Here is a 71,403-nt window from a genome sequence, read left to right on the forward strand (position 1 = left end):
CATCACTGGTGCAGGGGCGTTACTTTTTACTACATGTTCCACAATCACTCGTTGCACTTCAGGAGGATTAGAGTAACTTGCAGCAGTCATAGGGGCTTCATTGTCTTTAACCGGACTTAAAGCTTTGGCCTCAGCATCACGTTGGGGAGTTTCGTCAGGCTCTTTTGTCTCAACAGGAGAGGTTGCTTGTGGCTGCGCCACTGGTGGTTGTTCTTGTTCACTCTCAACTTCAGTGTGGGAAGACTCGATTTCAGGCTCATTGACAGGCTCTGCACTAACAGCTACTGATTTACTGCATTCAGACAGCTGTTCTCGCAGGATCTCTTCATAGGATCGACCACTCAGTTTAGCGATCTTTTGCAGTTCAGTCAAGAAGCTTTGGACGGCGCCACCAGTCACAGTAGGGACATATTCAACTGACAAGGCTTTGATCTGATAAGTCACTTCACTAGGGCTCTCATAGTTAGGTGGAAGCAAAGGATCAAGGGCTGTGACTGCAGCTCCACTCTCATACTCCACAATGACATTTCTGTGGTATGGGGATTCAGGGTCATCTACTCTGATTGCTCTCCCGATACGTCCATACCGGTTCAGGAAGTCAGTGACGTCTTGATCTTTGTCTGTGTCAGTAAGTCCACTAATAATGACTGAGTTTGGCACTTTTACATTTTCTCTATCTACTACTTCCATTTTGGCCGGACTTGGTTCTATTTTAGGTCTGGGTGATGAAATTACTTTATTTCACTAATAATCCTCTCTATTTTAGCAATCAACTGCTCCTGGCTGGCTCGCCATTTATATTGTAGCACTTACCTCGATTGGTGATAAGTTATGCTATATTAGGACCAGTGACTAGGCTCGTAGGGAGCAGAAGTGGCTAAAACAATAATTATAGCAAATAACATTAGACACACCACAGACCATGAATTCAGTTTTAAATGCCGGCTTGTTTATATTGGAAAAGAGCAAAACTAGAAAACATACATTGGTACCATTAGAGACATGAAATGGACAATATTCAATAAAGAATTGTAATCCAGTATGTAGAAATATAGAATTACCTCTTCTTTCAGGTAATAAAGAGTACAGTTAAATCTCTTAACTAGTTTCAGTTTAAAGAAAGTAATTATCAAGTTTAGTTTAAAGTTACCTTTAAATTACTATTTAGTTTCTATTTAGAGTTAACTCGGTTTCTGTTTAAATCCTATTTTACTTTAAATTAACCTAAATCCTTATTTTGTTTAATAAGACTTATTTTCACATTAGTATTAATGAGTTTAAATTAGGCTAAATTCAAATAGAAAATATTATTTCAATTAGTACGTACTTTAACTTTAAGTTCAACAATATTTTATTGTCAATAGCACTAAATGCTTTAAATCAGTAATATCAATGCAGCAAGTGCTTCAAATCAACAGCAGCAATAGCTTTAAATCATTAGCATTAACGCAGCAAGTGCTTTAAATGAGTAGGCCTATTTTTAGAATCAGGCATTAGCTTTTAGCTATCTAAACCAGTGAGCTACTAGGTTTAGCGGGTTCAAAAACAAAATCAAAACAGTGTAGCTTTGACATGTAACAGTAGGCTAATACCATCCAATATCAAATCTCAAGATAACATTCACCATTCAATATAACAGTAATAAGGCTGTAAACGGTAAGTGAATAAAACTATCAAATGTCATGTTAAACAGTGCTTTCAGTAACAATGCAATTCAATCAAATGAGCTAAACAGTCAGTGCATTTAACCTTGCTAGCGACCAGTAGTAGAGCATCCAGCGAAATCCACGTGGAAAACGTGGGGATGAGTTGAATTAAGTTTCGGTTTCGATGATGAGTCCCACGCTACCGCAATTCAAAGTCCTAACAATCCTCTTGACACGAAAATGACGATGGCTTTATAAAGTCCTACCGCAATTCCAAAGAAAGAGTTCTTGTTGTTATCCCAATGTCGATGAATCCGATGGATGCAGCTAGATGATGCTTCGATGGTTCTCTCGGGTGGGAGGCTCGCCAGCGGTGCGTGGCTCCAATACACGGTGGTTACTATACTCTCTAATATGTGAAAATAACACAGTCTACCTCGTAGACCTTATGTAACACAAAACACTCTTGAAAAGAAAAGGAAATAAACGTTTTCACGCGACTTGCACTAATTTGCTCACTGGTTTGTTGTTGGCTAGCTGTTAACTTTCAGCGTGCGTGACTTCTCCTCTGACTAGCGTTCTCTCTCTCCAACAGGAAGTTGCAACCGGCCATTCTGATAGGCTGATTCGTATTAAGTGACAAAACTTCCTGTAAGAATTAATATTGAAACGAAATCATTTTTAATCTTATTTATTATACTAAATCATGAACTTTATTTATTATATCAGCATATTTATTCAAAAGTATTTTTATTGTTATTTATTCAAGAATGTATTTATGGCTATTTTAACCTGGGTTACACCCTCCCCTCTTGAATCTATGCAAGTCTCTTTGCATACTTTAGTGGGTTTTTAAAGTTAGGCTCTAGAAGAGATTTAGTGACAGCTTCACTCAAGCTCTGAAATAAGTTTTGCACAATTGTCACTAAGGGATTTCCTAACTCATTATAAGTCAGTCGTTTTGTCGGTTCTCTGTGTCTTGAGGATCTTCTCTCTGTATTCTCAATCTCATTTCCTTCTTCCTCATTTCTGTCTTCATCAATCTGTGTTTCATCCTGATGTGTAGCTTCACCATCTTCTGCAGGTTCAGACTCAACACATCTCGTGGAATCTGTTCCATGACAGGTTTCAGGTTCAGCTTCAGTTGTTTCTGTTTCAGGGTTTGTTCCTTCCACAGGTGTTTCTGCTGATTGTTCAGGTAAGTTTTCTTTTTCAGATTCGTCATTTGTTGTGACGGGTTCCGTTTCAGTTAAGTGTTCAGTGTCATTTCCAGGTGGGTTTCCAGCTGAGACTTCAACAGATTCCTCTGGAACGCTGTTCGAGACCGTTTCAGTGCCCGTACAGGTAGGCTCGACAGAAGAACTGGGCTGCTCTCTGGAAGGCATAGTCCTAGAGTATTCTCTAGTGAATCGTATGGGTTCTGAGACTGGATCGTAATAGTAATACGACACAAAGTCATCTTCAACAGAGTTAAACTCTGACTCTTGTTCTTGCTCGTCAGGATTAGGCTGTGGGTGTTGACGTGTACTGGGTCTTTGAGGTTTGTCTGACACAGCTGGGGGTTCTCCCTCAGAAACTGGTAAGAAACCACATGGTAACAAGAGGTCTCTGTGCAGCGTTCTAAGGGGACCATCTTTGTTCTCTGGCTTGACGGTGTAAACTGGAAGGTCTCCATTCCGGCTAACAACGACATGCACGGTTTCTTCCCACTTGTCAGCCAACTTGTGCTTTCCTCTTATACGAACATTCCTGACTAGTACACGATCGCCCACATCCAAGGTGGATTCAGTGACACGTCTGTCAAATCTGACTTTGTTTCGGGCTGCAGTCTTGGCAGCATTCTTACTAGCCAGCTGGTAACTCTCTTGGAGATGGCTTTTCAGAGCTCTTACATACTCAGAGTGAGACTTCTGGTTGTTGCTGTTCAATGGGACATTGAAGGCAAGGTCGATAGGCAACCGAGGCTGGCGACCAAACATGAGTTCATATGGCGTGAACCCGGTTGTCTCGTGTTTCGTGCAATTATACGCATGCACCAATGGCTTAACGAAGTCTCGCCAGTGAGTTTTGTCTTGGCTTTTGAGAGTACCTAGCATGTTTAATAGAGTCCTATTAAATCTCTCCACAGGGTTTCCCCTGGGATGATACGGTGTTGTTCTCACTTTTGTAATGCCTGCTAGATCACAGAGTTCTTTAATTGTCTTAGACTCGAAGTCTCGGCCTTGATCGCTGTGTAGTTTTTCAGGAAATCCATAATGAATTATGAAGTTTTCCCACAGGCATTTGGCCACTGTTCGAGCTTTCTGATTAGGAGTTGGAATCGCCAGCGCGTACTTAGTAAAGAAGTCAGTGATCACAAGAACATCCGTGGTATTGCTTCGGTCTGGTTCTATCGATAAAAAGTCCATACAGACAAGCTCCAGGGGTCTTGTGACTTGGATGTTCACCAAGGGTGCTGCCTTCTCTGGTGGTGTTTTACGACGTACACAGCGGCTACAACTCTTTATCTTCTTCTCAACATCAGTAGCCATCCTGGGCCAAAAGAATCTGGATCGTGTGAGGTCAAGGGTCCTGTCAAAACCCATGTGACCCATGTCATCATGAAGGCTTTTCAGCACCATGTCTCTAAACTTCACAGGCAAAACAATCTGGTATTGGGTTTCTTCTCTGACTTGCCTTTTCCTGTAGACAATGTTGTCTTTCAATTCCAGCTTGTTCATCTCTCGCAAGAAGATGGGAAGATCTGGAAGCTCCTTCTTAACAGCTGGTGGATGAGATTCCCCAGTTTCCATCAGACGAATGATTTCACAGAGTGCAGGATCGGCTCTCTGTTGCTGTATCAAATCTTCCTCTGATATACTGGGAATGACTGGGAATCCATCACAATGTTCAAAGCTGTCTGGAACCGCTTTAGCCATCATGGCAAGGGATGTAACAACTGGATTGATGAGACCATTCTCTTGAATGTTTACAGGAGGGCAGACGAGATGTTTTTCACAGACAGCATTCACAGTTTTGGAGGAGATCCGTGTGACTGTGTCAGACTCAGGTAAGTGGTGGTGTATGAACTGACGGATTCGCTCCTCTTCTTTCTGAGAGACTAGGTCATTCACAGGTTCAGCATGCGGACGTCGCGAGAGACCATCTGCATCGAGATTGCGTTTACCCGCTCTGTACTGCAGCTGGAAGCTGAAGGTGGAGAGGGCAGACAACCAACGGTAACTCGTCGCGTCCAACTTGGCTGTTGTGAGCAGGTAAGTTAGCGGGTTGCTGTCTGTGAACACTGTAAAAGGGATTCCATACAGGTAGTCAGCGAACTTCTCCGTTACAGCCCACTTGAGGGCTAGAAACTCAAGTTTGTGAGCTGGATAACGAGATTCGCTCTTGGACAATCCACGGCTTGCATAAGCTATAACACGCATGGCTCCCTCCTGCTCCTGATATAGGGCTGCTCCTAATCCAGTCGTGCTTGCATCAGTATGTAACACATATGGCAGCTTTGGGTTGGCAAATCCTAACACTGGAGCAGTGGTGAGTTTGTCAATGATGGAATCGAATGCGCGTTGACAGCTGTCAGTCCATCGTGTTCCGAAAGGTTCTCTTGGCTTGAAGTACTGGCCGCTGTTCTCTTTTGACCTGCTGTTCTTTCTAAGAGGTGGGTACCCCGCAGTGAGGTCATTTAATGGCTTTACTATCTTCGAATAATTCTGGATAAATCGACGATAATACCCAGCAAAGCCTAAAAATGAGCGTAGCTCTTTGAGGTTCTTTGGGGTAGGCCAAGTCTTCAGGGCCTCAATCTTTTGGGGGTCTGTTTCAACGCCATGTTGAGACACGATATGGCCCAAGTACTTTACCGATGTTTGGAAGAATTTGCATTTTTCCAAGGAAAGTTTCAGGCCATACTCTTTAAGACGGTTCATGACATTGAGGAGACGGATTTCATGCTCTTCGAGAGTTTCAGAAAAGATTATGATATCGTCTAAAAAGACGAGGACTTCTTTGAGGTTGATATCCCCCATGCACTTCTCCATCAACCTTTGAAACGTACTGGGTGCGTTCGTTATACCCTGAGCCATTCTATTAAACTCCCAGAACCCCAATGGGCACACAAAGGCTGTTTTGGGTTTATCAGCTTCCTCTACTTCAATCTGATAGTAGCCTGATTTGAGGTCTAGGACGGAGAACCATTTTGAGCCTGTGAGTGCAGAGAAAGTCTCCTCTAGGTTAGGCAAGGCATAAGCATCCTTGATTGTCTGCAGGTTCAACTTGCGATAATCGACGCAGAGTCTCACATCCCCATTCTTTTTTCGGACTACTACTATAGGAGAAGAGAATGGTGACTCTGATTCACGTATTATTCCTGCCTCACTCAGCTCTTGAAGGTGTCTCCGTACTGCGTCAAGGTCTTGTGGACGAATGGGTCGAGGTCTGTGCTTGAAGGGAGTCTCATTGCTCAATTTGATCTGGTGCTTAACTTTGTCTGTTCGACCAAAATCTGTGTCATGTAGAGCGAACACTTCTGGCATAGCACATAGCTTTTCTTCTATTCGTTTTCTCCATTCAGCTGGAAGTGGGGAGCCATCAAAGTTTAAGTTCAGCTTTACATCTTTGAAGGACTTTGGGGAACTACCTTGGTGTGCAGCATTAGATGGTGTACACTTGTTCTGGACAACTTCCTGCAACGCATGCACTTCAGCTATGACGCTTTTTGCGGAAAGGATTATGTCGTGCTTGCTCTCATTGCGCAACACCACAGGCAGCTTTTTGGATGGATTGTTAGGCAGACTGAGTAAGCAACTAGTGACTAACATGCCTCCAGGTAAGGAAGACGAGGAGGGGGGTTCGACAACAACCCATCGGTCTGAAGCTTGGCTATTAACATGAGCAAATGCTTCTATCACACAGCTTTGACCAGCAGGGATAACTGTAGGGTCTTTTCCTGGTAGCCTCACTAGTCCTAAGCTGCTGTTTACTTTTTGCTTGTTTCTCTGTTGCATTACTTGAAGGACAACTCTGCTACCATATGGGAGAGTTTGAAGATCTGTGTTTGCTTTGGAGCAATTCTCGTACACTAGGTCTAAGGTGTTAGTGCCAATCAGGAGTGTGGATTGGGCACTAGGGCGTGTGTCAGGGACAACCAACGCAAGAGTTGGCACATTGATCTCGGAGCCAAAACAGTTCTTGGGGAAAGTGATGTTTACTTCTATGAATCCTGAATAAGGCACAGTTTGGCCATTTGCAGCCTCAACTTCTAACAGCTCGTTCAAAGGGTGGATCTCCAGGTTGTGGAGGTTGTTTTCATAGAAGGATTGTGACACTGTGGTCACCTGAGACCCTGTGTCGAGAAGGCAGTTACAGGTTTGTCCATCAATGAGCACACAAGCTGTGTATTTAGCTCCAACTAGTCCCTTTGGCAGGTTCACGTTGCGGGATCTGCTGTGTTTAGAGGTGGGACGCTTTTCACTGCCTTCAGCTCTCATTTGTCCCGCAATGAGGGCTGACTTCAGTTTAAACGCTGGGGGGAGGATGAACCATTTTGACTGTCCCACGAGGACTGTTTTTCTTTCAGCTGTATTTTCTTTTCAGCTACTAATGCTGGATCTTGCTCATTGTCACAGGTGGGAGCAATATGGCCATCTTCGCCACAATGAAAACAGTACCATGGCCTGGGTCTGGTACTAGGCCTTGGGGTTGAAGTTGAAGAGCTATCAGATGCTTGGGTCTTGGGTTGACGCTTTGAACTGTATTGTGCCACATTGTCCTTTGTCTTAGGGGGTTTCTTTGATTTTCTGCTTGTGAGCTGGCTTTTCAACTCTATGACTTGTTTCTTCAGTTCAGCGACCTCGTCTGGAGATGCGCTGGACTCTGCTTTCTTTGTCTTTTGTCGAGTGAGTTGACTCTGTAGCTGAGCAACTTGCTTCCTCAGTTCAGTGAGGTCATCGTCCACTGATGTATCGGCTTCAAGAGAGCTTGCTGTCAAGAGACGGACATTGGCTTTCTGCTTTGATGCACCAAGGTGCTTCTTCATTCGGTTCTCTTTGGCAGTTTGCTTATCTTCTTCTATGCGCAGTTGCATCAGCAAATCTGAGAAGGGAGGTGGGTTGTCTCTCTTGCGTTCAAGCTGCAGGTCCGCTATCAGTACATTGTCCCAGCACCCTCGACAAAACTGGCGCAGGAGGTGACGGTCAGCTTCACTGGCAGATAGACCACCTCTCTTCAATACTTTGGTAAGAACAGTCTGTAGCCTGTGTAAGAACTGGGAGGCTGTCTCTCCAGTATTCTGGAACGTGTTGAGGAACACAGCGAAGAGCTCATCACCATCTTGTACAATTCCAAATGCTGAATCTAGCAGCTCAAGGTAGGCTTCAGGCAAGGCCTGTGGGCCTAAAGGTTTGATAACGTTGGCTGCTGGGGGAACTAAGCTTTCTAGAATCTTTCTTGAGCGTTGTAGGTCAGACAGAGCTGGATCTTTTAGAATGAGCTCAACGCTAGTTCTCCATGTGTCAAAATCTATTTCGTGATTCGGGCAAGGGGTTTTGCCAGAGAATTGTCTGAGTCTGAATGACGCATGCATCACTGGTGCAGGGGCGTTACTTTTTACTACATGTTCCACAATCACTCGTTGCACTTCAGGAGGATTAGAGTAACTTGCAGCAGTCATAGGGGCTTCATTGTCTTTAACCGGACTTAAAGCTTTGGCCTCAGCATCACGTTGGGGAGTTTCGTCAGGCTCTTTTGTCTCAACAGGAGAGGTTGCTTGTGGCTGCGCCACTGGTGGTTGTTCTTGTTCACTCTCAACTTCAGTGTGGGAAGACTCGATTTCAGGCTCATTGACAGGCTCTGCACTAACAGCTACTGATTTACTGCATTCAGACAGCTGTTCTCGCAGGATCTCTTCATAGGATCGACCACTCAGTTTAGCGATCTTTTGCAGTTCAGTCAAGAAGCTTTGGACGGCGCCACCAGTCACAGTAGGGACATATTCAACTGACAAGGCTTTGATCTGATAAGTCACTTCACTAGGGCTCTCATAGTTAGGTGGAAGCAAAGGATCAAGGGCTGTGACTGCAGCTCCACTCTCATACTCCACAATGACATTTCTGTGGTATGGGGATTCAGGGTCATCTACTCTGATTGCTCTCCCGATACGTCCATACCGGTTCAGGAAGTCAGTGACGTCTTGATCTTTGTCTGTGTCAGTAAGTCCACTAATAATGACTGAGTTTGGCACTTTTACATTTTCTCTATCTACTACTTCCATTTTGGCCGGACTTGGTTCTATTTTAGGTCTGGGTGATGAAATTACTTTATTTCACTAATAATCCTCTCTATTTTAGCAATCAACTGCTCCTGGCTGGCTCGCCATTTATATTGTAGCACTTACCTCGATTGGTGATAAGTTATGCTATATTAGGACCAGTGACTAGGCTCGTAGGGAGCAGAAGTGGCTAAAACAATAATTATAGCAAATAACATTAGACACACCACAGACCATGAATTCAGTTTTAAATGCCGGCTTGTTTATATTGGAAAAGAGCAAAACTAGAAAACATACATTGGTACCATTAGAGACATGAAATGGACAATATTCAATAAAGAATTGTAATCCAGTATGTAGAAATATAGAATTACCTCTTCTTTCAGGTAATAAAGAGTACAGTTAAATCTCTTAACTAGTTTCAGTTTAAAGAAAGTAATTATCAAGTTTAGTTTAAAGTTACCTTTAAATTACTATTTAGTTTCTATTTAGAGTTAACTCGGTTTCTGTTTAAATCCTATTTTACTTTAAATTAACCTAAATCCTTATTTTGTTTAATAAGACTTATTTTCACATTAGTATTAATGAGTTTAAATTAGGCTAAATTCAAATAGAAAATATTATTTCAATTAGTACGTACTTTAACTTTAAGTTCAACAATATTTTATTGTCAATAGCACTAAATGCTTTAAATCAGTAATATCAATGCAGCAAGTGCTTCAAATCAACAGCAGCAATAGCTTTAAATCATTAGCATTAACGCAGCAAGTGCTTTAAATGAGTAGGCCTATTTTTAGAATCAGGCATTAGCTTTTAGCTATCTAAACCAGTGAGCTACTAGGTTTAGCGGGTTCAAAAACAAAATCAAAACAGTGTAGCTTTGACATGTAACAGTAGGCTAATACCATCCAATATCAAATCTCAAGATAACATTCACCATTCAATATAACAGTAATAAGGCTGTAAACGGTAAGTGAATAAAACTATCAAATGTCATGTTAAACAGTGCTTTCAGTAACAATGCAATTCAATCAAATGAGCTAAACAGTCAGTGCATTTAACCTTGCTAGCGACCAGTAGTAGAGCATCCAGCGAAATCCACGTGGAAAACGTGGGGATGAGTTGAATTAAGTTTCGGTTTCGATGATGAGTCCCACGCTACCGCAATTCAAAGTCCTAACAATCCTCTTGACACGAAAATGACGATGGCTTTATAAAGTCCTACCGCAATTCCAAAGAAAGAGTTCTTGTTGTTATCCCAATGTCGATGAATCCGATGGATGCAGCTAGATGATGCTTCGATGGTTCTCTCGGGTGGGAGGCTCGCCAGCGGTGCGTGGCTCCAATACACGGTGGTTACTATACTCTCTAATATGTGAAAATAACACAGTCTACCTCGTAGACCTTATGTAACACAAAACACTCTTGAAAAGAAAAGGAAATAAACGTTTTCACGCGACTTGCACTAATTTGCTCACTGGTTTGTTGTTGGCTAGCTGTTAACTTTCAGCGTGCGTGACTTCTCCTCTGACTAGCGTTCTCTCTCTCCAACAGGAAGTTGCAACCGGCCATTCTGATAGGCTGATTCGTATTAAGTGACAAAACTTCCTGTAAGAATTAATATTGAAACGAAATCATTTTTAATCTTATTTATTATACTAAATCATGAACTTTATTTATTATATCAGCATATTTATTCAAAAGTATTTTTATTGTTATTTATTCAAGAATGTATTTATGGCTATTTTAACCTGGGTTACACTGTGCTTTTTCAAGTTAAGACGTTTAGAGAGGCTGAGTGCCATCTAATTCACTTGATTGCAAATGTACTAGCCTACTGCACGGTTAGTCTGTCAACTTGGGCTTCCTCTCTCATTTTCATCTCCATCATTTAAAGGAGAAGTCTTTGATTATAACACGTATTGATTCCTCCTCACGTTTCTCTGTCTGCAGTACATTTGTGCCCTCCAAAAAAAAAAAAAAAAAAAAAACTCCTTGGCGCTGTTAGGTTAATAGAAAACTAACAAAGTGGCTTGGACTGAGTCATATACAGTAGCATTCCGGCAATCAAGACTATTCAGGAAAAATGAATGGTGTAATTTAATTTTTCTGTTGAGATTAAATATCAACAACCATTCGCCATAACAGATTGCATTGCACCTTTAACTACCAAAAGCTATAGCAAACGTTTACACATGACTTGAGGCGCAAAATCCCCCAGGCAGCAGACCTGTTGATCACTTTCCATTTTAAAGCCCACATTCTGACTGACATCTCACATAGACTGTGCATGAGTGTGAGAGTGCAGCCCCCTACTGGTGCCTTAGATGGAGACCAGGCTTACGCCCACTTGACTACATGCATTACAGGCAAGACAAAGCAAGTTTATTTCATACATGAACGGTTGTCCAAAGTGCGCTTCAAATTAACAGATAGAATAAATAATACAAATTGTCAAAAGACAGTAAAGGGAAAAGTAAATTGACTGTATACAAATAAATAAATGCATGAATGTAGAAAAATAAAATAAAGTTTTACCAGTCTAGACAGAGACAGATTCAGACAGTGTTATCTAAAATGATCAGAGTTGTATATCCGAAACCCATCTTGAGTAAAGAAGTACAGATATTTGATCAGAAAATGGCTTACATAAAAGTAAAAGTAATCTATAAGCATATACATATAGTAATATAAGCAGCTTAAAGTAGCTATTTACAGTAAGTAGAGATAGCCCATTATAAAAATAAAGTAAAGGTAGAAGTATAAAGTACCAAACGTTTTCGAGTCCAGGGAGGGGTGACAACCCCCTCCCTTCATGCTTCTATACTGAAAAGGAAAGCAGTCAGAACTTTGGCTACAAGTTAATGCAACACCTTAAAACTTGGTGCCTATTCACAACGTATTTGAAACCTGAATAAAGGTATGCCTGCCATTAATTTTCCACTGCTTCATTTTATAGCCCTATCGTGAAGTTTATCCAAGTTTAGAAAGGCATTTGCATCATACAAAATTTGTATTTAATTCAGCTCCATCATCTGACATCAGGTGAGGAAATCATGCAAATATCTAACATGTTGAACGGAAACTGTGGCTTTTGTTTTCATTTGCACATTATTTTGGCCTACTTTCTACTGCTAATGAGAATAGTGGAGTAAAAGAACACATTAAATTCTAAAGATGTAAAGTAAAAGTATACTCTGCATTCACACTTAAGGACTTAAGTATTTCTACTTTCTTCACTTTACATGTCTGGAAATGATACACAATAGCCTACTGCACAATCGCTGGAGAGGGAAGCAAATATTTCAGTATCAACAAAGTAAATAAGAAAGGCAAATAGTCCAACACAGTTGGAGCGTCTGAGCTGTGGGGGGACAGGCTCTGAGAAGTCAATTATTGGTCAGACCCTGACGACATGTGATCATGTGTCTCAGTGTCTGCAGGGGGAAAAAAAATAGTAAAGCCTGTGACCTTGCAACACGGTTGACATGCACTTTGTTGACAGTTGCTTAATTCAATCTAAAAAGAAATCCCCTTCATTCACACAGAATGCTGGGGAAAACACTGATAATACTGAATACTGATGCCCTTATCATATAAGAGGTTGTAATAATAAATATTTACATTTTCTACGCAATGCGTAGCATACATTTGTCATGCTACATGCTATTCGTGCCAGCTGTTTTAAATTGTGGGGATTTTGATGATTCAGCTGTTACTGTGAATCAATAATACACACACACACCTTCTCTGTTTGCTGCACTATGTGTACATATTCCAGCAGTAGCCTACAAAGTTACGCATGTGACGAGCTGACCCCAATGAAAAGTACAAGCAACTGTCACTCATTTACTATGCTTTAGACTATATTTTAAAGCTTTTAAAGAAGCGATAAGCATTTTTGCCAAACTTCAGATTACACACACATTGTGCAGAATGCACAATATACCTGACAGACAATGACACTCATCAATTTATTATGGATTAAGGATTTAATTATTCATCAGGCCCACTGACCCCAGGGGGGTCATAGACAGGACGTCCATTCTCTGGCTGCTATGTAAGATGTACACATTGAGGTGCCACTGTTGTGTCTGATATGTTTCACTTGTAATGTTTTGCTTCTGCGCATAAACCCATGTGGAAGTAAATCTGTGAAAATCTTGTTTGTTTGTAGAAAAAGACCCCAGATCTGGCTATTAGTCCAGTAGTAATAGGGTCAAACCCGGAACAAATTAGTAACAAGCTGAATTTTTCAGGATATGTTCAGAATACCTTTAGGAATAACATACTAAAAGTCCCCGTGAATCCCCCTTGTGCTCTCTGAGATATTCAAGATGGCGTCCAAAATGCCCGCTATTTGGAGATATTTCCACATCTCAGGCTTAAAACCTAATACAAATGCAATTAAAAGGTCAAAATATATGTTTTATAGGGCAAGTAAGTCAATTTCATCATTAGTTTATTGAATGGAGACATTTCATAATAATACAGTTGCCTCCATAAGTATTGGAACACATGCTAAAGTTGACTGTATAAAATCGTCTTTTGGAAATTGATCTTAATGCCTTAAATGGAAAAAATAGGAAATATCCAACCTTTAAGGAGATCAATTTTGTCTGTGAATAATATCATAATGGTTTTTATTTCAGTTAGCCTATTAGCTGGTTTCATTCTCATTGAGCTCAATGCAATTCAAACCAGCTAATAGGCTAACTGAAATAAAGCCATGCTATCTCTTGGTGGTGAAGGGTATGTGATGATGTGGGGTTATTTTAATTCCAAAGGCCAAGGGTTCTTTATCAGGGTGCATAGTGTCCTGGATGGATCCATTTATTTTAAATAAATAAATGAATAAAAAATCGTCCTGCCTCTATGGGAATTTTAACACATAGGGTTAACATAGGCGTTCCAATACTTATGACCCCTGTATTTTAAGGAAAACATTTATTTATTTACGATACATTATTCATTCAGAAAGATATTTCCTCATTTTTTCATAGAGTGTACCGTCACACCGGTGTGACAGGAATGTTGGAAAAATAGATGTAGCTTACCGCAAAGCGATACACAATATGACCGCCGCTCAGTCCTGCACATTCTCTCCGCAAATATCAATCACGCTTTTGTTTCCATCGCCTACTCCATCCCCTATTGCAACTTTTATGTATGTAAATGAATGTGTGCATGTGCGCTTGCATTTGTGTATGAGTGCTTCTCTGTCTATGAGTGTGTGTGTGTGTGTGTGTGTGTGTGTGTGTCTGCTTGTGTGTGTGTTTTATGTGTCTCTATGTGTATATGTTCACTGTGTTCTCTGCCGTCACTGTCACTCCAATATCAGATCAGATCACACACACACACACGCGCGCGAGTGCACACACACATACGCAGGCACACACTCTCACACACACACACACACACACACACACACACATACGCACGCACACACACACACACACACAGGCACACACAGAGAGAGAGAGAGAAAGAGAGAACACACACAGAATACACACAGACAACACAGAACACACACAGACACAGAGAGAGAGAGAGAGAAAGAAAGAGAACACATACAGAATACACACAGAACATGCACATACACACATATACACACATGCAAACACACACGGGCACACATAAACGCACCCATACACACAAACACACACACACAGGCTATAGTACATCACACACACACTCACTTCACAGCTCCGGTGGTCTCACAAAACTTACTCAAAGGTGTGTGTGTGTGTGTGTGCACTGTGCATCTGTGTGTGTGTGTGTGTGTGTGCAGTGTGCATCTGTGTGTGTGTGTAAGGTGTGTGTAGGTGTGTGTGTGTGTGTACTGTGCATCTGTGTGTGAGTGTGTGTGTGTAGGTGTGTGTGTACTGTGCATCTGTGTGTGTGTGTGTGTGTGTGTGTGTGTGTGCCTTCACCATACCAAGAGATTAGCATGGTTTTATTTCAGTTAGCCTATTAGCTGGTTTGAATTGCATTGAGCTCAATGAGGATGAAACCAGCTAATAGCTTAACTGAAATAAAACCATTATGATACTTATTCACAAACAAAATTGATGTCCTTAAAGGTTGGATGTATCCTATTTTTTTCCATTTAAGGCATTAAGATCAATTTCCAAAAGACGATTTTATACAGTCAACTTTAGCATGTTTTCCAATACTTATGGAGGTAACTGTATTATTATGACATGTCTCCATTCAAGAAACTAATGATGAACTTGACTTACTTACCCTAAAAAACATATATTTTGACCTTTTAATTGCATTTGTATTAGGTTTTAAGCCTGAGATGTGGAAAAATCTCCAAATAGCGGGCATTTTGGACGCCATCTTGAATATCTCAGAGAGCACAAGGGGGATTCACGGGGACTTTTAGTATGTTATTCCTAAAGGTATTCTGAACATATCCTGAAAAATTCAGCTTGTTACTAATTTGTTCCGGGTTTGATCTTATTTTGAGCTAATGCTCTTGGACTAGACCAAGCTCAATCTTTTGAGGCTGAACATAGTCTGGGAAGTCTGTACTGTATTTTCTACTGCACAAGAGGCATGATCAATGGACATAGTTCAAATGACTCTGTATGCTTATTGGTTGATAGTTTTCAACCAATCAGACCAACGATCCAGGTGCGCAAAGTGGATAAGACAGTTTGTGGTTGGTCCCTGCAAATTTGTTACGGAAGCAGGAGAGGTAAATGTGCAGGTTTCTTTGCAGCCTAAGCTGCAGGGTGAAATCGGCGACAGCTCGAGCTAGGTTTACTAGCTCTAGACCATTCTCATGAGAATAATTTTAGTACAAGAAGCATGCAGTTTTCCGTTTGCACTATTTCCTCAACACTTTTGTAGATGTGTAATTTGTGTTTGACTGATGCAGTCAGCAGAGCTGCCAACTTTTAAAAAAACCTTGGAGTGAGATTCTGTGACCAAAAGTTTGTCCCGCACCAGTCACGATAAATTATTGTTTCGATCCCGATACTAAGTCAAGAATTGTGATTTCGATACTTTTTCGATGCTTTTTAAAAAACTATTTTAGTGTAGGCCTATTTGGTGATTTAATCATCAGTAACCTAAAATTGAATATTGTGTGATCATTCACACCAGTGGCCATCTAAGATTCTGCTCGACCCTCCACACACACAGAAAATGATACTCATATGTTTCTATATATTTTAGAATAATTCATATAACTGTACATATTTTGTTCATAATGTTTAGTATTTTACAATCTGCATAATTATTAGTAGCTAAAAATGTTTAGTCATTTGTGTAGCCTACTGATTTCAAGACTATTACACTTAGCCTACTCATATAGGCCTATTTTTAAATGGTGTGTAGCAAAGATTCTAGAACAGAGCTTTCAGGGATCATAAGAGAGCGTCTTGCAATGTTCCTTTATGATTTTAGTGAGCACTGATTTAGCTCTCTCCAGAAGTTATTTATCCACACGTTCCAGCAAACAAAACAGTGCAACAAAAGTGCAACAAGTTAGTCTAAAGTTAACATGTAGGCCTAGGCTATGAATCAAGTTCATCCACACAAACTGATTTCTTTCAAGATGTTAAGTTTAAGAGACTGAGTTCTTAATTAGGCCTAATGATAGGCCTATGATTTGTGACATTGTCAACATACCACCTCTGACCAGTTTGCGATTTTCTCCCGCGGGTGTCTCCTTCTTCTGTCGCAAACTTGGATCATGTCTATGCAACGAATAGGGTTAGCCTACAGTGGCGCCGTTGGGGAGTTTTAAAAGGAACGAACGAGTCTCAGCCCAAGATCAGATTTTGTTTTGCGTGAGAAAATGGATGTATGGCGTGAGTGCGTGTGTAAACAGGCAAAATCGTGTGTCACACGCCGAAAGCGTGAGAGTTGGCAGCGAGTCAGCTCTGCACAATCACTGAGAGGGAAGCTCTGCATCACAACTTGCGGCACTATCAGATTGGTAGGCAAGTGTGCAATGGAGCTAAAACCCAGGGATGCTAGTGTGGGTAGGCTACCTGATCTAGCATCCATCAGAATGTGTGTTAAGGCATTGTTTAATGCAAGCTATCACAGCTGGGTATAGCTAGCTCAATCCATGGGTGCTAATTCTTACTATACTTACAATACTGTATTTGTACATCTTAAAGGTTATTGTATTGTTGTAGCTATATAGTTTTGTAGCTTAAATATTAATAGCTTAAATGTTACTCTATTGCTGTAGGCCTAAGTCGCTTTAGATAAACGTGTCTGCCAAATGCAAATGTATATTATCAACAGTGATATTTTTGGATGATGTCATCTGTTGATATTTGAACCAAACATAGAGCCAACTCACTAACCTCACTAGAATTTCAGAGTTCAAATACAAGTTCATGAACATTAAATTGGGACTTAAGGTGCCCAAGTAATGAAGAGAAAAGAAAAGAGGGAAGCTACATAAACTTGGCGAAGGACCTGGAGGGGTGACATGAAGAGGCGAGGACTGGACATAGTTGGCACTAGCCTCGCGAGCCATACACGTACTTCCGGCCAAGGATTGCCTCCACTACGAAATGAAATGGTAGTATTATGGGATGGTTAGGACCAGGCTAAGTTGGCACACCCTTGTTCAAGAAGCACAGAACAGATCCCGATGGAAGCAAGTGGTCTGCGGCCTATGCTCTACTTAAGCAATTAAGTCCCGAGAGGCCGTAGTTTACACAGGTTTTAGAACAGCTAAGGGGCGTTTTTTAGGCACAACGCACTTAAGTTTAAAGGCAAAAGTCAAAGATGGGGAGTGCCCCTCAACCATACCCAAGAATTCTCAAAGCAAACCTGGAATCCATTTACATGCTAAATGCAATAGGAGGCCGAATCAATGTTTTCTTCTGTGCAAGCACAATGAATATTGCATCCTTCAGCCTACTTTGTGAGTGGATGTTGTAATTTACATTTTGTGGTTCCTGCATCTAGATTAGGACTTCTTCCATTAAATATGTTTTTAACTGATCAATTCAAATTTGACCACATTTAGATTCTGGTCAGTTTAATCTGGTGATAATTTTATATAGGCCGACAGAAACACAGTTTAGCAATAATTCTTAGGCTGGCTGGTCAGTGGAATCTTGACGTTATTTAGGACACGATGCCATAAACTAGACTGAAGGCGCCCATGCCCTATCATAACACCTCTCCAGTCTCCTCCTCCTCGTAGTCTGCGCCTATGAGATCGTTGAACCCGCGTTTTATTGAATTGATTGGTGTTTCAAGCTAAGAACGTGTGTGAGAAGCTCTTTAAATTCAGGCGTGGCATTGCTTGGAAGCAGCACCTCTGGAGCACGTTGTAACTTGAGTTTTGGCATACGGTTGCAGTCTAAGTAGATTTATTTGAGCAAAATGGTTGAACAATTTATGGGAACGTGGAAACTGACAGCCAGCGACAATTTTGATGAATACATGAAGGCGATAGGTAAGACGGTGGTTTTGTGTAGGCTGTATGCTACATTTGTTCGTCTGGAAATATAATGCTGACGTTTGCTAATGATACAAAAATGCTTTTGAATAGACTTAGGCTACGCTAACATGACCATGCTCAATCTTTCAGAAATGGCATTCAACCTTAAGTTTCCGCTAATGTTAAACTAAAGCCTCGAGGGCTATACGCCGTTAACTGCTTGCCGTGGCAGGCAGGTGCAGAAGCTAAGTTATGTGTTGGTTTTTTTCCCCTCCCCGGATCTAGGTGTGGGTTTTGCTACACGCCAGATGGGAAACCTCGTCAAGCCAAACTTGCTGTTCAGCGTGGATGACCAGGGCGTGATCTCCATGAAGGCTCAGAGCACATTTAAGACGACAGAAGTGAAATTCAAGTTGGACGAGGAGTTTGATGAAACGACTGCCGATGACCGGAAAACAAAGGTAGCAAGTTCCCCCAAACCCTAACGTTCCCGCTAAACGTGAAATGCTTACATGTCGACTGTAAGCTTCTAAACTGTAAACGTGCTTTCTTTTATTGACCATGACCGTGCTTTATTGACCGTGTTAGACCATGATTACCCTGGACAACGGAAAACTCGTTCAGAAACAGACGTGGGATGGCAAGGAAACTACAATTGAACGAGATATTCAAGATGGAAAGCTGATTGCGGTAAGAGCTGTTCTGTCTTTTAGTCGCATATGCGTCATCTCATGTCATTTGACGAATTTGCTGGCAAGCGCCTTGGGGAGAATTTGCCTGTGTATCTTGCACAAATGCATTTTGGCACTCTTTAGCATCGAAGCTCTCCTCTGCTTGTTGGGTGTCTTTAAATCCTGTGACCGCAATCATGACGCAGAGTTCATCTGCTGACCCAGCCCACTGCGTTTTGAAAGTGCGCATCCGGAACATTAGCAAGCAGTTCGTGCCTTTTAGGCAGAGTGCTTTACAATGTGTGGTTAATACTTGCTGTCAACTTGATCAGATGAAAGTAACTTGTTTTGTTTTTTTATATTGCAGAAATGCACGATGAATGATGTGGTGTCTGTGAGAACCTATGAACGGGAGGCATAATTTTTCTACCACATCAAGTTTCATGTTTCTGATTGGCCATGGACATCTGATTTGCTTATGGGACCATGCATGTACGCGCTATGTTAAACGTGCTTTGATTAAAATGTTCTTTTCGGAGTAATTGCAAGTGTCGTTTTTCCCCCAGCCCATGTTGCAACAAACATGTTGTGGCAATTATGTACGGACATGTTGCAAGTTCTGGTTAAATGGCAACGGGTTAAAACGATTTTTACAACATCGTTCCCAGACGTTTTTAAGATTTCTGGTGTCCTCCGGGGTGGCCCCTCCCTAGTCATCCAGGCTCCAAGCAGGTCAGTGGTCCAGGTCGGAACACCTCGCTAAATGTAACAAACGTATCCAAAGCGCGTCATTGGCCACAGTAGAGCGGCTACAGCTAAAAGACCAAGCTGGCATCGTGAGCTGTCCAAGACCAATTGCTTCAACACATCCATTTGACTACTGACATGAACTGAACGTTGATTCCACACTTGGCTAATGACCAATTTAAAGGTGACATAGAATGGATAAATTGAGTATACGGTGTTCTCTGATGTTAAAATGCTATATACGACTTTGATTTCTAAAAAATAAACTCAATTGCAAAAGCCTAATTAAAACCTTATATTTAGGCTGAGTATTGAAATGATCCTTTTGACTAAATGGCGCCCTCTTTGTCTAATGTTACAAAGCAATGTGGCTGTCATCACATGTAGGATTTGTCCTAATTTGCCCATGTTTTAGTGGCCATTTCTAAGTTTAAGAATTTCATATAAAGGAGGGTACAGCCATGGCTCATGTTCATGATGGGTCTTTGACTATGCACAACCTTTCCTAATTCATCAAAGCCCAGGCAAAAATTGGCCCCGTTTACATGGGACCCTTCTATTCTGATTCGAATAGCAGCAGAATAACTGCTCAATTGGCATAAAAATTGAAGGAGATGGGGTGATCCGTTCCTTTTCCGAATTAACAGCCATGTATACAGCCATTCTGACGGCTATATATTTCCAATGAAAAGTCTCTTAACAGCTATTCCGATCAAATATTCTAAAGCGCTTGAAAGCACCTGATCTGAGTAGGACGTACCCCATGTAAACAGATGGCACATTTTTTTTCAATCATAATGACAAACTCTCCATGTAAACGTGGCCACTGTTTCCATTCTATGTCTCCATTAAATGTTGGAGATGTTGAATCCAGATGGGCCTATTTGTGTTTTTGAAGCCGTTGTCCAACACTGGACATTAGTTTTCTGGTTCATAAATAATTAAATTGACCTTACCTACATGCTACCTCACTAGACCACCGTAGTAGAGAACCAGCATGTGACCCATCAACCTGAGCCGGAACTTCTAAGGAGCGCTCTAAAAACGTTCTAAGAGCGCTCCTAAGAAGTTCTTAGCATTTAACAGCTTCTAAACGAATCTGGGAAACCCGGCTCAGGTAGATCCCTCAAAGGCAGCAGCCCAATTTAACAATGGACATTTGTATTAGGCTATTTCTCTTTGTCCTAAATTTTGTTTACTGTAATTTTTAATTTTGTCCACTTTGAGGGCTTAATTTAGGCACAATGAAGTAGGGAATTCTTTCTGTGTTTGAGGAACACACTCACGGGCACTCTCTGAAGTTCCTCTCTGATTGCATTTGCTGCTGATGCACAAACCTAGTTACAGAAATCCTTATCTTAATATTTGATTTGATCTTTGATATATTCATTTGTATGTGGGGTAGTATGTTGTGTGCAACTAAGTACTTGGGAACAGGTGCTGTCTGGATGGAACTCTTCAGCCATCCAGGATTTATACAATGTGTGTCATTTATGTGTTACCATAGGTCTATATACAAATACCTGATTGTTCTCTTCATTGGATGTTCTCCATTCTGATGCACGCAAATGTCAAGCATGATCTTGCATAACATGCAAAAGTTGCCTTTGCCTCTGGCTGGAATAACAGCTTTGCCTTACCAAGGATTCCTGTAACAAACCCTAGAGCTTTCAAGAACACTGTTGTACAACTTTTTGTTGGTGTGTCGTCTTGCTTTTCAGGCCTGTCTTTGAATATCTTTCTCTCTACGATGATCAGAGCTCATAAGCTTGAGCGACCATGAATAGAGTGTATTCAGAGACTGGTTTTCACATACTGAATTCAAGAGCGTATTCATTCCAAAGATATGCAATGATGGGAGCGTATTTGGAATACAAGATCATATTCATTTTCGCACAACTAAATCAAACTGTTTGGAACCCTACTTGGCAACACCTATTTCTGATCTCAAAGGAATCACAACAGAGTGGTCTGATCTCCACAAGGCTAAACACCACCAAAGCTTGAGGCCTGTTGCATTGAAGTCTCTGTGCTCTATGGCAGGGAGATGTGGGAGGACACAAACACAATGAATACGTCTAGTTAGTATTTGTTGCTCACAGTGGGCTTTGTAATCAGTGTCTTGAATAGCCTGTTAATGTCCCCCACAAGACGGTGAGATTCAAAGTTGTGATCGGGGAGGGAGGGGTCTTTGGGGTGAGTGGAAGGATGACCCAAGCCCCTGCTGTGGGGGGGGGGGGGGGGAGATGAAAATGGACAGTGAGCTGGAGTCACGGGGGGTGGTGTCAGGACTCCTTTGTCTTTCGACAAGACTTCTTCCTTTGTTATTCATGCTAGAGACGGGTCATTGGTGGAGGGTTTAGGTAGTTGGTGATCTGTCTGAAGCCCTTCCAAATGGAAATATGGGCCATTTTACTGAATTTGTGCTGTCCATGACCCCAAGCTTAACATATAAATTTCTCATTTTTAGGATACTTTCAATTGACAGGTGGCTGTCCCCCAACACTGCCTGAAATTTCCCCTAACAGCAATCCAAAAATGAACGTATTGCATGTCCCCCCCCCCCCCCCCCCCCCCCCAAATCTTCAATCCTAATATAAAAAAAAGAATAATAAAAAAATGTTCCACAACAGAGAAACTGTAAGGTTTAGCTGCACATTGAAGTAAATGGGTCTCAATCAGGCTGGAACATTACGAACGTCACTACCAAAGACACATTCATTTAATCAAGTTTCCTTTGAATGTAGTTTTTATTTGTGTATAAATGTTCAGAACTTTGGTATCTAACCATGTGCTGAGGCTCAAATATATTTGTTCGTCAGCCGGTAGTGACTAAATAGAATGCTACATCCAGTGCATTTAAACATACAGTCATGGTTGAAATTGTTGGCACCCATGCTAAAATTGACTAAAAAGAGGAATATCAAATCATCTTTTGGAAATTGATTTTAATGGCTTAAGTAATAAAATTAGGAAAAATCCAACCTTTAAGGACACCAATTTTCTTTGTGAATGAATAATGTATCATAAATAAATAAATGTTCTTCCCAAAATACAGAGGTCAAAAATATTGGCACCCCTATGTAACCCTATGGGAATTTAACACATAGGGTTAACATAGGGGCAGGCAGTTTTTTATTTTTAAAGGCCACGTATTTCATGGATCCAGGATACTATGCATCCTGATAAAGTTCCCTTGGTCTTTAGAACTAAAATTTACCCACATCATCACACACCCTTCACCATACCTAGAGATAGGCATGGTGTTTTGTTCAGTTTTCTTCAGTTAGCCTATTAGCCTGTTTGATGCTCATTGAACTCAATGCAAATCAAACAAGCTAATAGGCTAACTGAACAAAACTGAACAAAACACCATGCCTATCTCTAGGTATGGTGAAGGGTGTGTGATGATGTGAGTAAATTTTAGTTCTAAAGACCAAGGGAACTTTATTGAAGTGTTGTCACTCCCTTGTCTGTCAGTAGTGAGTGTAGGCTATGTGTCATATGGAACTGTGCCATGGTACATCTTAAAAGGAATGGGAGATGGCACTCTCTTATTGTTTTTTTCCCCCATTAGATATGGGTGTTACACCCAACAAACATTCATGCTAAAGGAATACTCCTGTGAAAACAACCAAAACAAAATAGCTGTACACTCTGTGGTAGTGTAGTGGGTATCAGGATAAACTGAAGTATTGCTAACTTAAACCCAAAGTTGTAATTATGAAATATTGGAACAATCCTTTTGAAGCATGCACTTGGCAAATAGGAAAAGCAAACTGCGTCTTGGAGCATCAATATAGGGCCCTGAATGTAACAAATTGAACACCTGAGATCTGGGTGTTTTGGGCGACTGTCAACATGATACTTTTAAATGTAGTCCCTACCGAAACACTGTCACTGCCGAACATGTGCTGTCACAACTGGAACATGTTTAAAAAAAATAAAAAAATAAAAAAATATATATATATATAATCATCTGAAAAGATAACATGGTGGTGTTTAGTTAGATATATATTTGAATTTAAATATGTTTTAATACGTCCTTGCGTTTGAAATCTCATAGAATACCTTCATTTTGTGTTAAATGTTATTGTTCTCAGTTGAATGATGGCAATACTTTAAGAAAACTTTAAAAAGTTAGAAGGTATATGTATCCTAATAATCATAAAAGTTCTTATTTTGTTGATTGTTATTGTGTTACGGTAGTGAGACATTTTGGGTGAAGGGAAACATTCCAAAACTGCAAAAAAGATTGTATGACATTTAAAATGTCCAAGTGTTGGAAATGTGTATACCTTTTACATGTTGTACAATGCCTGTGAATGAAAAGCACACTTTTCCCACTATATTTCAAACTCTGAATTTGCACTAATTCAGTAGAATATTGGGCCATATTGTTGTTAACTGAGGACTGCTGTTGCAGTTTTCTTCAGGTAGAGCCAACACCTCTCACTTCTCTATCAAAACTGTGTTTGACATTAATCTGTCTGTCACAGCTCCTGAATGTGTATTCTCTTTCCAGCTATTTAGTCAATACTGTAGCTCAGCCTGGTACATGTTGGTACTCAGTTTCCACAGCAAAGAACAGTGCACTCAATGTAGCCAGCTAGATAGCTGCAGCTCTTAAATGGGACATTCTACCAGACACACACATTTCACTTTAAAAAAAAAACTTGAGAAAACATTTTTATTCTTGAATCTTAAATTTGAGTCTTGGACATGTTTAACAATGAAAAACAGCTGGTGCCATCTGAGGATGATTTTATACTTGAATAAAATAGCATTTTCTGCCCCGTCAAGAACGAATCTGCATGTTAGAATGATAATTTCATGACATAACATTGTCTTATTATCACAATAAGATGTCCCTGATCAAATTTAACAGTTTTGTAATCCCCATAAGAAATATAAGCCATTTTACAGACAAAAATAGTCAATGGTAAACGCATAGGCTACTTAAACTTTCAGCACTGTCAGCTTTCAGTGTTTATATGCTACAAACTTTGTCATCATCACATATATGCTACGAACTTGGTCATCATCACATAAGTTGGTGAACTATGTTTTGCATTTAGATAGTGACTCACTCTTTGCTATCGCTAGCTTCATCTGATGCACACATTTGTTTCCCTGTGGAAAGGCATTTGTGCTGCAGGGGTCTATGATTGGTTAATTCGGCCATGACCCCTAATCATCCTCCAGTCTAATTGGCTCATTCGTTCCCTCACTCTCCACCTCAAACAGGTGTGTGTGTGTGTGTGTGTGTGTGTGTGTGTGTGTGTGTGTGTGTGTGTGTGTGTGTGTGTTGATGCATCATGGTGGGTGCTACACATTGGTGGTTGTTGAGGATCCCCTTTCACTGTGAAGCTCTTTGGGTGTCTTGAAAAGCGACATAATTGCAATTTTTGTTTTGTTGTTGTTGTGACAGGGCCAGACACTTTAGCTCGTCGTCTTAAAATTAAAAATGGAAAACCAGTTTGAAGTCATTCAATGAGCAAACTAAATTTAAACTCAATGATAACCAATGTGTCACCTTTGTCAAAGTTTTCACTTCCCCTTAAAGGTATAGACTCTTTATGTGCACTGTAAAAAATGGCTGTGAAATTCACAGTTATTTACAGGAAATTTCACAGTAGCACTACTGTACATGCTTTTTACAGTAGAATGTTGTGAAATTTACAGTAACGCCCCTACAATTACAGTAGTCCAAGTGTTACTGTAGACATTACAGTAGTCAAAGCACTACTGTAAAACAAACACAGTATAGCCACTATAGTACTGTAAATAGTAAAGTAAACTACTGTATTTTTTCTTTTCAACAATTGGCCAGTAAGTTACTGTAAATACTACTGAAATCACAGTATTTAATTGGTTTTCATTTTACAGTGAATGCATAAAATACTGTAAATGGAAATGCGGTACCTTTACTGTAAAAAGTATTCACAGTAACTTGCTGGCAACAATTGGGCAGTAAGTTACTGTAAAACTACTGAAATCACAGTATTTAATTGGTTTTCATTTCACAGTGAATACACAAAATACTGTAAATGGAAATGCGGTACCTCTACTGTAAACTACAATTACAGTAGTAAGTGTTACCGTTGAAATTACAGTAGTCAAAACACTACTGTAAACAAATCACAATATAGCCACTAGTAGCCTAGGCTAGTACTGTAAATAGTTAAGTAAACTAGCCTACTGTGTTTTCCCTTTTTTAATCTTATTTTTCTTTTAACTCATAATGACATACCAGAGACGGTTGAGAAAGTCAATTTGATGTCAAGAATTAAGGCTTTGATCACACTATTGAGCAAGCATAACACATTTCAGCCCAATCATTTTCCACGATTGTTTTTAACTGCTGCTTATCGCCTCTTGATAAGCGCATGCGCACACGCAGTAATTCCCATCCCCCACCCCTGACTTTTCAACTCCAGCCAGAGTGACTTCACTTCAACCATCAACCGTCACTTTTCAATCATGAATCTGACTGCAATCTTCAACTCTGTACAAACATCATATTCAAGGTAAGAATTACAGTACTTTTGTATGCCAATTGAAAACGGGAATTTATTAGAAATTTATTGTTTTCACAATGAAGCCATTATTGTCATGTTAGAATCAGCATAGCACATATCGATAGCTAGAACTAGCGAGCTAACGTCGCTAGCGTTAGCGATGTTAGCTGTTAATGTTAACTTTTCCAGTAACTAACTTAACCATCATGTGGGATTTTTCGAATGATAGTCAATATCATATCTAGCAATAATTCAGTCTGATATGTCGTTATGAATGTAGAGTTTTAGTTCGAATGAAATATCAGACGCAAGTAGCTTAGCTTAAAGTGGCTGTTACCATGCAGGCTGAAGGCTGAAGTTAGCTAGCAGACAGACACAGGTGAAAGTTGTTAACGTTAGCAGCTAGTTAGTAACATTACTTTGCAAACTCCATGGGGCATGGGTAGTTAGTTAACATTAAACTTAATACATGTAGTGTTGATGCATAATATGTAGTGTTGCTATAACTGGAAAGAGGACCAGTAAAACAAATTAATGAAGTAGGCTGATGTGTAGGTTATCTCACCCCTAATTTAGGAACTGTAGTTTTGCATAGTCATGCTCATAGATCCGTCATATAGTGGATGTGAAAGGGGAGCATTTGGGGAATTTCAATTACCAGAAATATCATGCCGGTAAGTAAAGGGATCTTTAGTTTGTGAAGGGTAGTGTTTGGCTAAATGGTATTCATTTTATAGCCTTTATTTGCCCAATGTTTGGTGACTTACATTGAGGCATGTGTTTATTTAAGATGCATGTGAGTGTAGTAGTGCTTCAGTGATGGTCTTTTCATGTTCTGTGTGTTTTGCAATGTATTAATTAATGTAAGCCTCTTTCTGTTCCCTCTTTTAGTAGGTGGTGTGAGGACTGCTGCCCTGAGAACGCTGTGTCAGAGACACTTAGGCTGTGTGCATTTTGGAATGTTCCAAATGTGTGTCACTTCCATAAGGAAGAAGTTCCAAGCCTGCAAGTGAGTTCACTCACCAAATAGAGACACACGCATATAGCATTTAATATGTGTGCATGTACTGTATTTGTGTCTGTAACTGTTTAGTTTATCCCCTCCTTTCACGTGTCTGTTATGACTTTGTGGGCTCAACTGTCAACAACTGTCCAGGGCGAAGTCGGTCTACCCTGATGGCACTACCTGATGGCACTACCCTGATGATGTCTGTTAGCCATGGCTGCTGCCCTCAACATGGTGTAAGTGTTTGTGTTTTATTTATGTTCATAAATAAACTGATATCAAGAAGTAACATAGATGGTGACAAGGGTGGCAAGGGTGCCTCATGGCAAGGTAATTATCATTTCTATTTCTACATCTGATTGCCTTGCTTATTTTTTAAAGCTACGATTTGTTTTGTATGGCAATTGCTGTTTAATAACAAATTATATGGCAATTGCTGTTTATTCTTTTTAGGAGCCATCCAGAAGTCCCAGCCTGGAGCCAGAGGCTGCTATTGCAAGTCAGATGGGAGATGGCCTACAGTATGTTAGGCATCAGAAAAGTGGTGTTCGCATGAAGGCAGAGTTGCCGCAGGCAATTATGAGATTAGGTATGATATCACATAGACATACTTCTGTTCAGAAGTGTAGGGTCACTTCGAGATGTCCCCTTAAAAAAAAAAAAAAACACTGGACATATCAAAGTGAACTCCCAAACTTTGCTATGGTGGTGTATTGTACACATCTGCATTACTTCTATCTATTGCACCTGACTAGTGTGGGTTTGCTTTTATTTGTCACACAACCGGAGTAGTTTGCATTAATTACTGTATATTCATGAGCGGGGTCAATTGTAATGTATGCTTTCTTTCTCTTTTTCAGACACTTGACATTTACTGCGAAAGGTACCATCAGAGCACCTCTCCCTACCCTGCAGGATACCTATACCAGAAGAGTACAACAACGGCCCAAAAGTATTTCAAAAGACATTTCACGCTCTGACCACGGACTGTTTAAACCACTGAGGTCAAGCAGACGTCTCTGTTCCCACGTGGCAGACTGAGGGAACACCCACAAAACAGACTGGGGATGAGTTTCTTTACTCCGCATCCTGTACACACACAACTCCTTATACTACATTACATAGACTTGCCAGTTGCCATACTGCACTTACACACACTGCGCTTTTAACCCCCTTATCTGTGTCAAATCAGATAAGGTTGTGGTTGTGTTCAAACCATGTCTACTGTTGTCTGTCAACATCCACTTCAGTCATACATTTGAAATGTCTTAAATAAATAACAAAAGTTAAAATTGTTTTATTGTCTGCAGTTAACTGAAATGTTTTGGAATATGAGTTATTCTATTAATGATTGCTAATGTAAGTTCAATTGAATTCACAGTATTTAACTGACCTAGCTTCTACAGGGAAACAACCAATACTGTAAATACAACTAAAAAAAAAAAAAATCTTAATTTAAAATCAATTGTTTTTCACTTTACAGCGAATACATAAAATACTGTAAATGAAAATGCGGTACCTTTACTGTAAAAAGTATTCACAGTACCTTACTGGCAACAATTGGCTAGTAAGTTACCGTAAATAAAAATACAGCACCTTTACTGTAAAAGGTTTTCACAGTAACTTACTGGCAACAATTGGCCAGTAAGTTACTGTAAATGGAAATACAGTGCCTTAACTGTAAAAGGTATTCACAGTAACTTACTGGCAACAATTGGCCAGTAAGTTACTGTAAATGGAAATACAGCACCTTTACTGTAAAATGTTTTCACAGTAACTTACTGGCAACAATTGGCCAGTAAGTTACTGTAAATACGACTGAAATCACAGTATTTAATTGTTTTTCATTTTACAGTGAATATATAAATACTGTAAATGGAAATACAGTACCTTTACTGTAAAAGGTATTCACAGTAACTTACTGGCCAATTGTTGCCAGTAAGTTACTGTAAATTTTACAGTAAATTTTTTACAGTGTGGCATTTTAGGTCAACATATGAAAATATGGGGACAGTTGGACTGAGGACGATCCAGTTTTCAGGATTTGTTATTCAAAAGTGATTTTAAAAAGTAAAGAAAAAAAAAACACCTGATAGCCTAATAAATTACACGTTCTTTACAGAACTACTAGAAAATCAATCATCTATAGCCTAGTCAATTTAATACTTTTGGATTTTAGGATTATAGTTTTGGTTATTGTAAAAATTCCAGCACAGACAATGTACATTCTGGCAGAATGTCTCATATACAAGCAGTGTGGGTTTGTGAAATTATACGTTTCAGTAAAATGTGTAACGCTTTTCAGCCTGGCTCTTGTATCAATTTAATCGTTCAATGGATTTTTTGAGGCCTGAGGGCTCCCTCTTCTGGTTGACAGGAGGAATGGCTTTACAGAACAGTCAAATAATAGCCTAGAAATCTAGACGCCCTATCTTGATGTGGGTCTGGCTTGCCAGGCTAGTCAAATAATGGAGCTCCTCCTTTCCAGCCAGTAGGCTAGTTGTACACCATACTTATTCCATACAAGATCCACCCATAGGTTTCAGGAACTCCTCCAACCATGGCTATTATTCCCAAACACGGGTCATGTGCAGTTTTCAATTGCATAACTTCTTTTAACTTTTTTTAAAAAAAAAAACATTCGAATGAATATTTTTCCATTAGAACTTCTAGTACAGCATCTTTGTAAAGATACTCATTTTTGTTTCACCAAAGTTGGCTATATACTGCAATAAATTGGAATGTGTGTTACTTTTTAAGACTAGCAGAAATTGCACATATACATGCAAAGCCTACAACTTGGTCAGGCTGGTGTACAGTATCAAGATGGACCTGGAGCAATTCCAGAGATGGTTGAGGATCTTTGGCTATTCCTTGCAAAGACATGGTAGTTGCGGTATAGCAAACGCCCAGACAACTAGACAATGTGATTCATCCTTCGTCATTCAATAATGAGGCAACAACCAGTCTGTTTTTCGCAAGGACAATATAACAGAAGTGCTATTACCTCTAATATTACACATCACACAAATGTGTAGTCTGTGAGAGGCAGGAACGTTGGAACGCACTGCATTGAAATGGATGATGTGTGCATGGCATCCATGACGCACATGAATGCATCCCAGGCCTGGTCCCTTAAAATCATCAGGTCGGACTTTCATAGACTGGAATTCGAGGGTTTCATATTCTGGTTGCTAAACACGCCGTCTTGACATAGTTTGAGACAGGCAGAAATACTGAAGCCTGAGTCAGCCTTCTGTTTGACTCACATCAACATTATCCCATGTGCTATAAGCATTTCACTGCTTCACTCAATGAGAAACATAGGCTATAGGCTACTGAATGTCCAGATTGCCAGTCTGCCATCCCTTGATGTCTTGAATACTGTTACTGCATACAAAACCACACATGAAGTTGGTCGCATAATGCAATATGGGAAGACAACATTTTGCATGTGTTTTGATTTGGGTTGGTTCATTTTGACAATATAATGCATAGACACCTAGTGAAAAATTATTATTATCAAGAGACTATCCAGAGATGTGATGCCATCTAGTGGTGTTTGTACTGTATATGCCCCCATCTTTGGTTACCTCTACTACATTAAAAGATCAGAAGTTCCTTTTCCCAGTTATTGGTCTACACACCATTATCCATTTTTTACTGATAGAACTGGACTTGCATCTGATGGAGTCCCATTTAACAAGAGAGTCAAAAGATATAGATCAATTACCCCTCATATGCAGTAGGCTAGACGCTACTTATGTAGGCTAAACATGAAACTGTCTTTGAACAACAATGTGTGCTTTGTTCTTTTGTCAGAAGTCTTTCCTGTACGTTAACCCACTGCATCAGAATTTTTCTTGTTAAAACACAGTGCACAATCCCTGGCGGATTTCACGTGGAGCCTCCCATAATCTCCTCATGCTTTGAGCCTATGAAATCATTTGATGCTGTGCTTGATTGAACTGATTGGTTTAAAAAAGTTGACACGTGCGTCGGGGGCCTCTTTAAATTTAAGCAAGGAGTTCAGTTTTCAGTGTACATCGAAGAACTTTTGATACTTTATTAATACAGATACATACAAGGGCTATAGCAAAATGGAACAATTTGTGGGAAAATGGGCATTGAAAAGCAGTGAGAACTTTGATGAATACATGAAGGAAGTTGGTAAGTTAAAAGGCAATGACCTAATGTTTTGTTGGTTAGAACTAATTGCACACTATTCTCACAATGGCAATTATTACTCAATGCATATATTACAGAATACACTGATCTGGTTGCAGTACAATTATTTGAAAACTGGAATGATACTTGTGATACTTGTTGTATTGGCAAAGATGATCTTTTCTCTTATCTTTTTTCATACAGGAATGAGCTTTGCTACTCGCCAAATGGGAAACATGACCAAGCCCAGTCTAGTTATCAGTTTGGGTGACCAGGGACTCATCTCTGTTAAGGGTGTAAGCACATTCAAGACCACAGAAATCAAATTCAAATTGAATGAGGAATTTGATGAAACGACTGTAGATGACAGAAAAACTAGGGTGAGTGCTTAAACAATAAAACCCTTTATAACTAACTTAATGAAATGCTGTGTAACTTCATAGCCACAATACAAAATATGCTCTCCGTCTCAGACTCTGATTACCTTGGAAAATGGTAAACTGGTGCAGAAACAAATGTGGGACGGCAAGGAAACCACAGTTGAAAGAGACGTGCAGGATGGAAAACTGGTTGCGGTGAGCCATTGAACCTTTCTGAACAATCCTGGGATTTGTCTTATCATTATGTTGAGTATTTAATGATTAACACAACACATAGTGAAACTACAAGAGCAGTTAATGTGCTGTGCTCGGTTTTGTTGAAAAGGCAGGTCAATCCCTGCATATCCCAGAAAACAAAAGAATTTAGCCAAACTAATCCTATGAAAGCTGTGCTTGCCTTTTTTCTTGACCCAGAATGAATAGCTCCTGTTGCTATTGTGAACGTTTTGAAACAAAAGTGACTAGTCTATCTGAAATTTCATCCATCATTGTTTGTCAAGACTGTATACAATCTGAGTGATTGCATGCATGATCATTTCAACTTGTGCTGTATCTCACTCCCCAGAAATGTATAATGAATGATGTGGTGGCTGTGCGGAACTACGAACGGGAGGCATGATCCCAGGCGTCCTTGGCTGTTACCCTGTTGATTCTTTTAATCCCTGCAATCAAGACCCTGCTTTCACTGGGTTATTTCAAAGGAGGATTTCAACCTTTGTGTCCCAGAAATGTGTCCCTTTGTGAAACTTTAACATTAATAAAAAAAAAAGAAAAAGGAAAAAAGGTTGTTTCTGTTTGTTTCTTAATTACGCAAACTGTATTTCCACAGTTGTCAAAGTCACTGCATCATACCTAATCATATCTAATCTAAGACATATTGCATCTCAATGTTCTCATAAAACGGTTTACTATGGAACTATGGAACAATTGATGAACACGTAGAAGCTGTCATAAACTCACTGAGATAAAAACACAGTGCTTAAGTGCTTGCAATGACCTTTGGACAACATTTAGACAAATTAGCCTACTTTTGTAGTCATGCCACTACAAATGTTCTATGATGAGACAAAGGCATCAGATTTGAACTCTGCTTGCTCAGTAATCATTCAAATACAATGGCACACAATCTTAATTTACATTTCAAAAACTTACCTCAGAATTACACTGTGGGATTTTTGTCCTGATTATGTAATTGACAACATTTAATAAAATAATCAAGATATTGGTGAAATCCTCAAAAAGTGAATGGAAATGATAATTCTGTTGAGACATTTGTTAGCATTACAAGAACTCTGGTGACATAATTCAGCCTTCAATATTAAAATCCCTGTGTTATTACGCAGGAATATGTTGGCATCACTGACATGAAAATAAAAAAAGGCACACATATCCAAGCACAAGTGTGTTTGTATCTGAGGAAGGTCTAAGTGCAAAACTAGCAAACCATCTATATGACCATGTGACCAAGGGTGCCTCTCAACATGCCTCCTCGATCCTCGATGCTCGATCCTCGAGGGGCGTTCCCACTGATCTCTAACACTGGATAGACTATCCCATTGTTTCCCCCCCATCATTCTTTATGTAGATCAGTGAGGATCGAGGCCCGAGGAGCGAGGGCGGACGTATAAACGCTGCATGAGAGGCACCTCAAGACACCATGAGTTAAATGAGTTTGGTTGCAGGAACTAGTGTGCAGACTACAGTATAGGCTATACTTTTAAAGATGATTTCTTATCACTGACATACTGTAGAGCCACCTGCTGTGGTGTGCTGACTGTTGTCCAATAGGAACTCAAACCACCTCACACCACTCTGGCCTCCATGTGATGTTTAAATCCTCAGCAGACTCCTATTCAGTATGGATTTCTGTATTTAAGGGGAAAAAAACTAATGCCTTTGGATTATCCCTAGTTTGGCAGACACATCGGAACAGACTGAAGTTACTGACAAGCATGCTTTGTAAATGTAGTCTTTTCAAGTGATTTAAACTTTGTTGAAGCAGTCTGGAATTTATACGTTTTGAATCTTTGTATTGATACACATTCAGCCAACAAATACTTTGAACAGGGCATGATCTTACAAATATAATTATGTGAAGTGGAAGTAGACTATTCTGTACATTCTATCATGCATAAATGAAAAAGCACATAATTCAAAGACAATGTACAAATATGACAGCCATGATTTAAAAAAAATAATCAAATCAAATAAAAAAAAAAAATGGTGGTATGAACCTGGTGGGAAACCTTTATGTCCTGTGTCTTTGATGTCTGAAAGTCCTTAACAAGCAAGGGCTCAACAATAACTGGATCACTGGTCAAAATCAGATTAAAAGGGGCTGCAACACACGTTGCCAGGAAACAAGAAACAATATCGCACAAAATAATGAATTGCTGAGTGCTCAAAATATGATGGCATTTGTAGGCTACAATGTTAACTTGGCTTGCTTGTGGTCACACACTTATGCAACAGGTTCACTGCTATAAGCATGGTGGCGTTGGGAAGGAAATGGTATCAGCAAGGTTGTCTAAATTACACTGTTTGGCAAAATTATGCTAATTGGCTCTAATGATCACACTAGTTGGCGCTACATGGTTTTCTTTGTTTTCGGTTTGTGCAGTAGGCAGCCATTGGGGAAAAAAAAAAAAACCTGCCGGGGCGCCGAATCAACACAACTGCAAATTTGTCCAAGTTGACCAAGCTCCAAGGCTCTGAACTGAACCAATGTCATGAACAGAACAGACCAAATGTTAGGAAGGGCCAAATAAATAAAAGCAAGAGCTAGGTTACTTGTAGATCAAGATGTACACTGCAAAAAATGAAATCTAACCAAGTGTAATTATCTTATATTAAGGTAAATAATCTATTTGGTATTGTTTTAAGTAGGCCTATGAAAATACTTACCTAGTGCTCTCTCAATAGATAATTTCACTTATTTTTCAGGAGACTTTGACTTATTTTAAGGAGTCTTATCAAGATAAATTGACTTACTGCACTGGCAGATAAATTTGCTTGTTTTACGACAAATTCACTTACTGCACTGGCAGATAATTTTGATTATTTTCAGGAAGAATTTACTTAAAATAAGACAGTTTTTTCTTAAATTAAGTGAAATTATATCAAAAGAAAGCACTAGGTAAGTGTTTTCGTACTGAAAACAATACAAACTAGTTTTTTTTTTTTGCCTTGATATAAGATTAAAACACATGTTTTGCAGTGTAGTAGGCTCATTAATGGTTCACGTTTTCAGGCTCAGTATAATTGAGAAAGTTCCTGAAGACCACTCAGCAACACTGGTCGACAACCCAAATGTCCTATAGGTGTAGTAGTGTAGTGGTATGTCATCACCAAACGTAATTACCCCAGAAATAGCCTATGATTTGGGGCCTGTTACCAGAAAATTATTTGTGCAATAGCGCACTCTTGTGGGGGATACAGAGCACTACGTTTAAACTAGCCTACTTGTCCAACGTTTTAGACTTGAGCTTCACTTGTTGGGTCAGAAGCCTATTTTTTACAGTCTATGGTCAGAAGCTAGGTGAGCATACGAGAAGCCAAGGCCAGGGTTGATGATTATGAAGATTGGACATGTGGGATACTGGTGTTGTCACAACTGTGAAATGTACCGCAAAAATAAACAAACGTGTGAGAAAAAAGATCAAGTAGGCTAAGCCTATACACGCACGAACATTTCCGTATGTCAAAGTAAAGGTGTAGAGACAATTGAATATCTATTTTCTTTAACAGTTTACCATGTACAGTAGCCTAAACACGTGTTTATCTGTTGTTTTTTACATACGACTTTATTGTAATAATATAACAAGGAAAATAGTATTATGGGCTTCATTTACTGCTTTTAACTACCACACGAAAGTCTCCTCGTGCAACAGGAAACGCTGTCTCTTTACGTCTTGTACCGTGTCGAGCATCACACTGCCCTAAAATCTCAGGAACAAAACAGCAGGAGTAGACACGCCAATAGATCACTATCACAACACAGTGTTGCAAATAGTACAATTAGCCTGAAGACTTGTTATGAAGGGAAAAAATGATCCCTTTCCGAAAAAGTCATCGGCGTTAGAGAATTGTACTCTCGGGAAACTGTAGCCACGACAATAAGGTGAGTTTCATGTAACGTTAGTTTAACGTTATGACACATAGGTTGAATATATGACTAACTTACCACACTGGTATTTAGACGCTTTTCCGCCATTCCTAAATAATTGAGCTGTGTTACTGTCCAGTTCACATGCTTATTAAGTACAAGACATGTAAAAGGTAAAACAGCTATACGCTAACTGACCTTGGCTGGACTTTGGTGATTTATTGGAATCATAATGCCATGTGCAGTAGGCAGGCTAAATGTAATAGTTTGGCTACGTCTACCATGACACAGGTTTTTATATTAGCGTCTACTACATCGTGTCATATATTCGTCTATAAAGCTGTTTCGCTTTATGAAATAGGCTAACGTAACGGTGATGCGAAATAGGATGTGGCTAGCTTTTTTCGACCAGCCGTTAGAAATATGTTGCTGTAACCTGTACATGTGTTGTGCATGTCTAACGTTACGGCTAAATTAGGTTGTGTCAACGATATTTTTGCGAATGTAGGCCAAGTTAACAGTAGCATTGGTCAGAGAAAGAAACAGTAAGTGCAGTTTACAACCTGTTGGTGATCGAACACCCATGTCATGGCGTTAATGGTGGCTGTGGGAATCTGATTGGCATAAGTTAACGATAACATTACGCATCAGCTGATTTATCATTAATAGTTAACATAGTGTGATAGTGTTTATTTGTTCGCATATCAGTCATGTTAAGTTGACGTGAGGGTGACTGTTGGCTACTGTACTTACTGTCTATGGTTAAACCTGGCATGCTAACTAGCTAGGTTTGATACTGAAATGAAATCGAGATGCTTATTTACTTACTGTAATAGATGTTACACTATCAGACATGTAGGAGAGCTAGTTAATAACACGTTCGGCTTGCTTAGAGAAAAGAATGCTGTGCTGCGGGACCCTCCCATAAGAAACCGAGCGATATGATGGGACTCATGAGAGCTGAGCTTATTTGAAACGTTGTCAACAGAGGCCACACCAGCTGAGTCACGCCAGTGAACACTTAACATTTGTAACCATTAAGAAGTCCACCAAAAGCCTGTGTGGCACATTTTAAAAAGCGTTATGTGAACATGTAGAAAAGTGCCATAACAGCCATTCATCTTGTTCTCATCATCACGCATTTTTAACATTCGATATCTTTTTGCGCTGCATCTCAACGATATTATGTGGTTTAGCCTATGTGGTTTATGTGGGGTGTTGCAGGGTACTTGTTGTAAACCAAGACAAATAATAGCTGCAGCAGTCTTGATTGTCACATGGATGAAAGCAAAAACAGCCGTGGCAACTTTAACTTCACACCATTTTAGTTCTCACTTGTCGTTATTTTTCTCTCACCATTGCGTGTGCTTCTGCCTGCACGGCCTATAATTGATTGTTTGATTTTCAGTGTCATTGCAGGTCAAAGGAAACACTGAAAATAAATGAGACTTCAAATCAGAATATTAAAGCCCTGTTGTTGTTGTTGTTGTTGTTGTTGTTGTTGTTGTTGTTGTTGTTTTGTTTTGTTTCTAACTTCTTTACATCAACAATTTAATGGAGCTATGCACAAAACAAAATGTGGGCAAACGACCTAGGGGAGGGACTTTTTCTTGTGGTCAGACATGTAAGCAGTCCTTAGGATTCATATTCAATTGTGGTCTCTCTCTACTTGTCCACTAACATATCATTTATGATTGTATGGTTAGCAAAATGTGAAATACTGTAAAACTATTGTAGGCCGATGATACACATGTAGGCTTAGTTAAACTAGAGTATGGTTATGGTTCTTGTCAGACACTTTTGTCCAAAGCGATGTACAACAGTCTAATAAACTAGCTTCATCTAAAATGAACAGTTACAAGTACATAGTTTGCAATTCAAAGATGCAGCTTATATAACAGTGTTGATAATAGTAATAGACTAATTTGAAATAATAGAATATCAATTTTAACAGAATAATCACTACAGCGACATGTCACATGAACAAGAACCATAAACACATACAAACTGGGACTCTGCCAAGAGAACCGATTAGTTAAGAGTCGAGTATGGTTATGGTTATGGTTATGGTTATTTAGCAGACACCTTTGTCCAAAGCGAGTAGGCCATACATAATGCTACTATACTATGCTATAGCTATTCCTATTAGCATTCTGTCTGCTTATCGAGGACAGAAATGCAGAGGAATTATTTATTAATAGCTTATCTGTAAAAGCAAGTTGCAGTGGCCAAATTTACCATTGTGGGAAAAAAAATGATGGACTGTAGCTCATCAATTCATGCCCGTGAAAATAAGAGCCTCTGGCTAATTTTATTATGTGTGCTGTGTGTTTACTGCACTTAAACATAAACTCTTCTTTATGTGTTAAACAATGGCTCCGTTGTTTTGTTTTTGTACTGTGGCTCTGTAACATGGACTTGAGTGCTCCTTTGCAGCCTGGCACTCGTGTAGACAGATGGTACTCGTGGGAGCGTGGCTTGGGCATGGCAGGACTCTGCATCCCAACAGAACCTCCACTCAGTGGGACGAAGGCAAATTGGCAGAGAGTGTCGGAAGCCCCTGGTGTTAGTGGAGGAAGCGCAGCTCTGTGGCCTGATGGGCCTGGGTGGGTTAGTGTGGTGTGGTGCGTGAATCACTGGCCAGGGAGAGAGGATCTGCGTGCAGGAAGGCGGGGACTGGGGGAACGGCGTTATGTCATGCGTTGCCATACCATACTGAACCCATCAGGCCCAGTCAGGGTGATGGCGAAGGGGAGATACACACAACTGTGATTGTGTCTTAGCCGTGTGGACTGTTTTTGCAGACAGGAGGATTATCTGAGAGTTATGTTTTGGTGGCGTTGATGATACACGAGAAGAGGCTGAATGTGTAAACGATGAGGAACGCTTGTGAGGATCACGTCATTGTCTTCGCCCCGGCTTACATTCACCGTGTCTGATTCCGCAGCTTTGTCCAGCTGAAACGTCCCAGCATGCTTCGGGGCTGAGAGGTTCTACAGAAAAGGGAGGCGTCTGCGTGCTCGGTGGGGGCGTGCCACCATGGGGAACACCGCCACCAAGTTCCGCAAGGCCCTGATCAACGGGGACGAGCTGCTGGCCTACCAGCTGTACGAGAGCAACCCGCAGTTCAAGGAGGCCCTGGACCCCAACACCTCCTACGGAGAGCAGTACCAGCACAACACACCCCTGCACTATGCTGCACGGCACGCCATGACGCGCCTGCTCAGGTAGGCTGACTTCAGTTGTCTGTGCTGCTCCCCTGTGTGTTTGTAAATAATACAATGAATGAGTTCTTCTTCTCTGTTTGTTCAGAAGTGTCGTGTAACCTCCCCTCAGGGTTGTTGCTGATCATCTGTGTTTTGGTTTTGATGATTGGTTTGCTTGCAGAGCTTGTCTGAATATCGCTGCATCCTTTTTTTTTTTTTTTTTGTGGAGACGTGAAGTCTTTCGCAGAGAGCACAGGGCCTCCTCTGTTCTGACTGAAATGCCTGACTGAAACATGGGATGGCTGAGGTTTCACCATGTGACTTGGCTTAATCTGTAATCAATTTTTACTGAGTCATCCACTGTAGATTTGTTTACACCCTGCCGAATGTGGACAGTGTGGATATGAATGCTTTAGACGTTTCTTTACAGAATCAGTTTTCTTCTTCTTCTTCTTCTTTCATTTTTGGGATTGCTATTTTATTGGGATTGAAATGTTCACATTCCTGTTGGTTTGCCAATTCCTGTTTTTAGCCCTAGAGCTTTGCTTTCATTATCTATTTGTGTGTATACAGTATGTGTCTGTGTCTGTCTCTGTGTGGGTGTGTGTGTTCCTGGTTTAGAAACGGTCATGACAAAAGAAATAAACGACTTGAACAAATGTCCAGCTGAAGCGCTTTGATCTCTTTTTTTTTTAAGTCTCTTCCATGTTCCCGCTGTGTCCTCCCACCTCAGGTCCTTCCTGTTCAGCAAAGACGGGAACCCCAACAAGCGCAATGTGCACAACGAGACCGCGCTTCACCTGCTGTGCATGGGGCCCAGCATCCTGCTGGACGAGGCGGCCCTGCACCCCCGCCTCACCCGGCCGTACGAAGACGAGCGCTGCCGGGCCGAGTGCCTCCAGATCATCCTCAAGTGGACCGGCGCCAAGCTGGACCAGAGCCAGTACGAGAGCGCGGATGTCAACGCCACGGACAACAAGAAGAACAGCCCGTTACACTACGCCGCGGCTTCAGGCATGAAGACATGTGTGGAGGTGAGCGAGCGATATATAGAGAGAGAGAGAGAGAGAGAGAGAGAGAGAGAGAGAGAGAGAGAGAGAGAGAGGTGAAGAAGATAGGTCGAAGGGTTGAAGAGCAGAGCAGAGATGTTGGAACACAGCTCTAACTGTACAACACGGTTCAACCCGATGACCCTCTTTCTCTCCGTTTGATCCCTTCTTATGTTCCCAGATCCTGGTGAGGAGAGAGGCCAACCTGTTTGCGGAGAATGAGAACAAGGAGACGCCGTGTGACTGTGCTGAGAAGCAGCACTACAAGGAGCTGGCCCTCAGCCTGGAGTCTCAGATGGTGTTCTCTCGCGATCCCCACGCCGATGACATTGAGGCCGAGTACGCTGCGCTGGACCGTAGGGAGGTATAGAACACCTTTCCCTCTAAACATCTCAAACGAGCCCTTAGAAGAGCTAGAATCTAGGTGTTGGGTTCTCTGTTCTGATGACACATCGAAAGGATTTATATTACCTACAATCCTTGTCTTACTATCTGGGACAAGAAAGCACAAGTAAAAAAATGTGTTTACTCCTTTTTGACTGAAGGACATGAACTCATGCATCTCCGGAGCTCTTACCATGAACTTGTTTGTTTCCAGTAGCAAGACTGTTTGCAAGTGCACTGGAATAAAGTGTGTGGTCCTTTAAAGAGGCTCTATCAAAGTCCACATAGTGTAGGCAAATCTTGCTACTCAGCATCTTGGTAATGTCCCTGGGCAGCTATTTCAGACAAACAAGATCAGGCGATTATCTAATGGGGACAGATCGGTATTTCCATATAAGATGGCCGAAATAAACGCTACAAGTACCTCACGTGAATCCATGTTTAAATACACATTGATGCTGTACATCTCACAGTGTACTGAGTGTAGTTATGTTATTGTGTGTGTGTGTGTGTAGTTAAATGTGGTGTGGCCTTATAAATTCCATAATGTTATTTTTGGCTCTTGATGGTCTGCAGCTCTATGAGGGTCTGAGACCTCAGGACTTGAGGCGACTGAAGGACATGCTGATAGTGGAGACAGCAGACATGCTCCAGGCTCCGCTCTTCACAGCCGAGGCCCTGCTACGAGCTCACGGTATGCTGCCCTCCACCCCCACACACCCCTGAGTGTGTGTGTGTCCATCTACTCTGACTGCGTGTCTGTCAGGCTTTGGCTAGGCGGTGTTATATTTGGTAAAATGGTTGCGAAATGAATGCTGAAAGAAATGCATGATTGACTTTAGACACTAATGAAACAGGCACTCTAATATTATGATTCTTTGTTGTGCTATGTTCCATCCTATTTTTTACAGTCTATGGTTCCATCAAGAGATATATGGCGATTTAATCATGAAAGGGACCTGAAAATGTCTTGGTTTTCATTAATTATATTTAAAAATGGTTAATGCAGTCCTCAAAATGTTTGAAGAATGTGGTAAAATGGTTTGAGAGGTATGTTTTAATCTGGGGGATTAGATAATGATGAGAGCAACTGAAAGTGTGCCATGTGGGACTTATCTGTGTCTTTCCACTCAAGTGTCTGAGTGTCACGTTTTCTTTGGTCAGACTGGGACCGAGAGAAGCTTCTGGAAGCCTGGATGTCCAACGCAGACGAGTGCTGTCAGCGCTCGGGCGTGCAGAAGCCCACCCCTCCCCCCAGCGGACACAACAACTGGGACACGCTGCCGTCGCCGCGAACCCCACGGACCACTCGCTCGACCGTCACCTCTCCTGACGAGATCAGCCTGACGCCGGGAGACAATGGCGTCGTACAGGTGAGGGAGACCGACTCTCCTCCTAAGAGTCTTAAAACTCCCAGCCTGCTCTTGCTGTGGGGTCTTTCAGGTCAATCGTGTTGGGTTAACGAGTTAGGGCAGCTCCTTGAACCCTCTTGAGTCAACTGTGGAAATGAGTCTGTAAAACTCCTCCATCTCTTTTCTCCTGCTGTACACAAGCTTTCGCGTGATTATGTTTGACGTAAAGAATAAACAATTCCCAGTCTAGACTGGTAGGACTACTGGGGATCATCATGGATTTGTAACTGGAAATCTGTCCCGTAATTCTGAAGAGCCAAACACATTTTTGGAAACTCCATAGATTATGTTTCACCTCACTTCAATGTTCTTTTTAATGTCCACCTGAATGTTCACTTATAGAACTTTCTCTAAATTTCCACCATAACCATGGTAAAAGCCATGCAGCAAATCTGGTACATTCACTTTGAGCAGGTCAACAACACAAAGAAGCCATATTACACAGTCGGATACATGCAATTGGGATTAGCAAACATGGAATGCCCACGCCAATCAATTAAAAACATATGACCTACGTGCGTGCAAGTGTTGAGCCACAGAACTGAATGACACTTCATCGGCTACTTCGCTGATCATGCCCCCACCACAGTAAGCTCTTGTGTGTCACTAGAAACACCAGGAAGCACAAACTGGGGTATTATGACTAGAGCCCGACCGATATGGGATTTTGAGGACCGATACCGATATCGATATTTGAGAGTTTCAATAGCCGATAACCGATATATCGGCCGATAATCATTTTTAACCAACATAATTTAAAAACTTTCTCCTATAAAATGTTGATCAAGGTGGGGCGCTATCTGTTTAAATATGCCTAACCATCTGGTTTCCTAATAAAACATTCTTATACAGTATTTTTTTTTTTATTAAATAAGTGTGGTCTTTTCACCTTTGATAACCACCATTGCACAAAATATTAGTTTTACTTTACCTTTAACCTTTGTAAACCATGCTTGGTGTAAACACCTTCGTTGAAATGCAAAAAAATTGAAGACTAACAAAGGAGTATGTGAGTGTTTGGGAATTAAGGTAGCTCTGAAGACTTGTTTCATATGCTCACATTTATTTTGTGTGCTGTCTTCGTGAGCTTAATGTAACAGTTTACACTCACTGACAGCACTGACAGGACCACCATGGACAGTCTGAGCGATCTTTGTGAACAAGTCAACAGCAGCTTAATAGTTTTAGCAAACCTAGGTGTTTTTAAGGATGCATCATACTACTTCCACCAGCTAAATTCCACTAGCTAAATCAAAGATCCCTCATTACTCCGCTTTAACTCTCTATGGCTAAATGTTGGCGCTGTTAATTTAGCTCCCCTTATGATCGGAAAATGAACGGGATGACGGTCGGGAAGAGACAATTACAGTGCTGCTATCAATATCCTCAGTATAACCACGTTTATGTTTTACAAATACAACAACATTCAAATTAGCCTCCATCACACAACCACCAATGCTAACGTTCAATTTGTTTTAGCTTTGGACTTAACATTGTGACCAGTGGCTCTAAGATTAACGTTAGCCTACAGCAGTAAAAATCAAGCATGTCCGATAAACATTCTTGCATTTATTTAAGCTTTTAGAAGGAATGAGAATTACATTTCACGTGAAAATCATCCTACCATGAACACACAAACCACTTCAGAAAACTATGACACGCAACGCTAACTGCAATTTGTTGCCGTTGTTTAGGAAGTAGAACTAACTAGTCAAGCAGAGTGCGTGTCTTGCAGTAAGAAGATGCGCCCTCTGGTGGAATGCAACGTAATTACAACACTGGAAATGTGAATGGAGGATCAATATTCGGGTTTCCTTTATTTAATTAAAAAATATTTATCGGCCGTTATAAAATATTTATCGGCCGATACCGATAGTTTTGAAAATGCCTAATATCGGCCGATAATATCGGCCGGCCGATATATCGGTCGGGCTCTAATTATGACCCAAGTCCAGTAGACAGTCCCTTCTCCAGGGCTCTCTGAAAGGCCACAGTTACTTCCAGCACAATCAGCCCTCTCAGACGCCATCACCAACATTGTTGGGGGACAGTAGGCTGTGTCCTACTCCACTGTTCTTAATCTAAGTGGACAAAGACATGTCAGTTCCTGTGAGAGAGGAGCACTGCAGTGCGTGGACTGGACAGAGACGATGCTCACACGGAAATAATGGTTCCATGCAGAGACAGATTATTTCATCTTCATGTTGATACGTTGTTGGGGTGCAAATCACAAGCTTCATAACAATTTGATACAGTATCGATTCTATAAGTCAACGATTTGATTATTTTCCATATTTCAAAATGTGCAGCAATGCAATTTGATATTGGGGTCTATTGTTGACATAAAAGTCATGAAATTCAGTCTCACACCATCTGATTAATTTTCATGAATTATCAAATGGCTGTAATTTAAAATGGTTGTTATTAAGTGTCAAGTCATACTGTACACAATGAACACACATTGACTTTAGAATTACACAAAGTAGGCTAGCCCCCTCCCCCCGGATCTGTTTCTGTTCTTAAGCAAGATGCATTTTCACTGTTCACTCTTTAAACGTTGTGACAGTAGAAGTTACATTATTGTTACACATGGTGTAATGAGCACCCCTAATATCTTGTTATCTTACAATTTCTCCATCATTTTCCAGATTTAGACCTCAGTAAGGCCAAATCAGTAGAATCATCAGCTTGTTTGGTGAGTAAAGTGATGGAGAGTTACTGGTTGACTGGATGAGTTACTGGTTTCTCCACTTTCTTGTCCTTCTACACAGTGCGGCATCTGTATGTGTGGCATCTCTGTGTTTGAGGAGCCAGTGGACATTCCATGCGCTCACGTGTTCTGCCGAGGATGCTGGGAAGGGTGAGTGTCCACCGTTGGGCTTGATTGGTACATTCAGCTCACACACTTGTCTAATGCAGCCAGATACTGAACTCATGCCCACGTTACCAATGAGAATATGATGTAGGCGCTTGTCTCAAGGCACCACACACTCATCCTGTAGGATAATGAAGATGAATAGAAGATGAATGCTACAAAAAAAAACGTTCCATTATAATTAGCTAATGTTTGTTTAGCGTTGTCCATTGTTCTGTTAAAACTATAACTAACTATAATAACTATAGTATCCAAGATATAGCCATTTTGTTGTACTCTGTGGTTTTTAGTTTTTTGAACATGAAGATTCAGGAGGGGGAGGCACACAATATCTTCTGCCCAGCCTTTGAATGCTTCCAGCTGGTTCCCGTGGAGGTCATCGAGAGTGTGGTCTCCAGGGAGATGGATAAGCGCTACCTGCAGTTTGACATCAAGGTAACCCTCAGCTCAGTACTCTGTCCCTCTCATGCTTAGCAACCCTGCACTGCTGAAGGTAGCTAATTTAACGAAATGGCAGAAATCTTTCACTTAGGGGATTAGGTGTGGTATAATAACGTTGGCTCATCTCTCTTTGAATAAAAGTGCTTTTAAATCTATTTTTACGTTGATGTTTGTGTGTAGTGCGCAGCTCTGTTAGTTGATATTCAATTAAAACTTGCTGAGAGTTTGTGCTGTGTAAGTTGGGGGGGCTGGCCAAGACCTCTGCGGGAGGCTATTATCCAGCTGCCTGTCCTGCTGGGGTTTATATGATCTCTGGGATCAGGGCCAATGTGTAAGTAGTCACAGCACAGGCCTCCTTCTATGGACTGTCAGACAGCTCCACAGGGGTGCTGTGTAATGCCATGTTGTTTTCATAATAGGATGTTACACCAGAGTTGCTCTTCTTTTCCAAATGATAGTTCAGTTTTTTGTTACTTCACCAGTGCTTCTTAGCAAAGCTGGGCAGCTCCTTGAACATAGAGTAACATACAAAGAAACTGTCAGAATCCTGTGTCTGTGTGTGTGCTATTATTTATTTTGTGCTAAAAGAACCATAAATGAACCATAAATATGTATAATGCATGATATGTGCTGTGATTAATTGTCAAAGGCAGCTGTAGAAAACATAGTGTATCATACATCACGATGGTACAACATTTCTTTATTTCCTGTTGTCAACAATTGTGAAGTTTCCTAATCACAATAAAATCTTTCTCGGAGGTTGTGCTGTACTATAGAACTCTTCCACACAGAACACAGCCCATCACAAGTTTGTTCTTTTTTCGGTGACAGGGCTTTCCATCTGTTTTGGAGCATCATCTTCATATCCATTTTGATGTCGCATCAGGGCTTTATATCTGTGTTGGCACAGCATTGGGGCTTTATATCGGTTTTGGTGCGGCATTGGGGCCTTATATCCGTGTTGGCACAGCATTGGGGCCTTATATCCGTTTTGGTGCGGCATCAGGGCTTTATATTGGTTTTGGTGCGGCATCAGGGCTCTATATCCATTTGATGCGACATCAGGGGTTTATATCCGTGTTGGCGCCGCATCAGATTTGGTTGCATGGACAGTTTGACTGCGTGGGATCAAAACACAAGGTTGTCAGGGCGTTTAGGGAAACACCCAAGAAGGAATGCAACAAATGTGACTAAATACATTGAATACATTGCTTCCATCCACTTTAAATGTGCTATACCTTATTCAAATCCAGAGTTAATCCATCCACCTCTAGCAAATCAAATGTCTATGTGCATTAGAAGATTGAATGCACATTTCAAGTGTTTCCAGTAAAGATTTCCTATTCAAATAGTTCAAATGGACAATGGATGGGAACCCAGCTGCTTCTCTGTATTGGTAGAGATAGTTAGGATAACCAACAGCTCCAGCTCAGGTGACACTGCAAACATAATGAAGAAAATGGCCAACAGCATACATGAATACACAACAACCAGAGGTAATACGTGTAAGTGAAGTCAAGAATTGAAAAGCATGCCCCATGCACCATCAAATGACCAAATGTCAAATACAAATGACACGCCTTTATTTTCATGTAGCTCAAATGACACACCTTTATTTTCATTTATATGTATTAAATTGACTGAGACTAATGTTTATATATATTCACTTGTCCCATGCCCTCCTCCCACTCAACTGCCACATTTAGCTTTTTTTCCCCTTTCAAAAATGTCCTCTAGTTTATTCCTGTATTCCCTCTTTAAATATCTTCTTCCTCATTGCTTGTCACATATGCAGTTTATTTTCCTCTCCCTATACTACTGTGTACTCTATTTGTCCATCTCATCCTTGCCCCTCCCTCCTTAGGCGTTTGTGGAGAATAACCCTGCCATCCGCTGGTGTCCGTGGGCAGGCTGTGATCGTGCAGTGCGCCTCTCCATCCAGGGCCCTGGTGCCAGCAACTCAAACCCGTTCAGCTACCCCCTGTTGCAGGCGCCCGCTGTGGACTGTGGCCGTGGGCATCTCTTCTGCTGGTCAGTACCGGGCACAATCAGCTTGCCCTGCTGTGAGCAATGGTCAGCTTTTTACTGTAGGATGGAGCTACCGGCTCGTAGAGCTAAGAGGTGTATCAACGATCTTGATAAATGAGTAAATGATAAAAGTGAATTATAAAAAACGACAAGTGATAAAAATAATTAAAACAAATAAAAATAATAATTGGCCAGCTGATTTGAGCCCAATACTGAACGTAATAGAAAATACACATTGTTTTTTGTTTTGGCCATACTGAGCTGATTTCAGCTGTATTTTCAGTGGTCCCACAGTAACATTGAGAAGCAGTGGGCTATGGTTAATGTGTGCTCCTGGGAATCTAGGCTTATCTGTTTCGGGAAAGTTGCTGAACATGGCACTGACCTTCTCTCAATGGGACTGCTATTATACTGTTACAGTTGTTACATTTAGATGGAATAGAAGGACTTGTTTCTGGAATGTTTCTATTCACAATTAATGGTACTGTTGTATTCTTGGCACGGCTTATTGCATTAGTCTCCTGTGTTTTAACACCATCCACAGTTTGACATGTGTTTCTTTTATACGTGATGTTCAGCCTCTGCCATGTGTGTTTTGACTTGAGTTGCACTTGGAACTGTAGTGAATCTGTCAATTATGGATTACAAACGAACGCATTGTGAATTGTGAAAGCGTGCATGTTTACAACAAACAAAAGCAGCACTTACGGACGGCTCTCTGATGTGTTGCTGAATGCCATATGGCTTGGCTCATGTGTGTCCACAGGGAGTGTCAGGGGCAGGCCCATGAGCCGTGCGATTGCCAGACATGGAAAATGTGGCTGCAGAAGGTCACGGAAATGAGGCCAGAAGAATGTGAGCAGTTTTTTGCATGAATGCACACACACACGCACACACACGTGACTATTGTATACTGTACAGTTACAATGCCATAAAGATGCTGCCAGTTTGCTAGCACTGTTTGATGTGTGCATTGTGGTACTGTAGGAAATGTTGCCCATTTCTACACGTTAAAATACCATAAGATATCAGATGTCACTTAGCACTGTTTGACATATACGTTTTGGTAGGAGATATACTCTTGTTTTACCTATCCCTTTGTATCACTGTCAGGTACTGCAGCATGTCTACTAAGGTGTTAAAATCTTCAAAGACTTTAAAAGATATTTCCTTTTCTGTCAGCAACATGGAGACGTTTCAGGAAAAGTACCATGAACATGTGCATACTAGTAAAGACCCAACTGACATTACTAGACGCAGACTTATTTAGATAAGCTTATCACGCTCACTCAAATGGGTAATATTATGTCACTAGAAACATTCTGTTTTAAATACTCCATCTTTCTGTTTTGATTATATGGAAATGCATACAAATTGCAGTGGAAACTTGCATGAGAGGCGAGCACTGAGCTGTAAAACTTGTTTGCATGAGAAGACAAATTGTCTGGCAACACATTGACTGTGTGGATGCACAAGTATCTCTCTTGATGACATCTTTAAGGCGAAAATTAGATCTGGTTAAAAAGAAAACTGGCCATACAAACCCTCCGTAGTGCAAATGTTATAAATGGCTTCCCCCAGTTGTGGATGTGGTGTCGTGTCAGTGTGCGTTTTGCATTGTGTGGTTTACTCTTCCCCTGCTCTGGTCTCCAGTGGCCGGTGTGAGCGAAGCATACGAGGACGCTGCCAACTGTCTGTGGTTACTCAGCAACGCCAAGCCCTGTGCCAACTGCAAGTCGCCCATTCAGAAGAACGAGGGCTGCAACCACATGCAGTGTGCCAAGGTGAGACGACGCTCCACCGCCAGTGGCGCACAATCCAGATATCGGACTTCGTTACGAGTTTTTTACGATGTGGACATAACGTTGTTATTGTCGTCGTTTATTAATGGCCTCTGCAGTGCAAGTATGACTTCTGCTGGATCTGCCTGGAGGAGTGGAAGAAGCACAGCTCCTCGACTGGAGGCTACTACCGCTGCACGCGCTACGAGGTCATCCAGCAGGTCGAAGAGCAGTCCAAGGAGATGACTGTGGAGGTGGGCACTCGTGCGCATCCCCCATGCTTTGCGCACAGACAAAGACACACAGACACACACACACACACACTCACACATACACAGACACGCACACAGACACACACACAGACACATCGTATAAGACTTTTTGAATTTTTTTTTTTAAGACAATTTGAATCTGACTGCTCCTGATTTTCACGCCTGTGAAAAGTGTCATATTCCCACATGCAAGTTATTGCAAATTGTAGCTGTGACAAGTCATGTTGTAAAGTTGTAACGTCTTTCGATGGTTCAATATTTCAGGCAGAGAAGAAGCATCACAGTTATCAGGAACTGGATCGTTTCATGCACTACTACTCTCGCTTCAAGAACCATGAGCACAGCTATCAGGTAGGAGAGTGCTTTCATTTGACCTTATTCTTATTTGTCTTATTAACTTGTTATTAGTTGCACAGTGTGTTGAGGTGTTTATGTTAAGCTGAATGTTGCCTCTGTCCTCCCTAGCTAGAGCAGCGACTTTTGAAAACAGCCAAAGACAAAATGGAGCAGCTTAGCAAAGTCCTTAGTGCACGTAAGTCGTGACTTAAGACTACCAAGTCATTGCTGATGGTGAAAACCCAACATACTGATTCATGTGTTGAATTTTTTTTGTTTTTAAATCGTAACTGGATGGCATGATGTTTGTCTGTCCACCCTGTCGTGCAGGTCAGGGAGAGGCCCCGGACACCACCTTCATCGAAGATGCCGTGCAGGAGCTCCTGAAGACTCGCCGCATCCTCAAGTGCTCGTACCCTTACGGCTTCTTCCTGGAGCCCAAAAGCACCAAGAAGGAGATATTCGAGCTCATGCAGGTACGACATTCTAAAAGAACCATTCGTTTTTGATTTGATAAATTAACATGTCTGCACAGTTGGTTAGTTAGTTAGGTCGCTCATTTATGTGTTGTGCTGTATTCTATACGTTTGGCAACAGAATAGTCGTTAGAATAAAGCAGTGAGTAGCTTTGTAAGTGCCATCAGGATGAATTTGTGTATGGAAAATATGCTTAATCCTGCTTCAACAAAAAGAAGACTTAAATCGGGCAGAAAGGAGAGATTCTGTTGTGTTCCTGGCTTTGATGATGTGCTTTGATTGGGTCTTTAGGAATTCTCTGAAACCTGAGACAGTTTGGCCTTTCGGAGAGAGAGAGAGATGCCGCACACTCCGAGTTATAAGTAAATCTTTAATAAAGCGGTAACGTTTCGGCCTATGGCCTTCTTCAGATCGTAGGTTTCACAGTTTGGCCTTTCATCTGCGTTTTCCAAGAGACACAACTCGGCCCTATTTTAATGTAGCCAAAGGCTGCTTTAAGGTTTTGTGTCAGACAGTGTTCGTTATTGTTGGCCATTGCCTCTATGAATAACTCCACAGTGAACAGCTGTTATACACATGAGCCCCATTGATGACTTGCAGTAGTCTCTCACATGTTTTACACCTGTTTCTTTGGTTTCACTGCCAGATAGTGTTTTCTTTTTCTCTGTCTCGTGTTTTTGCAAGGTCAAGTTTTTCAACAATCCCTGTGTGTGTATCCTCGACCTTCCCCTTTCTCCTTGCTATTTTTGGCCTCCTTTCTTTCCCTTTTGCAGCACAAAAGCTCAAAAGATTGTCAATGGTTACTAAGAAGGGGCTGAAAATGAATCCGGCTCTGGAAAAGATGAAGAAGAGGCCATTGCACATTTTTCTGATGGCATCCTACAGTGACTGAGTGACATTCAAATGAGTTGACGGTCATATTCAAAATGAAGAGACCACTGCAAATTTGAATATGACCATCAACTCGAATGTCAGTCAGAATCAGACATCAGATGTGCAGTGGTCTCTTCTTCCCCCCCCCCCCAGAGCTCCATATTTGAAAATGCATAAAGCTGCGCTGGTGGCACATGTTTCTCTTCAGCTCTGTCTTTGGCCGGTGCCCACCGGACACGTACGCGACGCGACACGACAAGAAATGAGAACCCCATTGTTTTTAACGGAGCAAAGCCCACTAGCAACGTCTGCTGCGCGGCAGCCGCACAGGAATAGAAAACTTTTCTAAAATTCTGTGCGTCAAGCCCACACCGCTGAACGCCATGTCCGGTGGGCACAGGCCTTTACTGTTTGTTTGTTTGTTTGTTCATTTGTCTGTTTTGCTGGTTGTTTGTGTAAACACGTGCATGTTGTTGTTGCAGACGGACCTGGAGATGGTGACCGAGGACCTGGCCCAGAAGGTGAACCGGCCGTACCTGCGCACACCGCGCCTGCGCATCATCCGCGCCGCCTGCCTGGTGCAGCAGAAGCGGCAGGAGTTCCTGGCGTCCGTGGCCAGAGGCGTGGCCCCCAACGACTCGCCCGACGCGCCACGCCGGAGGTGGGTGTGTAACGCCGTGAGACTCCGCGCGCCGTTTTATTGGCCAGTAAACTTCACAGATGTTTCTCTCCCAGCTTCCATTCCCAGCAACTCCCTACTAGTAATTTTTTATTCTTAATGTGTGATCAGGATGGGAGCGGAAATGTGAAATTACGTGTTTTCTGTTTTTTTTTTTTTTAGAGAGAGATTGTCATTTAGCAAATTAATTTGGTAAATTATTATGGCTTTTAGGCAAATGCATTCATTATGTGTTATTACAGCTAGGAACATAGACAAAGTGAGCTACCCTTATTGAGAAACTGAAGTCTGCTGTGTAAGGATGTTTTTCTAGCAATAATAATTCAAATCAAATCTAGAGCTAATTACACTTCTTTGCTATTCTCACCTCAGTTTTGCTGGAGGATCTTGGGACTGGGAGTATTTAGGCTTTGGTTCTCCAGAGGTGAGTACATTTGCTTTACTTTCAAGTTTCCTTCTTCTAACACTCAACTCACATGTGGTTCTTATTTTTGATAGGATAAATTGAATTTGCTGTTCAGGTTTGGTTGATGGTTCTCTGTTAGGAGCTGTAGTTTTAAGTTTGGCTGTGCTGGAGGCTGGAGCAAGAGAACTTGGCACTTTGCTGAGTTTGTTGTTTAAAATGAGCCGGGGCCAAGTGGAAAGACTTTGCTTTAATTACGCCAGACAAAAGGGCATGATTGCCATTTCCCTGTATCCCAACAGTCATTCTAGAATCCAGGAATCCAGGAATGCAAAGGAAATGATTCATATTGACCATGTCCTTTCCAGGTGCCACTTGCTGTATAGTAGAGCATCTTTCGTTTGTTAGATAAGGGAAAGTATGACTTAAAATATTTGGGGTTTGACAACAGAGAGTTTTGGATGCATTAGGTGTATTTGGATATGATTGTATGTGATATCTAGCCTGAAAATTGTGTTTAGAATGGACTGTGTCTGCCTTTTGCAGGAGTATGCAGAGTTTCAGTACAGACGCAGACACAGACAGCGGAGACGAGGAGAAGTGTCCAGCCTGCGCAGCAACACCCCAGAACCTGACGACTCCAGCGAGGGGAACCTAGGTACCTGACTAAATCCCAAACTGGCTAATAAACAACAACAAAAAAAAGCAGTTGAATCAACCACTGGTGCTGTTGGTCAAAAATGGGTATATTTCTCATTGTTTCTGCTTGAGAGCGAAATAAGGAAAAACAGATTAGCATTGACTTAGTATTTTTTTTTAATGATTGCTTTGGGTTCATGAAAATAAGGCACACACAGGTGCTAACACTGACATGATGAGAAGCAGAGTGTCTACCTCGTCATTAGCTACCTTCGTACTGTAAAGTCCATCATCCCAACACATATGTATATTCATGTGCATTACATGAATGTGCATTTATTTTTTTAGCTGTAAATGTGTAAAATCGCTGAAGGTTTTAGCTGACATCCAGCCAAACTGTAAAACATGTATTTACAGTATGAGTGAACATTGATCTTAGTTGTAACTTCAAACTTAGTAAAGTAGTAATGCATGTCAGCATCATGTACTAACTGCAGGTAATTAATTAGATCAGTATATTCCCAGTTTATATTCAGATTAAATTGATGAATCAAATGCTGCAGGCATACGCTAAATTCAGTCACATCCGCAATGTTGGCTTATCTGCTTCCTCTCACCTTCTCTCCTCCCCACACAGATCTGCACGAGCTGGCTGGTGGTCAAAGACCAGGTCTGCCTATGGTGAGTCTCCCACCAGGCCAGGGAACATCCTGTAGCTCAGAAACCTGGCGCCTCTCCTGCCGTTGGCACACCTCACCTGCATTCATTCTCTGATCTCTCTACCTGTTTTGTCAGATAATGTAGTTGTTTACCTGAGGTGGTCTGATCCCATATTTTGTGAAGTACAAGAGCTAGCTAGCATTCATCACAAAACCTGAATTACAATTCAATTAAATACATTTACGGTGGCATAGATTTAGAGATGAAGACCTATTGATGAGACTTTTTTTTTCTATTCTTTTCCAGCCACAAGGATCTCTGGAAGACGACGACCCCAACATCCTACTTGCCATCCAGTTGTCACTTCAGGAGTCCAACCGATCGTGTATGGGTGATGGTGTCGGTGTTGGTGGTGGTGGTGTTGGTGGTGGTGGAGGTGATGTCCAAGAGGTCCTGTCCCATGAGGTGTCTCTGGGGGCTATTGGGAGCTCGCTCCCCTCCCGGTTGGACTCGCTGCGTCGCGGCCCCGTGTCCGAAGCGCCGCGCGCTGCCCACAGCAGCTCCGAGCTCCTGGAGCTCGAGAACAGCCTGATGAAACTGACCTCCATGACGCCCATCCCGCACCCGCTGCGCCACGCCGGCCCCCGTCACATTTACCCGCCCCCCCATCCGACTCCCCTGGAGGATCCCCTCAACTTCCACCCGAAGCCCAAAGCGGCCCGCAACCTCTCCCACCGTCCCCTCCGCAATGCCTTGAGCGGCTCCGAGGCTCCCAGCTCCGTTGGGTTGGATCCTGCCGACAACGCCAACCTCATCGGCAACATCATGGCCTGGTTCCATGACATGAACCCCCAGAACATCGGCCAGGTGCCTCCCTCCTCGTCCTCCGCCACGTCCACCGGTGCCACGCTGCCTCCCCCGGGTCTCCACACATCCATGCCCACCTTGACCCCAGACTCTCCTCTGACAGAACCGCAGTTCCAGATCTGGCCAGAGGAGGGCAGCGGTGCTGAGTCCTGCCACTATCCGCCCTTTTCTGGCGTGGAGGGCGGCGAAGTGTCTGCCACGAGGCCCACTCAGCTCCACCTGGTGGGCCTAGACCCCTTAGGTCTGCCCCCATCCCCTCCGGTGCGGGCCGACAACGTGGACAGTGAAACCTCCGTGAGCCAGCCCAGTTACTCCCACTCGGACGCCCAGAAGTTCGACTCGGACCCCGACCAGCCAAGCAGTAGCTCGTCCGAGTGGGAAGGACAGGTGCACCTTGTTTGATGTCGAAGGAACAACGTCCTATGTGCTGAACCCTTTTGTCACGAAACAGGACTACTGTTTTGAGAGTCTGGAGTCAAAGAATCAATGTAGCCAAGACTGGAGAAAAAAAGCACTTGAATTCCTGAAGCTGACAAAGCAAAGCTGAACCCACGTAATCTTTTACGGTCTGCTCACAGCTCGCTTGCTCACACTAAGCACTTGAAACGCTTCTGAAGGTCAAGGTGCCATTATTACTTGGACCAGAGTGGACACCACAGACTGGGCTTCAAAGTGTTGAAATGTCCAGGTCCATGTCCATGAGTGGGCGTGAATGAAACAGTTTGAGTGTCACTCAAATCTGTGCCTCAAATACAAATATGGCCATAGGTCTCTCTCGTGCCCTGTAGTTAGTAGTTCAAGCTGTACGTGCTGACGATTGTTCAGAGTGAACGAAACTCCCAGACGAAGGGAGAAAAAAAACAAACAAACATAATGACTGAACAATGCATACATCATATAAACAACAACGGTTTATCTTTCACTGGTGCATATAATATGTGATAAGTTCTGATTGGATGGGGGACAAATGTACAGCATCTGTTCTTTGCCCAGATGGCTGGGACCATGTCTGTGTTGCTGTCCACAGCTGTGAAGGCACTCATGTATTCTGTTCTGTTGCCTTTTTATGGGGTTGTTGAAAGTGTTATTGTAGGTGCCAAAACTCAGAGGCAGACGAGCCAGGTTAGACAGTACAGGTTCCATAGAACCGCAGGACTTTTAGGAGGTGAAGGTGGTGGTGGTGCTTGTCCCCCCCCACCCACCCAAATTCTTTGGTCCAGTGACGGGTGAGAAGTGGGCCCTGAAGGCTCCTGGAAATGTACACAAAATATATACTGAACCACTGAAGGAAGTGAGGAAGAAGAGGAGGAGATTATTGATTATTAGAATTGCACAGTTAGATTTGCACATGTCTGTGGTTTGCCTCTGAGATCTGTTGTCTGCTCTGACCTAATCTACTTTATGCCACTACTAGTAACGTGAGGACAAGTCCTCCTGCAGTGTGCCAAAATGGCCTCTACCCACCCAGTGGTCTTCAGAAAGAAAACTTGGCCTCTCCTCAGTCTTTTTTCAGTGCCTTGTTTGTGTGTGTGCGTGTGTGTGAGCGTGTGTCACTGTTGATTGCCACGTATCCTGAGCGTGTCCTATAACACTGGCCAGACTTGACCTTTTTTTAAAAAGCGCAGTTTTTTGACACGTAGCCTTTGCCTCCTGCAGGCCATCGGTGCGGCTCAGGAGCGGTTTTTACCACACACACACCTCTCTCTCTGGACTCTCATCTATACAGGATACAGCGCCGCTGGACTGTGTTGTCGTGCTTCACTGCTGGTGTGTGTGACGAGTTACTGTATGTATGTATATGTGTGAGTGTGTGTGTGTGTGTGTGTGTGTGTGTGTGTGTCTGTGTGTGTGTGTCTGTCTGTGTGTCTGCTTGCTCATAGAGAAAGTGATGACTCAAGGACATAGGTGCGGTTTCATATGATTTCAAGAAATGGGTGTGTTTGTTTTATGTGTGCGTATGTGATAAGTGTGACGACAAAAAAAAACAACAACTAAATGCCATAATATATAGTGTGAAACCTTTTTCTATTTATTTTTAAATTAAATATACGTAACCACTTTCTGTGATTGGACACTAAAAGTGTTGAGATGCTAACATTGTGTTGATGCTAACATGGTGTTACCTGGTCACTGGGATGTGGTGTGGTTGTTGGAATAGCTCACTGAAAAGAAGTGTTGTGTTGTTGATTGTATTGGTAATCATGTAGTCTCTCTTTAAAGGGGCTTTCTTTCTATTAATGGTTACTACTGACTTAGGCTGGCAATAACAAGAGCTGCAACAACTTCATTGGCGATAGTAGTGTAGTGGATAAGGAGCCCGGTTAACATGCAGAAGCCTGAAAAGTTGAGTTCGATCGCCAGCTGCCACCGTTATGCCTTTGAGCAAGGCACTTAACCCCAAGTTGCTCCTGGGAGTGTGGCCCTTAACTGACATCTGTAAGTCGCTTTGGATAAAAGCGTCCACCAAATAAATGGAAATACAGATGGAAGACGTGGAGTCAGGTCCGTTAGAACTCGTGTGTCAGTTGTGAAGAGATTCTCCCCATGCATGTAGCAAATGTTTGATTATGCGTTGCCAGGTTAAAGCAAGAAAAGACACTGACATGAATTGAAGACCGGCTGAAATGGAGCTAAGTGTAGCGTAACGGTAGTGCTTCTAGTAAGTGCTTGTAGTAACACTTGTTTCAGTCCTGAGACTTTGGTTGCATCTTAAGTTGATGAAAAAGAACGTTCAACTGGTTGGATTTCAGCTTGACACAATCAGAATATAGATGTTTAGAAAAGTTTTCTAAAGAAAAAAAACATATCCAAATGAACGCTGACAGCATTATCCATTGGGTTTGTGCATATTACTCAGTGAAAGTTGGGCAAAAGTGCAAAAAAAAAAAAAAAAAAAAAAATCTGAGCTTTGAATGGGCCAATTGTATTTCTTTTTTAAATTATTATTTGATAAAATGATTATCAAAATATGTTGCAAATGGCACTCTTATTTTGTTACCAAATGGAACTTTATATTGTTAAATAACAAAAAAAAAGGTTATTTGCACTTCTCATAATCCATACTTGATACATTCCCTCTTTCTATGGAAACTCAGTTTATTATGTTTGCCCATTAAATTTGACAATTCTACTCATTCTGCTGTGCTCCGTATTGTTGTGTCCTTTTCTTAATCGCTATGGTTTCTCTTCCCTTTGGCTCGCGTGATTGGTCACTGCCCCAGGGGTCAGATCTACCCTGGGCTACTGCCCCCTACAGTGATGCTCATTCATGTGTTGCTATTTCTTGGGCATGCTTTTAGAGGTCAAAATGGTCACATACAGAAGATTGTTTCCACATTTTTTTATTCATTCACATATTTACTCAGGTGTAAAATCCCATTTGTGGGACTTTGACTCATTGCATAATTTTTCGACGAGAGTTGCTAATCTGGGGTTTGGATGGAAAGTGCTGTTTGAATGCATCCTCTCAGCCCAAAGTGAGTAATGGCAGTGAAAGGGAGGGGAGGGGAAGCCATCAAGAGAGAGACAGCTCAGGAACAGCACAATCGGTGTCATTGAGGACAAATGTCAGGCCGGAAGGGACACACATCTGCACTCTGGCATCCCACACTGCTCTGGTCAAAGGGACATGCGTCCACAAGCTGGGGCCAAGCACACACACTCACCCAGAGGGAAAAGGAGACCAAAACAAGTCAAGACTTAAGACACTGTAACACTTTACGATCTGGTCCATTTAAAAATGTCCTCTACATTTGACTGTTTTGCCACCACCGTGCTGAATCTGGTACTCTCTGAACCTTGCTGTCTGTCTGTCGGTTGAGTCAATCCCAGTGCAACTGGGATTCGTTCAGAGGTGGACATCCTGGGTCCAGAAAGTAAAAGTTCTGCCATAATAATTCTTTCTATTTGTGCACCCAACACAGGTCGCTATAATTATCTGATCTACCTGGCTGCTAATTAGGATGAGCTGGTTTACTAAATGGTTGGATCAAATACTTTGCAGGACTTTTACTATCTGAACCCAGGATGTCGGCCTACATGGATTTGTTCTACTGTGGAACTAAAGTCTCGTTCACTTCACATTGCCCTCTGTCCTTGCTGCTCCATCTTCAGGTGAAGATGCAGCCAGGCCCCGGACACTGCCCTGCACGGCCTCCTCCGGAAAGGTACAGGACATCGTCCACTGCACTGTAGCTTAACTGCTTAATTGTTCAGGCACAAGAGACCAAGAAGAGAATGCATGTCTTGTAGTACCCATTTTGATCCAGTAGATGGGGTCACCTTTCCATATAATGTGAGTTAAGTTTATGTTGCCTCTACTCATCATGTGAATCATTGAGGTCAGAGGCAGTCTCAGTCCCCATACTTCCAGAAATCCCCCAGCAGTCCTTTTGCTTTAGTACTTTTAAAAACATTTCTCCAGGGTGTCTGAAAGCTCTGGCAATCATGAACACCTAGAACCCCTTAGAATAGGTCTCGCTTATGAGAACAGAACTGTTTCTGGCATCTTATCTAACAGTGTGCAATAACAGATCTATATCATAGCATCAACGCTGACGGCTTAATCAGACCAATGTGCTGCTCTTAATAACAGTGCGGAATAAGACCACTGAATCTGTGATACTGTATGAGGAGAACCAGTTCAGTCCTAACCCGATGTGCTTTGGTGCACACCAAGTCACATCTTGGCAACAGGTCTTCAAATTTCCAGTCTCTTCTCTACCTGTTCTGTCTGACTGACTAAACTGATCTCATGTGTTGGTTGAACTGGCATGTTAATAGGCTCTGACAACAGCTCAAAAGTGAACTTCTCGGCTTTGGAATGAGTAACATGTTATTGTAACGACATAGAGGTCAGTGTGTCAGTTAGTAAACCACGGTAAGCTGGGTGGCTGGAGTGATATATGTAGTCTGCGTTCATTCTCAAGGGCATTGTATTTCAGTATAGTAAGGGGCAACTTAAACCTTTTGTAACCTAAAGACAACCCAGCTCAGTCATGTGAACATATAGCATGCAACACAGTATTTGTGCCTGAGAGCTGGCATGGGAAAAGGCTGTGCAGTAGTGTCTTATGGGACTTGTCCGAGGCCAACACTCTGCTCTGCCTAAATGTCAGTCTGGTTACTTGCCTCTTAAGTTACTCCGAGCTTTCAAGAAAAGTCCTTGTTTGTTATGGAGTGGCAGACCAAGCGCACACCTCCGAGACTGGCCGAGGCAGCGATCCTTTGGCAAAAGGCGCGCTCCTGCTGGAAAGGCTCTCCTGAAGTTGCACAAGGCTCCAGTGCTGAGGCGAATGGCGGGTGTTGGGTTTCTGTCATGCTGGGAGAGTTTGTGAGTGCTGTAGGATGAGGGGGCAAGAGGCAGGAGGCTGCTGTGCTGTATCAACACCAGGCCGACTATGATATGCCAGCGATACTGATTGAATAATAATAGATAAAAAAAAAACAACACACATCTTGTCCACTGCAGGACGCAACACACAACCATCACAGGAAACGCGATACTGTAGAAGCAGGGTGGTGATTTGTGCGCAAATACACACAGTGGCAGTGGATGTATCTCTCCCTCTCATTCTCTCTCTCTCACTCACTCTCTCGCTCTCTCTCCTCTCTCTCTGTCTCTCTCTCACAGGATATGTTATCAGCCTCTTTGCCTGGCCTCTATCCTCTTTTTGACAGTTCTCAGCCGTGTCCATGCCTTGTGTGAGCCACCTTGCTGTCAGAACCGTGCTCTCACGCTGTTGTGTGGCCGTGCAGGTTAAGAGACCCAGCACAGCACATGTGGCTCGGATCACATAGTAATCCACTGAATGGATAAATGCGTAGGCCTAATATTACTGACATGCTGACCTGTCTTTCGACGTAAGCTAAAGATAAATGATGTGGCAAGTCTTACAAATTGGAGATGAGATGAGAAACGTCAAGTGTTTTTTTTTTCTTTTTTCTAAAATGGCTTGTCACGGCATGAGGTAATGACATTGCGAATAGGTAGTGACTGGATCGCAGTTCTGTTTTGCTTGGTTAGGCTCAGCCATATGGCAGAAGACCGAGAATCATCTTGTTAGTCTAAACTGAAAAGAAAAGGCTGGCTTATCCGAAACTTTATCCCAGTTTTGTCAGCGCTTGATGGACGGACCTGGTGACCCAGGTCCAGCTAACTTAGTGATGGTCAGTCTCTGAACGGGTTTTTGAATGACAGAAAGAACAGTAGAACTCTTCAAAAGACTTGCTTATTTGAAACTTCATCCATATTTGGGCATTGCATAACGGACCTGCGTGGACCCAGGTCCAGCTAGCTTGGTGATGGTCAGTCTGTGGACAGAACCTCGTCTGCATACACGTCTCGTGCTAGGTGCTGGCCTCATATCACCTCTGATGTTTTCAGTCTAGCAATGCCAGTTTTGAATTATAATGTTGCATTCTACAGATGATTGAATTAAGATTATTTCATTACGATTGTGCAAGTGGTATCCAGTGCCAGTCTGCAATGCTTTGATACTTGTGACATTCAGATTAAGGGTACAAAGGAGGCTTGTCTTGTTTTCTGACTTATTGACTAACGTCTTATTGTTTGTGTGCCGTATGTCAGCGCTCACTGTGAAAATCCTCTCAATTGCCCCCCCGTGGCTAAATACTTTAGCTGATTCTTTTATTTCTTAACGGGAAATTGCCCTGATGTTCTGCCCAGAAGTGTGTGTGTGTGTGTGTGTGTGTGTGTGTGTGTGTGTGTGTGTGTGTGTGTGTGAGAGAGCGCGTGTGACTGTGTGTGTTCAAAGTTGAATCAAATGGGGCACCCAAGCAGGCATCACTCTTTGTCACACAACTACTTCCCTCTTCAAACTTCGGCCTAGAGACCGATATGGAGATCAAAAGTGAGTTTTCACAAGATCGCACTCACTGAAAACAGTAGCAGTGTCAAATAATATAATTTATGTGAAGGGTCCCAACAGATCTGTAGAGGGCCCCTTTTTAGAAGCAGGAGGATATTTCTATCTTCAAGCCTAAGATGGACACAGTCGGGGTCACAGTGGGATGCACGGCTGCTGTGAGAAGACCGGTTTGGGAGAAGATAACCTCAGATAACTCCGGTCGTAATGGATGTTCCTGTCTGGATGTCCCCCTTGATGACCACCCTGCACTGGGACGCGCTGCTGGCTGCTGCTGTCTGCCTCACAGCCTTATCTCCTTCCTGGGATGGTGGTGGAGCTGCACACGTGTGAGCTGCATCTGAGTCAGTGACTAGGCAGAATGACACACAGGGTAAAAACAGCTCTTCATTTGACACTAGTTGCATACACTCGTTGTATTGTATAGGCTACACTGCTTGTGTGTGACTTCCTTTGTTTGTATGTGGGCGTAATGGAGCAGCAGAAACATCACTGACTAACAGTCGCTCGACCCAAGTTCCATTCCCGCCATTGCAAAAGTCTGTGTCACTTTTGATAAAAAGCGTCTGCTAAATATCAGTCAGCTTTTGATATTTGATCTTCCCTGTGGTCCTGTGCACATCTTCCTTTGTGAACCAGAAAAGTGTATTGAAGTAAAGCAGTGACGTCACCTTATGAATAACAACATCACCAAGGCTGAAGTTGTGTGCTACCAGACTGTCTCCCCCATCTTTCACACGGCCTCTGTGTCTATCTGCGTGTCATGTTGTATCCGACTGCTGACAGTTCTGCCCAGTCGCCCACTGTTTGGCTGTTGCTAGTAGCCCACTGCTAGCTTGGGGTGAGTATGCAGGAATGCTATTAATAACTCCTACCCCTTTCCTAAAAAGAAATGCCTCTTCCTACTTCGGCGTATGTCAGCCGAAAGAAATATGGGACATTCTTGGAAAGGTGGGTGAGAAGAGCGGTTTGCTGTTGTAATTCCCTTCTTCTCCGCGCCTGTTTACTGAATGCATTTAGCAAGTCCCCGGGGTGGAGCGCAGCCCCACACAGATATAAGTAAACAATGATTCTTTACACAGCCCTGTTCATTAATTTTAATGGCCTGGCTTGCTGATCAGTGGTTGGCTGAAGTTCGCTTGGAGAGAGCTCCAGAGAGTTGGCGCTTTCCCTTCCTTCAATTTTTTTTTTTTTTTTTTTAATAGTTCGGCATTTACAGTGTAACTGTGGCTCTAACTGCCCTCCATACAAGGGTTTACCCTGGTTTTCACAAGTAACCTACTAAATATGTATTACGTTTTGGAATTCTAGCTTTTGGGATTTCGACGAGCGCCGCGATAAGGATAAAAAGTATTCAAAAAGAGAGTCGATGGGCTCACCGACAGGAGGCTGTGTGTTATTGTTGTGCGATTTCTATCTGTTTTCTTAGTCGTGTGTTGCAGACAGCTGCGCCACCTGATGCTGCACTTCTCATTGCGTCGGGCCCGGAGCGCCGCGGCCAGCTTCCGCTGGAACACAGACGCTCCGCAGAGCCTTCCGAGACTTCCCCCCACCGACTCAACGACCAGACAGACATTCCAGAGGGCTGTGTGTGCAGCTTTTCGATTTACATTCATTACTCCGCAGAAAACTTTTCATCCACACCAGCGTACAACACACTGTGTGTTTTCATACTGTTTTTTCCCCCCCTCTCTGTCTCTCTTCCTCTTCTGGCCATGTGCACCCAGCGGGAATCGAACCTTTGATGTGGGTGGCGTTGCCAGCACCGTGCTCTGCAAACAAACTTGCTAGAACACGTGGAGCCATCAGCAGAGGAGTCTTGTCTATTTTCCTCCTCCGTGTCGCCCGCCGAACCCCCCCCAGTTCCCCCGGAGCTGTCGTCCTGGTACAGCGGTCTGTTCTCGCCCACATCGGTGTCACTCGGAGGACACCCCTTATGCACAGACGGGATGTTCAGTCCGAGCAGAGAAGAGTCTCAGCCTTAACACCCCCTGTGGAGATGATAGAGGCAACAGCAGCTGACCCGGGCCTTACCTCAGGTGCTGTGTTTATCACTGAACCGCAACACACATCGAGCTAAAGATCACATGCTGAGTAGCATGAGAGGGAAGATGTCAAGGAACATCTACATCAACAGGCCTGGGGGGGCGCTTGGGTTGGTGGTGGAGGCAAAGTGGATGAGTGGTTAGCATAGAAGAGCATAGAAGTGCTTCTGCTGCTGCTGCAGTGGGTTGTTGGAGGCCCAGAGTCATCTGACCCTCTGATTGTGTAATAATAATGACCAGCCTGTGAGTGTGTGTGTGTGTGTGTGTGTGTGTGTGTGTGTGTGTGTGTGTGTGTGTGTGTGTGTGTGTGTGTGTGTGTGTGTGTGTGTGTGTGTGTGTGTGTGTGTGTGTGTGTGTGTGTGTTGGTGTGTGTGTGACGTGCCTCTGAGGATTGCTGAGTGACAGCGTGGGTCTCGGGGGGCCAGACGCAGGAAAACCGCCGAGGTTGATTTCCGTCAGATGCGCCATCGGAGCTGTTCCCTGCCGCCACTCTCGTCCACAGCTGAGGCCACCGGAGCGAGGAAGGACGCAATATGAGCAAATTACGCCGGCTTCCTTTACACAGACCCCACACACTTAAAGAGTCATTTGTCCGACCGCCACTTTAATCAGTACCAGACAAGCCACAGGTTTCCGGCAGGATTTCTATATGCTACTTTTCAGAAACCTCAGCGCTGTCTGTGGGCTGGCAGAAGTACAGAGAACTGCTGCCTCTTTGATATAACAACCAGATATATTTTATTGTTGTTTGAAACATATACAGTGCTATTAACATAACTTATAGTAGTATTTTTCCTTTGATAATCTACTGAAACATAACAGTGACATACAGTCTAATCTGAAGACAGAGGAGAAGACGTAATTTTGTTACACTGCAGGCAGGGTGGAGTGGTGGTAACGTCACCACCTGTCCATCAGTCACCGCTGGGTTCAATTCCTGAACCCACCATTGCGAGTCTGTCACTTTGGATTAATGCCGAAATACCGGTCAACTTCAACTTGAACTTTTGCACTAATGATGAATGTGGAGATCCAGGTGAACAGGAACATGCCCTGCTGGGAAAGTTCTGACAACTTGATGTCCTTCCCAAACCGGTGTTGTGTGACTGACTGCCTCTCTTTAGCTCACTAGGGGCAAACTCTGCCAGTTGCAGAGGTGGTGTGGTGTGGTGTGTCGTGTGTGCTGATGTGTAGACCATCAGAGTCAGTGGAGACGCCTCAACCACTTCACCCTCTGTTCCTCAGATGTGTTTTACAAGCCAAGGGCTAATTACTAGAGATTACGACAAGCTGACCCCTCCAAAAAAACACACACAATATGTTCCTCTTCAGTGGCCGGGCTGTCTGGTGGAGGTGGAGGTGGAGGTGGAGGCTGAGCGGCATCATTAGAGGCCGTGGTAATTGGAGGGGGGAGAGGGCAGTAGCCTGAGGGGGTGGAGAGGGGTGAGGTGACCAATCGCTGGAACGTGCACTCTGAACCTACATCAAAGTGCAGGAGGATTAGTGCAGGGGAGCAGCTCTTCAGGTCTCCACAGGCTACACACACACACACACACACACACACGCAGGCGCACACACACACACGCGCGCGCGCAGGCATGCACACACACACACACACACGCAAGATTGCATGCTGACATGCACACACACACACACACACACACTCTTGCTGACTCACTTTCTCTCACATACACAAACACATATACTGATTTGAGAGGTGTATTTATGTATGTATGTATTTCTGACATTTTGACAATGTACTGACAGGGGAAATGTGAGGATTGTGTCTACTCTACAACGTATGGCCGAGTAGCGCGATACCTTCTCTTCTAAGGGTTGTGTGGTAGTTTGCTAAGCATTTGTGAAGAATCCTTTAAGAGGCTGTGTGTGCGTGTGTGCGTGTGTACGTGTTTGTGTGTGTGTGTGTGTGTGTGTGTGTGTGTGTGGGGGGGGGGGGTATCTGATATACAAAAAGCATCTTGTACTGCACTCCTACAGATGTTTGGTAGTTGTTAGCCTTGGTCTGAAAAAAAGCCCATGCAGGTTTTAGAGCCATTTCCTCATCGTGGCACACCATCTGTTTTCTTTTCATCCTCCTTTTTTTTACGGGCAGAGTAGTCTGCTCTCCCGCTGAGTCCCCTCCCCCTCCTCCTCCTCCTTCTTCTCCATCCCTCTCTCCCTCTTTCCCTCTCTCCCACTCTCCCTCTCTCCTTCAGTGGACATGGGGCAGAATGGCCCCCTGCTTTGGCAGACGCATCAGAGAGACGGCCCTGGTCCCGCTCCCACTCCTGGCCCGCGGTTCCTCCGGCAGACCAGAGGAGGTGGAGCTTCATTGCTGAGGTGTATTACTGGTATCGCAGTCCCACCCCCCCCCCCCCCCCCCCCAGTCAGTCTGAGCACTTTGACCCACAGGTCGTCCTGGAGCCCATCGCCACCCCCCCGCTGGCCCTCGCACTATTCCATCCATTCACTCTCGACTGAGGCTTCAGTCCGTGTGAAGCTTTCAGACTTAGGATATGACTCGTCTCTCCAGACATGCACTTGGGCAATAAAATAGGCCTGTCTTGCTCTTGAATAACTGCCGCCTGCTACCTTTTGCATGTCTCATGGCTGCTCTCGCCAGAGTTGTGGGCTATCACTCCTGCTCGAGTGTTTTCATAATCCCCACTCGATCAAGAGAGGAATGTCACCCACGCTAAACGCATCTGGCTTTTTGGGAGGTCGTATAATCATTCTTTTGAAGAATATTTGATATTGAGCCTTGTCCCTTGTTTGCAAAGACTTCTTTGGGTTTTCTGCATATGTGAATATTATGCACTGACTGTAAATCAGGGATTAGCGGAAGAGCGGAAGCAAACATTTTTTGAATGTAGCCAAAAAAGGGAACAAAATCTATGTCACTTGTTCCAGAGTGAAAACATTATTTTCCATTTTAGATAACTTTATTAAACAATAACAGTGCTCATTGTTCCGATTGACCTTTGTTGGAACCTTTGTCCACACCTGCCCACACAGTGTTCCCCAGACTCCTTACAGGGTGAATTTAGTCCAATTTTACTTGCCTACTTTCAAATCTTGCCCCACGCCTGAATTCAAGCACAGTATTTTTAACTGTCTTGATATCTAAGGTGCTTTGATTTTGGGTGCTCTTTTCCACTATTGACAGTCTCTTAAATCCACCTCCCAAAAAAACCTATCATCACAAGTGTGAGGAGCATGCATGCTGCATTTTTCAGGGATAAGATCCTCAATATTAGGCTGGTTCTTAACCATACCACACTGAATGCCACTGAATGCCACTGAGCCCCAGTCTCTGGCCACCGTCCCCTGTGAAATTGTTTTGCAATTGAAACCTTCCACATGCCTGCTTGATCCCATACCCAACAACTGAAGGCAGTTTTCAGCTGTTTTGAAGATGATGTGCTTTCTGTAGTGAACTACTCTCTCAGCACAGACGAGTTCCCTCAGACGTTGAAAACTGCAATTGTGAAACCACTCTTTAAAAAGAGCACCCTGGATCCTCAAGTTCTAAATAACTAGCGAGTAGCGACACATCTCAATCCTCCCTTTTCTTGGTCAAATCCTTGAGAAACAATCAACTAGCCTATACGACTGCTTAAATCTCAATTTTCAATAGGAAGGATACAGTCTGGTTTTCGCCCCCACCATAGCACAGAGACAGCACTAAGGTAAGAATGAGCATGGACAACAACCTCCCCTCTATTCTTGTAATAGATCTGGGCGCTGCTTTTAATACGGTAGACTGTGCCATGCTTCTCAGCAGGCTACAGCATCGTGTTGGCCTGTCTGGGCGTGTCCTTAATTAATTCAGGACATACTTATCTGATGTCATGGTCTCCCTTGGTGATGATCACTACTCTGCTGCCACTCCCGTCACATGAAGTGTCCCTCAAGGGTCCATTCTCGGACCAGTTCTATTCAGTCTGTACATGCTCCCGCTGGGAAACACCATCAGGAGACCTGGGATTGACTTCCATAGCTATGCTAACAATACCCAGCTTTACATTTCCACCTCCCAAGGTGACACCAGCCCTATTCAATGTATTGACCAAATGAATACATGGATGTCAAATAATGTTGTGCAACTGAACAAAGATAAGACCTAAGTTCTAGTTATTGTCCGTAGGACGCAGAGGGAACTCATCAGCACTCCCTGGCACAGAACACCAAACCCCTTGTCAAAAATCTCGGTGAGCTCCTTGACCCAGACCTGAACTTTGAAGCACACATTAATCATTACTAGCAGGCTTGAGTACAGTATAGTAACTCTCTTTTTACTGGCTTGTCAAAAAAAAAAAAAAAAATCTTAATAAGTTGCAGATCATTCAGAACGCAACAGCACATGTTGTAAATGCAACTGAATTGATATAAGCTTTCAGAATGTTGGGTGGAAAAAATCATTCCCTGCTGCAAATGATGAAATCTTATAGTATTAAAAAGCGTTATTCTTATATTGTTTCATTTGCCTACACAGGTTTACCCAGAGTGCTGAATATCAACACATCTTTACTTCTGAGAGGCTCTGAGATGCTCTTTGTGGGCTAAAGCTAATCATGGCGCCAGTTGACCTGATAAGTTGTGAAATGTTCCTCCTTGTGTTTTCATTCGCATTACACAGCTTTTTCAGTGTTTTCAATGGAGGATGGCTTCTATATTGCAAAATAAGTCCTTTAATCCAATTTTGTGCAATAGCAAGGCACGCAATGATACCTTGACAGTATGCAATGATACATTGGAAACACCGGTGTCAAAGTGAATACTAAACAAGGAAATGGCGCAAAATATATACAAAACATATAATGAGTAGCTCCCACTAAAGAAAGGGTTGGTTCTAATGTCTCCTTGTTAACCCCCTTTGTGTAAATTCGCTAGCCAGCTTTTGGAATTACAAGAGAAGGGAATTACAATGTGGATTGTTAATTGAATCATGGCGGCCGGCTTTTGCGTTCACACAGGTGTAGCAGGACTAGGTCCATGCCCCCTTAGTTAGCTCGGCAGTGCCCTGCTGAGTGGCTCACCTCCAATCGCCCAAAGCCAATCAATAGGCTACGTGGGAGCGGCTATAAAGTTTAGCTTGTATTTTGAAGGCTAACGTCGTAGCCGCATTGTTACTTGACTCCAGCCTTCACCGTTCCCCGTATTGGCTTCTCCCCTGGCCGGCTCTGTGTGTCCGCCGACTTCGGTAGGTGATTGTGGCATTTGTGTTTAGTGACGTTTATGTAGCTTTATCAGAAATAGGCTGACTCAGACTTTGGGGTTTTAGGACTGCAGCTAGTCGCCGAACAAGGGCTGTCGTAACTGACCACATCCGAGCGGTAGGTCACGTTAACTGTTTTAAACTAATATGTAGCTTGCATAGGTTTTAATTGTACATTCTTTGTGTAGCAGATCTCGGCGGTAACAGAACGGCAACATCAAGGCATCTTGGTTCCAGTTCCGACGAACGCTGCTGTTTTGTCTTGTTTTGTTTTGCGTTTGTCTTGTTTGTTTCATTCCGTTTGTTGCATCGGCTGTGTTAAGCCACGAAGTTGATTAACTGAAGTGACGACAGGTGTGTGCTGTTTGCTTACCGAGTGACTACGAATTCAGTTCGGTTGTGGAGGCTATCCTGCTACCTTGTTGCACTGCGTGTCATAATTTGTCACCATAAGCCAGCGTGAAGTGATTGTGATTTACACTGTTTGCTGTGACAACTGAGTGCTGTGCATTGTAGTGCTGTGTATTCACGAGTGTCTCATTCCCTGAATAGCCACCATACTGACTTTAGCGAACTCACTCTGGAGAGTACTACTGCTGTTTAGCGAATCCACACTGGAGAATAATACTGACTTGAGCGAACCCACACTGGAGAGAACTCACTCCCTATGTTCTTAATTGTAATAAAGAGTTTATTTTTGGACACACTTCTCTCTGGTTTTCTGTGACCCCGAACCTGTGTTGCCTGGTAGCTTAACCAGTCTAAAAGAGTTTATATTCTGAGGGGAAGGGCCTCAGGTGGCGTAGTCGACATGTGTCAATTTAGCAAACCATTCACTTTGCCACATTTGGCGTAGTCGGCAGGATGCAAAATATAGCAAACCATCCACTTTGCCACATTTGGCGTAGTTGGCAGAGGATCACATAGCAAAGCCAGAGACGTGTGTTCCAGTGTTTTTCTGTCTTTTGTAACTGTTTTGCTTTGTTGTATTACTATTGGTTTATTTTTATTTTTTTTTCTCTCAGACAAAACGGCAGCTGTTTGTTGGACCAAGAAGGAGTCAGGTAGGCTTGGTGCATGGCCAGCTTCGGTTGGGTTGTGTGTCCCTGTCCGTCCCCGTCCCCCCCCCGTTGCCTTCCTGGTGCCCTTTCTCTTCCTCCCCCCCCCCCCCCCCTTCCCGTTTTGTACGGCGTGTAGCTCAATGCAGCACCGTAGCCAGGGTAGCTCCCCACCTATGCCTTTGGGTCATGGGTCGTCATGAGGGCGACAGCCATTAGCGGGGCCTGGTGTTGTTGCCTTCCTGGTTCCCTCCCCCCCCCCCCCCCCCCCGGTTGCCTTCCTGGTGCCCTTTCTCCTCCTTCCCCCCCCGCTCCCACGTATTGATTGGCTTTGGGCGATTGGAGGTGAGCCACTCAGCAGGGCACTGCCGAGCTAACTAAGGGGGCATGGACCTAGTCCTGCTACACAGGGAAGGGAATCACAATGTGGATTGTTAATTGAATCATGGCGGACCTCTGTCTGTGACCGTTTCACACTGATTCTCCTCTGTGGCCCGTTCTATAATTGACTAGTCATCGTTTGGCTCTCCTATCTCCGGGTGAAAGCCTGGCAACAGTGTGGGAACCTTATTTAACGTTATTTGCCATATTTGCATCGCTCTGCCTGTCTCCATAGTTTAAACATCAGAACACCATTTTATAATTTGTATTACTCTGACAGATTTTATAAGGCCAGATTATAATCTTACAACATGTTGTCTGTGTCCTTTTTGCAACTAAACATGGGTTTACAAGATTTGCAGATTATCCCATTCTGTTTTTGTTTACATTTTACACAGCGTCCAAACTTTTTTGGAAATGAGTTTGTATTATGAATGTGTAATTCTTTCTCCATGAATAAGAATGAGCATAAATCAAGATGTATTGGACAGACTTCTTATTGACTTTTTGCAAAGCTCTTGCTTCCATTACTAGCTGCCTCTAGTGAAAAACACCTGCCAAATAAGCCTCCCACAATTTTGTTTACAAACAGCACCACATCACAAACATGAGCCGGCTACTGCCGGGAGAGGGCTTCTGCTGTTCCCCTGTTCCAGTAAAGAGCATAAGGTAAGCATGAAACGCCGCTTTGTTCTGCGAGACACGCACTGTATGCAGTCCATAAAAGCCTGTTATGCGGTTCGTAAAAGTAACACTTGAGCATGACAGGGAGAGAGCGGGCAAGGGGGGGGGGAGCGTGACGCGAGGTGTTGAGGGAAGAAACGTGGTCCGCACTACAGCTGTCAAGGCAACGCTGTGCCAGGCATGAGGACGCCAGGCTACGAAAAGCTGTTATTGGGCCTCATTCATGTTGGGACAGATGCACGAGAAGGGTCCTCCTAAGCCTTAGGTCAGTCCACCTGATAGCATTTCCTCTAATGTCACAGAACATCTTGACAGAGGTGGAAAACTCCAGCTTCAGAAAGTAAAAGTCCAATGTATTCATGGATTTCCTCAGATCCCTTTTCACAGGTGTATTAATCAAACACCATGCAGTCTGCATTGATAATCAAGGTGCTTGATTTTATACACCTGTGGAAAGGGACCTGATGAAACCCATGAATTGGCACTTAACACAGGTTATGTCATCAATTAGCTGCTCTGAAGAGTTGCGCTAATTAGAATCAGCTGGTTTCAGTGAATGGTTGGCCTTTTCTGGTGGGACTTTTCTGAAGCTGGACTTTTCCACCTCTGCATCTTGATATCAAATGTGTAATGGTTCGGGTCAATGATTGAGTGTCACCTGTTAACCTCTCAAGCCACCTTCAACATGATCATAAATCTCTTCTAATTGTTTCTGCCAGTCTCCTACTTCCTGATACTGCTCTGATGTACCAGTGTTCCTCATACTTTCACTCAAAGAGTGGTCAAACTGCAACAGCAGCCTTCTGATATCTGAGAG

General features: G+C 42.5%; 3 protein-coding genes and 1 long non-coding RNA gene across 7 annotated transcripts; all 4 read left to right on the forward strand.

The window, feature by feature from the left end:
- The first annotated feature begins 18,189 nt into the window (after positions 1–18,189).
- LOC134076437 (fatty acid-binding protein, adipocyte-like) lies at positions 18,190–19,547 on the forward strand. The gene is made up of 4 exons (XM_062531502.1): positions 18,190–18,349; positions 18,620–18,795; positions 18,923–19,024; positions 19,373–19,547. Exons 1-4 carry the CDS (start codon positions 18,277–18,279, stop codon positions 19,424–19,426), a joined length of 405 nt encoding a protein of 134 aa, XP_062387486.1. The 5' UTR covers positions 18,190–18,276; the 3' UTR covers positions 19,427–19,547.
- Positions 19,548–26,187: 6,640 nt separating this feature from the next.
- Positions 26,188–28,574, forward strand: LOC134076439 (uncharacterized). Of its 3 annotated transcripts, XR_009938608.1 has the most exons (5): positions 26,188–26,282; positions 27,165–27,282; positions 27,430–27,515; positions 27,733–27,868; positions 28,140–28,574. It is a non-coding gene; the product is annotated as an uncharacterized LOC134076439 (long non-coding RNA). The 3 variants fall into 3 exon arrangements; XR_009938607.1 differs by having other exon boundaries at positions 27,165–27,515; XR_009938609.1 differs by having other exon boundaries at positions 26,206–26,282; positions 27,168–27,515.
- A 2,656-nt stretch (positions 28,575–31,230) lies between these two features.
- LOC134076438 (fatty acid-binding protein, adipocyte-like) lies at positions 31,231–32,563 on the forward strand. The gene is made up of 4 exons (XM_062531503.1): positions 31,231–31,449; positions 31,651–31,826; positions 31,920–32,021; positions 32,392–32,563. Exons 1-4 carry the CDS (start codon positions 31,380–31,382, stop codon positions 32,443–32,445), a joined length of 402 nt encoding a protein of 133 aa, XP_062387487.1. The 5' UTR covers positions 31,231–31,379; the 3' UTR covers positions 32,446–32,563.
- A 3,214-nt stretch (positions 32,564–35,777) lies between these two features.
- On the forward strand, positions 35,778–57,447 carry ankib1b (ankyrin repeat and IBR domain containing 1b). Of its 2 annotated transcripts, none has more exons than XM_062531505.1 (20): positions 35,778–35,946; positions 38,879–39,158; positions 39,871–40,171; positions 40,368–40,550; positions 41,147–41,264; positions 41,735–41,943; positions 44,754–44,842; positions 45,148–45,292; positions 47,163–47,329; positions 48,093–48,181; positions 48,980–49,110; positions 49,227–49,361; positions 49,644–49,730; positions 49,845–49,911; positions 50,046–50,191; positions 51,548–51,726; positions 52,117–52,168; positions 52,694–52,805; positions 53,424–53,467; positions 53,753–57,447. In XM_062531505.1, exons 2-20 carry the CDS (start codon positions 38,971–38,973, stop codon positions 54,713–54,715), a joined length of 3,405 nt encoding a protein of 1,134 aa, XP_062387489.1. In that variant the 5' UTR covers positions 35,778–35,946; positions 38,879–38,970; the 3' UTR covers positions 54,716–57,447. The 2 variants fall into 2 exon arrangements, with proteins under 2 accessions (XP_062387489.1, XP_062387488.1); XM_062531504.1 differs by having other exon boundaries at positions 38,879–39,153; positions 39,866–40,171.
- Positions 57,448–71,403: the final 13,956 nt, after the last annotated feature.

The sequence above is a fragment of the Sardina pilchardus genome, chromosome 3, assembly GCF_963854185.1.
Source record: "Sardina pilchardus chromosome 3, fSarPil1.1, whole genome shotgun sequence".
In the NCBI taxonomy this organism is placed as follows: domain Eukaryota; kingdom Metazoa; phylum Chordata; class Actinopteri; order Clupeiformes; family Clupeidae; genus Sardina; species Sardina pilchardus.

What these genes read in the sequence shown, in the direction of transcription:
- LOC134076437 (XM_062531502.1), top strand. Translation starts at nt 18,277, where the DNA reads ATGGTTGAACAATTTATGGGAACGTGGAAACTGACAGCCAGCGACAAT. An exon ending in CCGATGACCGGAAAACAAAG is followed by an intron (nt 18,796 to 18,922) that starts GTAGCAAGTTCC and finishes TGACCGTGTTAG; the next exon opens with ACCATGATTACCCTGGACAA. An exon ending in AAGATGGAAAGCTGATTGCG is followed by an intron (nt 19,025 to 19,372) that starts GTAAGAGCTGTT and finishes TTTATATTGCAG; the next exon opens with AAATGCACGATGAATGATGT.
- LOC134076438 (XM_062531503.1), top strand. Translation starts at nt 31,380, where the DNA reads ATGGAACAATTTGTGGGAAAATGGGCATTGAAAAGCAGTGAGAACTTT. An exon ending in TAGATGACAGAAAAACTAGG is followed by an intron (nt 31,827 to 31,919) that starts GTGAGTGCTTAA and finishes TCTCCGTCTCAG; the next exon opens with ACTCTGATTACCTTGGAAAA. An exon ending in AGGATGGAAAACTGGTTGCG is followed by an intron (nt 32,022 to 32,391) that starts GTGAGCCATTGA and finishes CTCACTCCCCAG; the next exon opens with AAATGTATAATGAATGATGT.
- ankib1b (XM_062531505.1), top strand. Translation starts at nt 38,971, where the DNA reads ATGGGGAACACCGCCACCAAGTTCCGCAAGGCCCTGATCAACGGGGAC. An exon ending in ACCACATGCAGTGTGCCAAG is followed by an intron (nt 49,111 to 49,226) that starts GTGAGACGACGC and finishes TGGCCTCTGCAG; the next exon opens with TGCAAGTATGACTTCTGCTG. An exon ending in ACCATGAGCACAGCTATCAG is followed by an intron (nt 49,731 to 49,844) that starts GTAGGAGAGTGC and finishes TGTCCTCCCTAG; the next exon opens with CTAGAGCAGCGACTTTTGAA.